Source organism: Mytilus trossulus, chromosome 8 (genome assembly GCF_036588685.1).
Source record: "Mytilus trossulus isolate FHL-02 chromosome 8, PNRI_Mtr1.1.1.hap1, whole genome shotgun sequence".
NCBI classification, from domain to species: domain Eukaryota; kingdom Metazoa; phylum Mollusca; class Bivalvia; order Mytilida; family Mytilidae; genus Mytilus; species Mytilus trossulus.
The window spans coordinates 35499197-35571285 of record NC_086380.1 but is presented as its reverse complement, the minus strand read 5'-3'; the positions used below and the strand labels follow the sequence as shown (position 1 = coordinate 35571285).

Sequence of the window (72089 nt, the reverse complement as noted above, 5' to 3'; positions counted from 1 at the left end):
TAGCATATGTATAAATATTTTTGAATGATAATATTTTTTTTATTGTCGTCAATGAAATATGCATATGCAAACGATTTGGATACCAACATTTATCATTTAAATCGTCTGATTATATGGACAATTAATCTAATCTCAGTACGCTTGTCAATAAAAGTGTAACGAATTTGCATGATATAAAAAAATTGAAACATGTGTATATATAAGTATATGACTTGTGAATATCAAAACATGGTGGACACTGTTGATAGTGCTGTATTATCTTTTTTTGTCAAAATGAGGGGGAATCAAATTGATATTGTTTTCAGTCAAATAAGATTGCAACATTGAGAAAATCTATGTTTCTAATTTATAAGGGATATGACCATTAAAAAGATTATGACTAAATGGTGTAATTTATAAAGTTTTGCTAGTTTAATTTTTAGATGATATATTTTGAATTCAAGTTATGATTTCAAATGTTTTATGTCTGATGATTTCCAGACAAACGCAACAGACAGACACACATTTATATAATGATTTGGGAGATCTTAACACGAGTAAGTATCAAACTGTTCTACATGAAGTAATTAATTGATCAAGCTTGTTGAAACTTTTTTATTCTCTCGTCCAGATGGTGATTAATAACATTACATACTCTGTTCTATAAAAGAATATGGCATGATTGTACTATATTTGATTAAAATTTACATATAGCTAAACTGTCATGATGATATCACCAGGACATTTGAAGATGGCGTCTTTCATATTGAGAATTGATCTAAAAAAATATAAATAATCCTACTTAAATAGTTAATAAAAAATACATGAAGGTGCAATCCATTTACTTATTAATACAGGTGATCATAGTTGAAGGAAACAAACTTGTATTCATTACCCATCAATTAAGAAAAAAATAAAATGATTAAATCGTATTAAAGAAAAAAAAAGGTGGTTCTTAGTTGGATAAAATAGAGAACCGGTTTACATCCACGAATTTAAATAGGTAGATCGGGACAATAACTAAAATGACAAAAAAATATTTTATTAAATCCTGATAAACTTTGAAATATTATTGTTACAAACTGGCATGATGTATTATTTTTCAGATGCTATACAACAACAAAAGAGCCCAGACAGAAGGTATTTAGTCAATCAAGTTTTCTCTGAACTGTTATGGATATTTTTTTTATTTGTTTCTCAAAATGAAGTCTTTGCTTTTCATTAACATAATCACTTGAAAACATAACATTATCTCCTTAAACAAATTATGCATCATGTACAGTTTTCCTTATATATACTGTTTGTCGACATTTTCTTTATACAGCTCGAACTGTTATGAAGATGTTGGTGAAGGAAACAGCAATACAGCTGGTTATGTTTACGAAAATTTGAACATATCAGACAATGGTACGTAGGAGGTTCGACATTAAAAGTTACAAGTTTGAATTTTTAAATCTTCTAAGTTTTCTGTTGTGTTGTCCCAGAAAGTCTCCAAATATATTGAACATAAATTCTTGTTTTGCGATTGCATATATGTAATTGGTATGTATATTATCAATTGGTTTTATTTCTTGAATATATATTTCTGTATGTAAACTATCGTTTAATTGGGTCTTGTTGATGTATACTCGATGTCTGCTTTTGTTCGTATCAATTTTAAAATAATTCAATATCCCTTTACGTTTATTTCAGAAAAACAAATACACCACAGGGACCCATCATTATATGTGAACATGGACCTATAGCCTTCGACAATATACTTATTGTACAGATGTGTCTTAGTACTTATATTGATGTATTCTTCAACTTTAATATACAGTCCGTTATTGAGAAAACACAATACAGCTATGGACAATGTTCTGAATAAATAAATAGTAGAATATAAAGACCATTGAGGACGACAGAACCCAAATGTGATATTTTATATTTTTAATGAAGTATGGAGTTCGCTGTTTGGTGCTCTAGCAAATTAGACAGATTCTCTTCACCATAATTGAATTTTTTGGGAGTTCTATGTAAAAACAATTCCATGATCTGATTGATATTTTTTTTTTACCAAAACACATTATATAACGAACGTTTTGTGTATGAATATTCTAAAACGGAATAATCGATGATATGCAAGGAACATTTTTGTTTTAATTTTTTTTATTTTACACATTCATACATCAATGCTCGGAATCGTACGAATATATGAGTTGTGTGGGAGAATGAGTGCAGTAAAGGCTGTACAACTTACCCTGAACGTTAGTTAATTCTTCACAAATATATGTTTTGTAATGTCTTAGTTATTGGTTTCTTATTGTTAAAGTAAGCTTATTCGATAAAATAACGGCAACAGTAGTTTACCTTAGCCGCATTTGGCATAACTTTTTGGAATTTTGGATCCTCAATGCTCTTCCACTTTGATATCACAAGCCACCTTTCTGCACTAACATGTTCACATTATATTCCGTTTTGGACTTTTAAGTGACATTTAATAGCTTGAACCACACCCCACATATGTTCTGTTATTTACAGAATGTTAAATGATATTGTTGTCTTTGAAATACCTGACAGGAACTTCGAGTATTCTCAGATCTGTATAGTCTTATTTTGTCGTGGGGTGTACATGTACACTTCCTCGTCCATTCTGTGATTTTGTTAGATGTATTTCTATTTGTTTCCATAAAATGAGGTTCTCCTTTTTCAGCTGATTTGTATAGTTGTTCTCGTGTTGTACTGATGCAAGGAACACTGGAGATTTGTTTAACTGGCAGTCATACCGCATCTTTTTCATACGAAGTTGAAGAGCATTTCAGAGAGGTTTTTCTAAATAATTTCGAAGCTTTTGATATCAATTGTTTGTCAACATGTTGATTTATATGTATTTTGAACAAAATTTTCTTGTTTCATCCAAGGAAATGTACACAAGATAAGGGTGTACTGTAATTTTGGTTGTCATAATAATGAATAAGGAAAGTATGTTAGTGCTGTACAAACTCGTATTACGTTGAATAAATTCTTTGGCGGATATTATAAAAATTCAATACATTGTATATTTACAAAAAAAGGAACGTGGTTCGATTTTCATTATTTTCGAGACTGTGCGTGCATGTAATACGTCAAATCTTATACCTTAAAAATGAACTACTCTAATGAACAACCCAATTTTCATAAAGTGTATCGCATGCGATCTAATTAACATTATTGGTCAATTAGAATATGGACATGTTGATTATATAATTCATTACATAAAAGTACATTTCAATAATGGTGATGACAAACAGGTTAACAGTTAGTTTCTATAGTGACTTCAATTCCATAATGATCTGAAAAAGGATATGATTTTCCATGTATGAAGGGAAAAGATTAGAAATAAATTATGAGGAGAAAAAAACAGTTAAACATGTATCTTTGCATTGCACAAATTCATGTTTTTTCTATGACTGGTTATGACATCACTGCTTATACCCCTTATCGCTAATCCCGGCTGACCCGGCCGCTTGAACTTTTGACGTCAACAACAATCACTTTTCAATTGTGGCGTCAGATATTTTGTTTTATGACCTCAACATTTTACGGGAGCCTGTGTGATATCCAGCAATGGCGGAAAAATAGCGATAAGGTGTATTGCTCATATAGCCATATAAACTTTAATTTGACGTATGGAGAATTAAGATTTTGTTACTACTCATTTATCAAAATAAGGTTAACAGTTCAGAGATTGTAGATTGAGAGAAAGATTTTGTTTAATAATTTTAAGAGTCGATGATGATCATTTTTTAATAATAAATGGAATGATGACCCACTGACCTGAAACATTTTAATAGTATAAAACATTTCACTTGTTCTGCCCTTAACATAATCGTTTGCTATCCCTTTCTGTCCTTTTTTAATAAAAAAAGAAGGGCAATTAAGCGATATTGTGTAATACAGGGACAATCGTACAAAAATTTTCAGAAACTGACATTGTCAAGATGCATCAATTATTGATTGACAATACAATAAATATGTTAAGAGGATGTGTTTTTAACAAAAAAATCATCATATCGATGGGAACCACTTGTACTTTTCTATTTTTACTGACTTGTACCTTTCTGCATGCCAGACTTTCTTCCAGGAATAATGATGAAAATCTAAAATAAATTTTCTCGTTAACTTCACGTTCAGCTATGCAGATGATGTCTTTCCGTTAAAAAAATTATTGTTGGTGACAATTTTATACTTATCTATACCATCGAGCTTGAAACAAAGGATACTTTATTTACAGTACAGTTTGCTCAAACATCTTGAAATACATCTAGTAATTGACAAAAAGGGTATGCCGAGTACAAATCTTTCCGACAATAAAAGATAATTTCAGCATTCCATTTGTGCACTTTTCATTCGTATGCAGCAACATTCTTGTAGATCATGTGAAGAGTGTGAAAAAGTATATTTAAAAGTGTATACGATAATCGAGAACTTCGAATGTCTGATGTCCCGAAAGACAGTTACTGAGAAGTTATTAACACAAAAATTCCAAGTGATGCAAATGAACTGAATTAAGGTAGATACATGGAATACCCGCGTATACCGCCATCTTGGATTGTATAATCACGTAAAAAATCGGTCTAGTTATTTGACTAAATCTGCAAATTTGGAGACAGATTTGCAATTTAAAGGTTCGACTGTTTGATAATATAAAGAAAAGTTGGTAATTTATTTTATAATTCAAAATATTTGAACAAATATATTTGTTTTTGCATTTAGAATCATTTTTTTTCAAATGAGTCATTTAAGGGAAGATAACTCTTTTAGTACAAAATTTACACTAGACTGATAGGGAAATTTTTTCTTTTTACTTGTAACAAGAAAACAAGTTCGGTGACACCATTTTTTCTTTTTATTTTCTTAAACTATAGTACAAAACCTATCTTTTCACAATTTATTTAAAAATTCTATCTCATAGATTTTTTGTATGCACACAAACGTGTTTTTCCATTAACAATCTAACCAAATTTAGGCAATTTTCAATGACACATAGCTTGAAAAATAGCACGGTGACCCATACTTTTTATTACATTTCTGAAAAGAGAATACTAAAATCTTCATTTTGGCTAAGTATAAGAAAATTCTGTCTCAAAAAATATTTACTTATGATCTACCTTAACTGAAATTCATTTATTATATGCAAAAACAATTAAATATAATGATAAGTTTAAATCAGTAGGTAACATACAGGGAAGGAAGACAGGGTTATGGTTACGACGATAGAAACATATTCATGATATTCATAGTCATCAGCTATTTTTATATATTCCATAATGGCGTGAGTGAAGATCGGAGGGTTGATTTACACTTCAACATATAGCGCTCTTTCTTTTATCTCATTCATGTGAACAACTTAAGGGAGGATGATAATCTCTTCTCTCGTAATGTTTAGTTTTTAATTGTCTCGAATTCTCTAGAAATTTCTAGATGATAGCCTAGTTATGAGGCATCCTTAACCGTATTTATTTATCTAAAGTGCAAACAGAAAAGAGTCTACAGCCCAAAAATTTGGAAATACAACAATTGTAAACTTCAAATGTGGATTAAAATCACGACATTTTTTTATTCCATTTTTATATCTTATATTTAAATACCAATAATTGTGCATAGAAAATCAACCTAACAATGCTAGGCTAGATCGGATTCTATATGTAACATGAAAACAAAGACCATACCACAGAACAATTAATTAAACGGTTTTCCTTCACCAATCTGCGCAAACATAAATGCTTCACTAGCTTTGAGAACTTGGCGCAGATTTTTTTTATAAACGATATCATGAAGTTTATTACAATGTTGATAGATTGACCCTACCTAGTCGACCTCGTTCATGCGGCTAGTAAAAACCAAATAAAAAACCCAATATCTTTTTTACCATGAAGAACTCTCACATACATTTTTATGAATCAGTTATAATCGTGAACTGTTCGGCACAAAATGAAGTGTTTTTGTTTGTCGATGCAATCACTTCATAAAATGGCCTTTTATTACACTTTAATATCAAAACAAAATTTAAATGTATTTTTGGTTATAAGAAATTTAAAAAAGAGGGCTAAAAGAGGGACAGTCAACTTAATATCGAAAATAAACTCACAATGCCATTGCTAACAATGGATAAGACAGACAACAGTAGTAAGCACAATACAACATAGAAAATAAGGACTAAGCATCACAAACAAAAAACGGGGAGTGATCTCAGGTGCTTCAGAATGGAAAGAAGATCATGCTACACATGTGGTACCCGTCATGTTGCGCTCATGTTAGTACAAAACAGGTAAAAAGTATAATTCAGTGGATCACATTCGCGAAAAGGGAACGGAAATGTAGTTACGACAAAGGAACATATCAAATACCATATGGGAAACGTATATTCCATAATGGATATTCCGCAAAAGGGTTTAGGCATATTATATTCTGGTTTGTTGAGAGTGATTGATAAATGATATTTTGACTAACAATATTCACATGTTTTCGTAGACCTATTTTTCACGTTGAAAACTCATTTTAGCGAGAAATGTGTTAGACATGTCAGTTTTTAACAAGATAAGTTAATCCCTATGAATCATAAATAGATTTATTTATGTAGTGATGAACAAGGAAGTCAACCTATTGATTCGCTCCCTCGTAATACGTACAAATAGACGCTTTTCTGATATTGATCTACCTATCGTGTTTTAAAAAACAAAATACGTTTAAAAACTTGAATAATAAATGTGTTTATGAGTTCATGCGATGTCGTTGAATTAATCTAGTGTACAACTGTAGTATCTTTTGTTATGCACAGATTAAATATTTACCTAATCAAAAAGGAAGTTAACTTTTTGATCGCTGTACAAAATGGATGTTTATTTATGGAGTTTTGCTTTAAATGTTTTCTCCATCAAAGCATATACATCAGGTAATTATTTTTTGTGTATATTTTTATTATTTCAAACGTTCGATATTTTTTAACAGGAAAAACAAAAATTATGATTCATTAGATATTATGTTATATAAACACACTTTTGAAAAATTAAATTGTGTTTATTTTTTTTATTTTGATTTCCCTAAAGTATTCATTTGAAATAATATGTAATATACAAAAGTCGTCACTTGTAGGACATGTGCTTATTTTTGTGACTGCATTTGAAGATCCTGGTCGATTTGTAATATAGGTAATTAATCGCAATCAATCGCATCTTTATGTCTTGTATATCACTTACTGTGTTACAACTCTAGATTCTACTGACAAGCAAAGTTAACACTATTTCACCAAAAGACGATTCTTTTTAGATCTGTCTAGGGTATATATAATTATGTACATCAGACTAAATTGCAAACAACGTTCAAACTTATGATTGCGTTGGATAAAACCCACAAATTTCATACGTGTGCATGTAAAACAAAGTTCTTAGTAGAGGGTTCGAAATACACCACACAAATATTTTCCAAAAGATCATAAAAGTTAAAAGTATATTTTAACAAAACGCTTTTGACTAACAGTTCAAACAACTGATGTTCTTTAACCCTGCTGACTGCTATTTACGATTGCCAAATAAATTGCTCGCGAGAGGTAATATGAATCTTAAGTATTAATTTAATACTAAACAGTAAACAATAAACTGCAGGAGTAGATGTTGTACCGCAAACACGAGGTGCAAACATTTGTACATTTAATATTTATATATATAAAATATATGAAACATCTAGATATTAGTCAACGATCTTTCTTTCGACTGCTAGCATCAGGTGTATGTACTTTAAACGGAAGCTCAGAGGAGGAAGTTCATATGAAATCCAAAGGTCTAGGGAATTTAAAAAAAAAAGAATTTACCAACTTCCATACAAAAGTTTAATTTTATTTTAATTTCTATTGTAACACATGTGTAATTGAAATTCAATACTTCACAAATTTATCAAGTGTTCAATTTATCATTTGTGATATTTGTACAGATAAAAAAAATATTCTTACACTTGCAGCCTTTTTATTGATTCCATCATCTGATCGAGCTACTACTGGGATTGATTTTAACTTTACCTGCTTTTATACTTTCACGGAATATGTAATTATATACAAAGACAATCAATATGAATTTGCCGTAAGAGGTTTTGGCGATTGCAGTGTGGCTTATGATCGTAATGGCTATTTTAATTACACTTGTAACGAGAATATTCTCGTTTTGGTCATACCTGCCACATTCGATATAGACACGTTACATGGATCTAGCTGGTACTGTCGCGATTTTCATACCAAAATAACAAATACGGTGATGTTATATGTTAATGGTAAGTATAGTAATGATACTGTAAAATTAAAAAAAATGACTGTTCAACGTTTAACTGCTTATATAAATTTATTGGGATATAGGTGGCTACTTTATATGTTGTCAATGATGGTTTATGTACTTACAACGTCATTTTAAAAGTAAACATCGTGTTGATTTATCATTTGCATTTACATCTTTTCTGACATTAACCACTGTCTGCTTTTGTTTCTGGTAATTTCGATCAAAATGGTATTATGTTAAGTAATACCTCTGGATGAATTGATTTTTGGTTTATTGTCACCATAGTTGAGTCATAACATTACATAAACAAAATGTTTCACTTATTGAATTTGAATTGTATTCCCTTAATTAATTGTCATGTTCTAAACTCAACTGACGATACCTTTAACATGTATTGACCTAAACTTTTGACCAGTAACAATTTAAAACTTCAATTGTTCATCGTTTATGAATCTTTCTGAAAAAAAAATAAATCTGTAGCATTTATTTCATGATCGGCTAGCATTTGACGAACAAAACAGATAGTACCGAACACCAAGGAAAATTTAAAACCACTAATTGAAATGCAAAATTTAAAGCTTAAACACACCAAACTAATGTCATGTTGCTGATTTGGTAAATGCATTTCCTTATGTGAAAATAGTTGATTAAACCTTGTTTTTATAGCTAGCTTACCCACACACTTGTTTGACTGTCGAATACAGTTCTATTATATTGCCTTTTTTCATTTTCCACATTATGTAAATCAACATATGACTTCCACATATGTCAATAGCAATATGTCTTGTTTTTTCAGTTCCAATCACATATGTCAATTTAACAGTTATTCCATATGATAAAAACCCGATGGAAATTTTATCCGGTTCGACTCAACAATTTCAATGCACAACTAATGCTGGTCGGCCTTCGTCAAGGATAGAGTGGTATATATCTGGAGCAAACATAACCGAAAACGCTGTTTTTCAGACTGATCAATGTAATCTTGAATGTAATGAAACATTGATATCGTCAAGTGTTCTTAAATATACTGGTAACATCACTGACATTGGGAAAACAATTTATTGCATAGCTGAAAATGTGAAGGAACAGAGTGTCAGATCAATAGACAGAAGAATAGATATTTTATGTATGTAGACATAATTCAAAAGGATACGATACGATACATTTAAAAGATTATTCCTGTTAATAGTGAGGTCCAAATTTCTTGAATTTTTTATTGTTTTGTAAACTAGTTAAAAAAAACTATTTTGTCAACATAACTTAAAAGTAGAGCCAAATCAATCAAAGTGTTGGGTACTCCTACCTATTGTACAGACTCTAATAGAAACCACGTATTAAGAAACTAAAATTCAGCTTAATTTGAGTATGACATTCGGTGTTCCATATGATCAGTTCGTAAGGTTAAAAGCTGGTTATACAATGAAAAGCAGATAAAATTTATAGCTTCTAGTACAAACCGGTGTGTGTTTTTGCTGTAATGATTTCCCTAAAAGTAAGAATTTATGGATCTTCATAATTTTTCTTTTCCGTGAAAGGGTTAGATTTAAATATCCGAAAGCCATTGTACATATGAACTATACTTGAACTATTTAAGTATTACTGAACACGTTTTAAGAATATGACATTAAATTCTATAATTGCCCATAATTATGTTTGTACTTTTTAAGACATTATAACAATGCAACTAAATTTTGTATTCTCAAATATTCAAGTTATCAACTATCAATCGAAGACCAAATACAGAACAATTCAACTATAGGTTAACATGTGGCCTTGAGCATTTGGTTAATCATATAACACATTTAAATAGAAAGGTTCACTTACACTTTATTTTCGTAACCATAATATTGTCAGAAATATAGTAGAACAGTTTCATAAATTATAAAATGTGAAGTAACATTTTTGTAGATCCACCAGTTATTGTCGACATCCCAGATCACAACATCATAGAAGGAAACACTGTGTACATAATCCCTTCAATTGATGCTAATCCTAACGCTATGTCTGTTTGGTGGACTCGTCAAAATGACACCAGTTACATATATAATGGCATGAATCTTACTATCAACAATATACAGAGAAATTTTGGTGATTATTACAAATGTAATGCAATGAACACCATAACCACTTCAAGCCAAACAACCCAGAACAAAACAACAGCAGAATTATTCAAAGTCAATGTACTATGTAAGTAAAAATTTCTGATCAAACATAGGGACATGTATATTGATATTTGGAATATCATTGTATTTATATGCTGTATGAATCATTTCGTTATTGTAATCAAAAATAAATACATAATGCCTATAGGTATGAGAGATGATAAGGGACAACTTATTTGAAAATATTATAAACGACCAGCCATAAAATTAAATATGTATCGGATCGTCATAAAAAGGTGTTACAATACAAACAAGAAGATACCATAAAAGTTTTAATGTGTGCAAATATTCTGAAACTGGTTACTAGTAAAATGATAATAAGATGTCAATCTGAAAAGAAATTAGTTCGACCAATCAAATAACTTGATATATTGAGTAAATTACAAACATAAAATATTTTGTATACAATTTGGTAACGATACTGTAGAAGATGTTACCTATATTTGGTTCAAGCCTGTATGAAGAATTTTACAACCATACAATGTCCTGTCAACTTGAATTGATATCATATTTTATATAGGCAAGTCAACATATGGTTGTAAAATTTAACCTACACTACACACGAAATCTCCAATCTTTTAAAATAGTGTTAAAGCTGAATAACAGCATATTTTTCTTTCAAGGGCTATTAATCTAATATGATAGCAATATAGATGACGGTGTGCCTAATTAAATAGAATAAGCACTGTATATAAATTAAAGCATCATAATATAGCAATATTTTTCATTTTATGAATCGTTTAATTACAAAATAACTCAAGGTTGAAAAACAAATACAACCCGAATAAGAATTGGATTGAATTCTAAAATTTGCGGGAATAAATGTGTCGTCTGTTAAAGCGTCTCTGTGTTCTTTTTTTACAAGAAAGATGTCTCTTGACAACAAGGTATTGTTTGTAAACAATTTATATTAAAATTTTGACAACCCTGTTATACTCATACTTCAAAGTACTTTTGCAAAGTTAAGATGTCCAGTACTTATACGAAACTTTTCATTGTTCTTTTTTGTTAATATGACCGATGAGAAGGACGGATTTTGGAGTTGAGAAAAACGGTTCTTTTGTGTATGATGTGGTAGAAACATTTATGGTTTTATTGCGCCAGAAGCGCAATTTGACAATAAAAACCTCTTCCATGATTCAAGAAGCTAAATTATTCGAAAATACAACAATGATTGAGCTAATAAAAACCACCCGGATAAGTTTTACTCAAAGTCAGATAAGCAATAAGAGCTTTGCATGCGGGAAATATATTCTTTGTTCACAATTATTTAGAAAATTTTAATCATACGCTTAATCTCATAATATCCCGAATGTCATGACAGTTACAAAGTATTGGCTTCTGTGCAAGCGATACATCCGTGAACTAAATGATTTCCAGTGAGAGTATCAACCCAGCGATAGTATTACCTTTTGTAACATTAACCTACCAATATTTTTACACTTAGTTTAAACATATTTATTTATAGTGGATTGGGAAACAAGTTTTTGCAACTTATATTAATCCCTTTCCACTTTGCGGGTGCGAGTACTGCCTTGTAGCGGCATTAGCCTACTCTTTTTCGAAATCTACAAGGGTGTCTTTAACGTGCAAGAGATGTGGCTCTCTCTTAACACGGGTCAGCCATTTATCGTCCCTTTCCGACGGACTATCATCGTTTCCTCAAGACCATACTCGCAGATGGTGTCAAGGGAGAGCCGAAAATTGAGTTCCTGAAATTTCCATCCCAAACGAGAATCGAACCAGGAACCTTTGTGTTAGTAGTCCGATGCACTAACCACTACACCACGGCTCTCTACACTTGATGTGCATTTTGAAAATGAGTGCCTGTTACCAAAACGTATTTGGAAATATAAATCTAAATCTAATAAAAACATACAAGACAAAAGTAAAGCCATACCGGGCACAAAATGAAAGATTTGCATGATAAATTCATATTCCTTTAATAAAAATAATTTGAAAAAGGGTATGTAGGGATATATAAGGAGTTCCTAGTTTAGTTGTGAATCTTATTTGTCTATAACACATAAAATTTCTATGTTTTTCACCATCAAACTTTTCTTTTATTTGATAAATTTTAGACCAACCTTCAGTTTATATGGAACCTTTGTATAATCCATTAATTGTGCAAGAATATCAACAGAACATCAGATTATCATGCATGATAGTTGAAGCTAATCCTGTAGATGATTTAACGTACCAATGGAATTATCCTGCTGGAACTATAAAGAATGGAGTTCTCACTATACCAACTGTCTCAAAAATGCATTACGGTCTGTATTCATGTTCCGCTACAAATTCGGTTGGTTCATCAGCAATTATGAGGAAACAAATAGATGTACATTGTAAGTTTATTAATGCATACCAACTGTAATAATAATTCCAACTCCAAAATGTTTCGTGTATCATATTGTATTGTAATGTGCCTGTAGCCTCCATTTTTAATAGGTATCTCTAAAGTGTGTTATATTTGTTATTCTAATAGGATTTTGTCTGATGCTTAGTCCGTTTCTGTGTGTGTTACATTTTAATGTTGTGTCGTTGTTCTACTCTTATACTTAATGCGTTTCTTTCAGTTTTAGTTTGTTACCCCGATTTAGTTTTTTGTCCATGGAATTATGAGTTTTGAACAGTGGTTTACTACTGATGCCTTTATTTTTGTATATTTTCCTGAGCTAATGACTATTATAACCAGAACGATGATAGATTTTAATGAGCCATCCAATTTATTAGACAGGGCTTTTAGTCTTTGTCTATGTTTGTTAGTGAATTTATTTTTTATGTTGTTAGGTTGTTTTCCTCTGATAATCTAAGTGTTCCTTTGGTTTAAGTTTGTTACCCGGATTTGTTTTACCTAAATCTTTTGGTGATTATTAAACAGAAGTATACGACTGTTTCTTATTCATTTTTATTTTTTTAATAGAAAAAACAAGTCTACTTGTATCTACATGCATATTAGAAAAAGAAAAAAAAAAGATTTTGTAGAAATGTAATAAATATTAAATATCCAGGTATATCATTTAGATGAACCTGTAATTTCTGGCATTCAAGATTATAATATTAAAGCAGGCAGAACACTAAATGTTACTCCCACAGTAGATGCTTATCCTCCCCCTACATCTATATGGTGGACTCGTCAAAATGATATCAAATTCGTTCACTTTGGATGGAATCTTACAATCATTAACATTCAAGAAAAGGACAGTGATAACTATACATGTCATGTGATGAACACTCTAACACCATCTGGGTTGTCTGCGCAGAACAGAACTTCAATAACATTTTTTAACATTAATGTTCAGAGTAAGTAAACAGTTATGGTGGACAGGGTAAACGTTTACCTTGTCTGTCCTTTAAACTTTACTCAATACTGGTCTCGTCTGCAATCCATTTTATATTATCATTATGTAAACAATAACATTAAATTGTTGATTTTCTTAATTTGAAAAAAAAACGTTGTGAAGGATTCATATAAACATAAGATGTATAATGATTCCTCTAAAGAATTAAGAGAAAGAGATCACCGTTCAAAAATAAGCAAAACCATACCGCATAATCTGTCAGAAAACAGACCTAAGCGGTTAATTAAAATCAATTCAAATGAAGACTAATGGCATAATTTATGTATGAAATGAAAAAAACAACAACCAATAAATCTGTTACACAGCAACAAACGATAACCACTAAATTACAGGCATTTGACTGGGAGCATGCACGTACACTTTTCTCCGATAAAATTACTATCTTATTTTGAGTTTAATTTAAAAGTCTAGAAAAGATTTAGTTATGGTCTTAGTATCTTTGATAAAGTTTCATTTCCAAAGTGTTTTTGGTATCATGCAGATTAATGTTTTAATTTGTAATTTAAGTCCCCAAAAATTATTTCAGAATGTAAGCTTCATATACATGATATATGGTAAGATACAATATCATTGTGCTTGCAACATATTTCATTATATTTGTATCTTAAAATCAAGTTAAATTATTTTAGAGATACATAATGAAGATTCAATAAACAGTGCTGCGTTCGGGGTAGGAATGGGAATCGCTGTTATCCTATTGATTTTAGGAGCTACTAGTGTATTCATTTTTCTGTACAGGAAACGTCGAATGACAAAAAGAAGAGGTAAACACAATTGCACTTTATCAATTTAAAGTTATGAAGTTGTTTATTTTTTTAGGGGGGGGGGGGAATTATAATCATAAAATAGCTTATACATCTGATGAATCTCTAGATAAGAAAATGCAAGTTGGTAAGACAAGAGTATAGACTACACTAATACTAATTGCAGACTTGTTTTTTGTACTTTTAAGAATCACAGTTTATGACTAAACTCAGTAAAGTCCGTCGAAATTGCATTTAATTGATAATTTGAACAACACTTACCATTCTATTGATGATATATGTTCGTAAAATAATCAAGAATTTTCACAATTTCTTGCTGAAATATACCCCCAAAAAACTTACTTTAAATAATTCAAATAAATTATCTAAACAGTAATAACTGTCCTTTCCTAGATTTATATATTTAGGTTTTAAACGGGAAACGCAACACTAACATTACGACAAAAGGGACGATTTTTCATTTTAAGATAGTGATGTTCCTTTGGCACCATCTTACGGTGTTTATAAAACCTTTACTTTATTTTTCTATAGATATAAAGATTTGGTTTGAAGTTTGATTGTACCCGTAGAAAACTTACTTCAAACCTCATTTTTACAGAAATGTTGTTAACCGTGCCCGGAAATTTTGAAATGATCCTGGTAAACTTACCGCTCCTTAAAATGAAATTATTCTTAAAGGTTACCAATTCAACACTGTAATAAGAACATTGAATATTATTTTTATTGGTATAAATATTGATTTTGATATCAGTAATATTACTAGTATGTTATATACATATGCATATTCATGGATCTACAATCTGTTGATACCTGTATCTTGGCATTGCACAAGTTCATGTTTTTCTCTGACTGTTTATAACGTCTTTACACTAAATCCATTGGATGTTGGATGTGGTCGGATTGTTAATTTAGTTTTAGATGCCTCATTTCTTGATTAGTTGTCATTGGCCTTGGACTAACTGTCAGTTAACTGCAAGTACTCTCAGATCTGTTCCAAGTGTCTCTTTGTTGTTGGGATGTACAAGTACCCGGCAACGTCCATTTGTATTCTTATCCATCTGATAAGTTAAGCCTTTTTTACCAGATGTTTATAGGTTGTTCTTATGTTGTACTGTTATACCACTGTCCCAGGTTAGTGGAGGGTTGGGATCCGGCTAACATGTTTCACCCCGCCATATTTTATATATGTATGTACTTGTCTCAAGTCAAGAAACTATAATTCCGTGGTTGTGGTTTGTTTATGTGTTACATATTTGTTTTTCGTTCATTTTTTTTTATATATAAATGAGGTCGTTAGTTTTCTCGTTTGAATTGTTTTACATTGTCATTTCGGAGCCTTTTATAGCTGACTATACGTAATGGGCTTTGCTCATGTTGAAGGTCGTACGATGACCTATAGTTGTTAATTTCTATGTCATTTTGGTCTTTCTGCGAGTTGTCTCATTGGCAAATCTAAGTTATCCCAAAATAGCTGTTTAAGGATTGCAATATGTATAGTCCTAGTCAAACATCACTAGATAGCTCGAACGGACTCCAAACAGATATCTTTTTTTAATTGATTGTTCGTTTGAAGTCTGCCAATATCTTTTTATGTCCGTTCAGCTCCCGTTTTATCCTCGACATCCATTCTGTCAGGTGAATTTATTTAGCATATTATTAACTTTGAACGGACGTCCAACGGATGAAGTGTCAATTCAATGTCCGGTAGTCGTCCGTTGTTTTACAGATACCCCGTTCTGTTTCCGTTTGTATCCGTTACTTTTCCGTATTACACCTGTTGGAGTTCCGGTAGACGATTTCACCAACGGACGTATGTCGAATGAAGAACGGATGTTAAACTTACACGAACGGAGGAATAACGGTAAAAACGGATACGAACCGAATGCTAAACGGATTATTGCCAACTTAAAATTTATTTACAGAAATTCCAAATATTTGTATATCAGATTTCTTGAATGTCATGAATGTTTATTATTTGTAATGGATCAGATGTTTTCTCCTCTACCCTTTCTTTCCCTACCCTTTAGCGGCAATTTGATCAATAAACTAAAACCAGTAACACCGAAACTTTGAAAACTATTTTAAAGTCACTTGTATATAATAAACAGGTATTAGTATTATTGCCTCCTTTAATTGTCGGCTTATCTTGTTCATCCGCATTTGGTACGCTTCTTCATGTGTCCTGTTTATAGGTATTTGTCTGCTGAATGTACGGTCGACACCCGTTCTGTCCGGTATGATTTCTGTTTCCGTACGATGCATATCATATGCGTGTCCGTTAGCAAATCGTCATACCTCCGTTTTTATATGATCAGTACACCAGCGGAATCAGAACGGATAACAATTTGGTCAACGGAAATTGTTTTTTTTAATACGTTAGGCGTCCGTTCGAAAGATCCAGTAAGATGTATGTAGCTTATGCAATTCATTCAGGATTGGAATTGATAATACACTAAAAATATACATTAACACGAAAACAAAGTAAATATCTACATTGCGACATCCACATACCGCGTCACGAAAACTGATATATAACCGGACGATATTATTGATATCACTAAATGGCCATATGAATTTTTCTTTCTTTCAGAAAACAGCAACAGCAAAGTATATGAATCAGAATTAGACAAACCGAGGTAAATAAACATTTTAATCCCCAAATCGACGAAATCATTAGCAATATTATGCTATATGAAGCAAAGAACATGAACAATGCATAACAGGAATGATTTTTGTATAAAAATGAATGAAAGACAAATGGTGTCTGAATGTCATAAATTTTGTCTGCACACTAATATGTAAAATATTACCTTTCTGCAAAGGTCTAAATCATCTAGAATATCTTTCATTATTCACAGTGTCTTGACTTTTATGGTTTCACAAGCATTGAGGTAACAATAGTAGCTACTAACGTTCAGATTTTAAAGAATATCATGACTTAAGGATCTACTTACCTCTTTTAAGCACATTTGAACAACCCAATGTTTCTCTAGAGCTTGATTTTTTTTTGTGTTTTGTATACTGTTGTTTATATTTTCATTGCGCTGTTTCCTTTTTTTTCAATGGCATTGTCAATTTGTTTTTGACTCATCTTACTCATTACATAGTTGATATGAGACAATTCACATTTATTTGACATTATGGAATAACTAAGATGTAGACTTGTGTTTATTATATATGTTGCATTTACTATTCAAGTTATTTAAGCCATAGAAAAAAAAAACTCGTTAATAAATATTTTTGGGTTTTTGGTTTCGATTTTAGTTGTTTATAGTTTTATTTGTTGGTTCTGTTGTACGTTTGTATTCTTACATCAAATAGTCATATGAAACGAGTGAGAGGTGAAAAATTATGTTTGTCCAATTCTTGAACCAATGCATGTATACATTATAAACTTAGTCCTCTGTGCAAGATTGTATCATTATTTTCGCAAATCTATCATATAATCGTCATTTTTTTCCCTCTCTGTTTGTTTTGATTTAACATACATTATGGCTGCTCATTAAATGCCGTGTTTTGAAGCCGAGTTTTACCGATTGTCGCCTTATAGTAAAGAAATCACAAAAAGCATTGGTATTGAGCATGTATAATCAGATATTTGTTTATTTCAATGACAGATCCATGCGTATTGTGGTCACCGGATTTTTACGAGGAGGGTTACGCTCGGGTCACTATGCATACGGAAAATATGTTGGCGAATTGCTTCCTGGAAGCAAGCAATTAAAAATAAGTAAACTTCTTCTAAATGTGGACAAATTGAAGAATTTTCCTCAAAAAAAGTATATGTATATAAGTTGTATAATGAAAACTATCCATTTAGTTATATGCATTTTTTTTTTAATTTGAGGTTTCTTATGACTTTAAGATACACGAGAGAAGCCGTGTTGTTTTTAAAGATAACATATATTTTTCTAAATAAAATGCATTTTCTCATTTGCATCTGATATAAAAACGGCGATAGCCCTGAGATTAGATGAAAATTAGAAAATGCATCGAATTTAGAAAAAAACCCATAAAAGTTCAATTCATCGCAACTATGTGTATTTTCGAATAACATTCAGTACAAATTTTTGCAAACACATATATGTATAGTACGATGAGAATGCATCTTATTTTCATGCAGGCTTATTTGATCAATGGTATGTAACACAACGACATGATTTGAATACTTTAAAATTACTAAATTTATCAGTGAAATGCAAGGTAAAATTAAAACAAGAAAAGTTCTTGTTTGTTGACATTTCAGCGCTTTCATTCTATTCGTGTTTTTTTATAGTTTCGACTTAACGTTTCTGATTGATCAACACTCTAGTGCCTGGATATTGATTAATAGGCTGTTGCGAAGGACAATAGAAAATAGCAATGATTTACAATTTAAAGCGAGTCGAGAGAGAACGAAAATAACACCTAAAAAAATCAAAGAAAATATAAAAAAAAGCGATATTAAAGTAAAACGGATTAAAATGACAAATGATTTTATACTCTATGGTTTACAGGCAAACGTCTGGAGTAGACAATCATTTGTATAATGAATTGCAAGATCTTAAATCAGGTTAGTACAAACATTATCTAATATTCAAATTAATTGTAGCTAAAATAACGTTTTCGTGAATAAAACCTTCAGGTATTCATAAGAATATTCAAATTGATGTACATTTAGTTTTTTTTTTAAACCATTTCACAGTGATCTGGAACTTTGTACTGTATTCGGTCATTTATATTTTTCTTTAAACGTACCTAAGAGTGTTTCGTAGACAAAATACTTGTTTAAGTCATCTGGTTGCTTTGAATCTTCTTTTTGAATGACATAGAAAAAACGTGATAAGGTAAAACAATGTTATCATAAACGATAAATCTGAGAACTTCGATATCGACCACTGAACAGTCACTTTGAAGACAGAAACGTCATACTCTTAAGACAGGAGTACTTTTTCTTTCACTGGTGTCAAAATACGGTAAAAAGAAAAAAAACGGAATTAGATATACATTTTTTTTCTTAAAAACGATACACATAGAAAATGTTCATATTTCATGATTTGATTCATTGTTTTACAGATGGTAAACAGCAGCACAGAAGCTCAGAAAGATGGTAAGTAATGTTCCTATCTTTTCTCATACAAATATATTATGTTGACAGTTAACGATCATGTCATGGGAGACGTTTTGTTAGCTAAGCTATATTTGTTTAGAATTGTTTTCACATATGATTTTATTGGGAAATGCTTAAGATAAAAATTGAAAATCTTGTAAATTTGAATCTATGTTCATACTATTCGTGGTGTAATCATATTGTATTCATTACTGGTAACAACCTTTGGATTAAGATATTAAACTTTATGACTAAAAACTTTAATATACAATAATACAATTAATTTCCAAATGATTAAATTTAATGAATTAAAATCACTTGATAAAGTTCCTCCTCGCTTTTGATGAATACCAAGTCCAGCAAGAACGCAAACAACCCATTTTGAAAGCCAGTGACGAACCAAAACACACTAGGATTTACAACAGTAATATAACACAATTATCCATATATGTCTAAGATTTACTATTCTTTAGTGTTTCACAATTCATTTAAAAAAAAAACTGTCAACGAACGACTCCTAAAAAGTATGTTATGAATCATACCAGTATCAAAGCAATGACATCATTTGAACACCGGTATACTACTGTTGCCTTTATTCATGATACCAGTGTGAACTTGCAGTCGAGCAGGAGCAATATTGTATTCATTCCTGGTAACAACCTTTGGATTAAGATATTAAACTTTATGACTAAAAACTTTAATATACAATAATACAATTAATTTCCAAATGATTAAATTTAATGAATTAAAATCACTTGATAAAGTTCCTCCTCGCTTTTGATGAATACCAAGTCCAGCAAGAACGCAAAAAACCCATTTTGAAAGCCAGTGACGAACCAAAACACACTAGGATTTACAACAGTAATATAACACAATTATCCATATATGTCTAAGATTTACTATTCTTTAGTGTTTCACAATTCAATTTAAAAAAAAACTGTCAACGAACAACTCCTAAAAAGTATGTTATGAATCATACCAGTATCAAAGCTATGACATCATTTGAACACCGGTATACTACTGTTGCCTTTATTCATGATTCCAATGTGAACTTGCAGTCGAACAGGAGCAATATCGACCTAGTGCTCATAATTGTTAATATCACAAAAGAAACTCCCTGGTCAAAAGCTATATTTTGGACTAATGTTCAGTGTTTGATTATTATGAAATTCATTCCGTAAGTTCTGTTCTCAATATTATAGTTTTTTGCAATAAAGACTTTAATCTTTTTGTATAAAAATAATTTATTACATTATGTTCTATGTTGTAATTTAAATTTCAGTTGTTGACCGTTGATATATATAGATTCTTACATTGATACCAGTGGATTATCGGATTTATCCAATCGAGATAGTTAAATTATCAATTTTAAAGTCCGAGCCGCCTCGGCGAGGACTTTAAAATTTATAATTTAACTATCGAGATTGGATAAATCCGATAATTCACGAGTAACTATGTAAGAATCTGTTTCTCTAATGATTAAAAAGACATTTTCTTTTTTGTTAACCGAAAATCCCCTTCGAGTGCCTTTCACATTGCACGAAGTTGTCAATTTCATTAACACCTGTTATCATATTTTGATTCATTCAGTTAGCTAAAAAGGTCATGACCCTTAAAATCATCCAATGATCTTTTGAGATCACCAGCAACCACACGTTGATTAAATTTATTTATACAATGGGTTCAGAAAGGGATAAATTTCCAAAGAATTAGAGAAAATAAATTACAAAATCAGGACATATTATGTATATTCTGTCTGGCAATGGCCTTAAGTTGATGAAATTTTAAAACTGCTCTCTAAGATGTGAATTCAGGAAAGCATTCGTTACATAATAACATATACTAGAGCTAACCCGTGATATCGCGGGTCCGTGACTGAATTAAAGTATATAACTATGCGTATGCCTTATTTTAGTATTGATATTATCATCTGATAAAGTCATGCCGATTATAAGATGCACAGTTTTCTCTGCTTTCTAAATCTTTCTGTATGAACCTGTCGACCTGTAACCTATCAATTATTGGTAATATTAATAATTTGAAAAACAAAAGGGCCCAGAATGGAGTATTTTTTACTCAACAGTATACAGCCAAATTTTAAATACACCGTTTGGTGGTGCGCCTGTCAGATGCAGAACGTACAGATAAGGTAATAGGTGACAGGTGACATGATATACTATTGATATGGGTGTCGGATTCGATCCGGAACTTCTTAATTATTGGCAATATTAATTACGTGGAAAACAAAGGAGCCTGGAGTGGTGTAATTTTTAATCAACACCATTGTACTATATTAGTTATATATTAAGTTGAATTCTTTGATTCATCGTTTTTACGTCATGACGGCTGACAAATTGGACCTCGTTATTTTAGTATTATAGATGTTAGTAAACATTTTGTTTCTTTTCTTTAAAAAAAAGTTCATTACATAAGTCTCTAATGGTATATATTGTTAAATGTTGTTTATAATTGATTCATCTAATTTCTATGATGCAAAGGATACATCAATGTCTTCAATATCTATTACCACGAAAATGCCTGCTCATTTACATGTCAATATAACAGCTTTTCATTTCTGTCATTAATGATAATGGTTGTTATTAAACAAGTTGTTTACCAAATATGATGTACAAATAAAATTGAGAATGGAAATGAAGGAATATGTCAAAGAGACAACAACCATACAAAATAACAGACAACGGCCGAATGCCACCAACTGGTCTTCAATGCAGCGAGAAAATTCCGCACCCGGATGCGGGCCTTGTCCCTAAATATAAATATGTACAAGTTCAGTGAAAGAGTTGCAAAATAGCGGCGGGAATGAATATGTTTTGTTAGGTCTCATCGTCCCCCTTAACCTCTAGCTAATTTAGAATAAAGAAACGCACAGTGTACATACAGTTTAAAAGAAGTCCGGGTCAAATGTCCCAATAGGTAATAAGACAAACTAAGCAAATTACAATAATATATAAATCAACAAAGCTCATTGAAAAAATATGTCTTCATCATATGAAAATGAAGCATAATCCCATCCTTAGTGGTTTTGAATGATACTCTCATAAAATATATGAGAGGAACATAACCAGTATCATGCCAACAACTGGTTTGAGAATAAGTGTGTTTATTTCCGAAGCAAAGACCCGATGAGTACTATTTTTAAATTCCTTTAAATTAGTTGGTAGTTAATTTGATAAATATTTGATTAATAATAATATAATAGCAGATTGCAAGATTAAATTAACCTAAATAGCTTAATATTAATTGTTTATTACCTCCAACAAAGTTACACTTACATAGCTGGATGTAAACAAGATTTAACATATCGTGCAGTCCATAGTGTAGACTACCCGCCAGACAAATGAGATCTTATACAAATGTACCAGTGTGTACTGTAAATAAACTCAAATGAAGATTGAAAAATAATTTACTCATCAAACACACCAGAAGTTCATGCAAAACACTGCAAAACGTTTCTAATGCTTGTCATAATTGTTTCTCTACAGCTCGAACACTTACGAAGAATTTGGAGAAGTCAAGAACAATGCGAATGACAATATTTACGAAAATATGAAAATATCAACCAACGGTAGGTAGCATATTTTAATATGTAATTACATAGTATTGTTATCATTTAAAAATATTCTTGTCCATAACCGCTTATAGAAAAATAATTATATAACATTTAGTATACATCTTACTTGAAAGAGGTCCGACAATCTGTCTGTCTTCTGTCCTTTCTTATCTTCTTGTCTGTTCGTCAATTATATTATTTGCTGCATCTGTGTTAGGATCAACCAAGATAAACGTCTGGAAGTTTGTATACATAGTCATCAAAGGTACCAGGATTATAATTTTTACGCCAAACGTGCATTGTGTTTACATAAGAATCACCAGTGACGCTCATATCAAAATATTTATAAATCTAAACAAGTACAAATTTGAAGAGAATCGAGGATCCAAAATTCCGAAAAATTGTGCCATATACGGCTAAGGTAAATAATCTATGCCTGGAATAAGAAAATCCTTAATTTTTCGAAAAGTTCAAAGTTTTGTTAACAGGAAATTTATAAAAATTACAACATTATTGATATTCATGTCAACACCGAAATGTTGTGCAAATAAGTCGTAGGTAAAATATTCCAGGGATAAGAAAATCCTTAGTGAACACACGAAACATATTAAAAAAACAGTTGGCTATTTGTAACTTTGGAGAAGGTAACTAATTCAGATATAAAAAGGAATACTAGCTGTCGAATTCATATTCCCCGATTTGTCTCCAATTTTCATATAAAGTCAAAGTCAAAGATTTTATTAATATAAGATCCAAAATCTGGATTGTCATCAAAACACAAACTAAGAACAATTAGCATTCATTACAAGCAATTACATATCAATGCAGAACCGAAACAAAAGAAATATATAAAGAGATCTATATAAAATATTGTAATTTTTCAATAACCCCCCTCTATCTATTTGACCGAGGAGATACAGATCCAGAGACTAGTAATACAATTTATATAACATATAACATAACATAACCTAAGTATGTGACATCTGAACTTGTACATCTCAGTAATAACCTTTATGCAACATGTAATGACATCATAATCATTTCTTCAATGCCTGAAAGATTATTGAAAGAGTGTAAAAAAAATGATATGTATCATAATAACATATCTATCCAAATTTCAATAAGTCTGACATTAGCAGTAAACAAGGCATGTACTAGATCATATATCAGTTTATATATATATATATATAACTCGTCTAAACATCAACCCAACAATATATATATATATATATATATATAAGATTTTTGTGTCTATTATCATCAACTATCGAGACCTCCGAATACCACCAGCGAGCACATGATCACTTTCAATGTTGACAATCCTTTCGTTTAAATGTCTGAACACGAATTATGCATGCGTAACCAAACTTAAAGTAATGGGTTAAATTGCAAATTTTGCAAACTTGTTTTTTTCAAAATTTTTATGTTAATATTTATTTATTCATTTGTAGTCATTTTGATATATATATATGTCATTTTGTGATTTATTCATTGGTAGTCTCTTTGACATATTTCTCATTTTGTTATTTATTAATATCAGTATCAATTCTCTTTTTATTTTTATTTCAGAGATACAAATACGTCAAAAAGATACGAACTTATATGTAAACCTGGAATTAAAACCTTCAACAAGAACCTAATTATGACTATTTTTGAGGTACCTTAATTACGAAACTTCGCAGTTTTTACATCTTGAATCAATTGAACTATGGACCGTTTTGCTTTGGGGATGAATGTCTACATAGTTGATAACTAAATTCATGTGGTTGAATTTGAACAGTTATTTCACTTATGTATTTATTGTATGTGTATAGTGAGTTTCAAAGGTTATGTGGGCTAATTTACTATAGTTTTGTAAGCAATTTAAACCAATATCACTTTAATATATGATGTTCTTTCAATAAATAATTTGAAATTTGGTGACTATGTTGAATGCATCTATCCCATCGAACTAGAGATCAAGGATACTACAAATACAGTTAAGTCGGCCTCATATCTTGACTTACATCTAGAAATTGACAATGAGGGTCAGTTGAAAACAAGACTTTAAGACAAAAGAGATGATTTCAGCTTTCCAATTGTGAACTTTCCATTTCTAAGTAGCAACATTCCAGCAACACTTGCATACAGAGTATACGATATCCCGTTCTTGCATTTCCTCTCATGATTTTTCTCTATTGTATTAATTGAATCATCGAATTATCAAACGACTTGTCAGGGAATGTTTCATGAAAAAAAATTAGTTTCAAATAGTCAAATTTACAATGAAACCGACAAATTTAAGAAATAGATTTTCCAAATTATGTTTTTTTTCTAATTCCAACATAGTGTCAACATTTTACAACTCAGAATCAAAATACTTACAATTGTTTTCATTCTTATAGGTCCATTTATAAATAGCAGACCTTTAAACACGTTCTTAATAATCTTGGGGGGTTCGTGTTGCTCAGTCTTTAGATATTTGTTTTGTATTTTGTATATTAATTTTTGTCTTATGTTCTATTTCTCTTTTTTGCAACGGCGTTGTTAGGTTATTTACCTTTTGTGATTCAGCTACTATCTGTGATTGTCAACTATTTAATTTGTAGAGAGTTAATGGTTTTATCTTTCATCACTGTTTTGACAATTGAAACAAATTTTGTTGTTTTTTCTATGGTCGGGTTGTTGTCTCTTTGACATATTCCCCATTTCCATTCTCAATTTTATTTTATTGTCTTCGTTAAAAATATTTGTTTTTAAGATATGTTATTTCCAAGGCTTTGCGTGAGTATAAGATATTTGTGAACGGCTTGATATGGACCTCATATGCAGTTGCGGTTAATGTTATCAATGAAAAATACTGCGATCAGAAAAACAAAAAGAAAAATAGGATAGAGCTGAACCTTACCCTACATGTCCTAGTCATTATACGTCGTTGACATGCAGTTTGCATCCGAACTGGATTCAAAAGTTTGCAGTCTGTAAAGGAGAGAACCAACTTCAAAAAGATTCACATCGTTAAGATTCTGATAAACATATCACGGAAGACAAATATCAAACGTAATTACAAACAAATGTTTCAATATGCCTACAATATGGAATTATATACAGCTACAATAAAAGCCTTACATCATAGTCGGACCTCCCAACTTCAAGACAAATTTGAAAGTAAAAAGCACATATTGGACAAATTATGAAACTGAAAAAAGAAATTATCGACGGAATCCCCTTCACTGAGTTGGCAAATCCAATCTCGAGAGATATTCATAAAGTCCCATCACTGAAAACATAATGTTAATCTCTTTATAGGAAATACTTAAAAAAAAAATTAAATAGTAAATCAGTTTAAGAATGACAATTTCAATCATGCGAGGATTGCAACATGAGAAATCAAGTCCCATCACGGGACAATTAATATCTGATGTTATTCAGTTCCTAAAATCTAACTTTCTAGTTTACAAACTAGAACATTCTACTTCTAGTTAAATGCTGAATCCAAAAAAAAACAAACTGTCGAATGCAATATCTTCTTTTTCAGAATACTTTTAAATACAGAAATAAATCTCCCTCATGCAATATTTTGATTCCTTGTCCGATTTTGGCTTGACTTTTTTTACTTTTTTTTGTTCGTAGCTCTTTATCTTTAATAAGCTTTGGATTTTTATTTTTGTTTTGGTCTCTAGCATCACTGAAGAAACATTGATTGTCGAAATGCTCGTGTGGTGAAAACTATATATTCTAACATGACGACCTTCAAACGCTTTGAGTACACTCCCGTGGTATAATACGAATATATTGCATTGGCTGTTCCGATCGTACTCCCACGTCATAGAATGATGGCGTAATAGTTTAAGCATTTTACGGGAAAATACACGCTTCTGATACCGAAAATGATCACAACAAGCAAACGTAAACAAACGATGCTAAAATGTGGTTTAAGCCCATTGTTTTATACATAGAAGACATGTAGATAAATTATCATTAAAGTTCATCCAAATCTATCTAAATACGTTAGTGTAAATAGTTTGAGCATGTCATTAATTCTGTTCGCTCCGTTCTTTTACGCAAATCTAAAAGTGCGTTAATTTATGGGAACGGAAAATAGTAGATTCTACGTACCTAGAGCGCTTCGATCCAACATAGTTGCCGTAATTGTCCTATTAGAATAAAAATAATTCACGGGAGTTTGAATACATCTAGATTGTACCACGGGTTGTCCCTTTTTGCCGATCTATAACCCTCGCTATCGCTCAGGGTATACGATTTGTCATAAAGGGCCAACCCGAGTGTAAAATCACGATACATTCAAGCCCCCATGAATCTTTTCTTAATTTTATAGATATTATTGCGGTGCTCACAGTTTTTGTTTGTTTTATTGATTTGCGAAATTTGAATATCGATTAATATAATTGCCTTAATTGAATGAGCCATATACATACGGGTAGTGTTATACTAAAATTTTAAAATTTTACACCCTCACCCTTTTAATTTCGATAATTGGACTTAACTCGTTAGAAAGTTAAAAATATTTTAAAAGGTTAAACATTAAATGTACAAGCATCCGTGCACAAGGAAGTTATACATTCCCCCTTTTTCTTACTCATTATTAATATACTAGTACAGGTAAACTTTGTACCTAATGCACTTTTTTTTAAAACAAAAGAAGCATTTAGCGTGTTTGTCTTTGTGAACAAAAACCGTGCATAATTAAAAACATATTTTATAGTTTTGGGTCAAGGAGTTTTAAAATTGAAATAATTAGTGACTAATAAGGAAGTTTAAATAAACAAATATTTGTGCACGATGAATGCCTATAGCTATTTCTGGAGATTTGCTTTATATTTATGTGTGTTTGAAGAATATTCCTCAGGTATTTGATTGCTTATGTTTATTTTTTATTGAACTCTGATAAATTGAAATATTATTTTTACAATGTGCAACCAAACAAATCTATTTCAAACTGATTATTATTTATTGAAATTACATAATATATTTCCACTGTTTGGTAATGGTTTTTATGACAATACCCTTTTCGCTCATGTAGCTAAAAGGGACATAAAATTTAGAATTTCGCATCACTTGACGTCCGTCGTCAATCTTGAAATAAAAGTTGATACATAGATACTTTAAAAAGCAAACATTTTCATTATGTGAAATATACTAAAGTCGAAATTCTCAAATTATCAATAACTCCTTACAGAACTATCTTTGACTAGTTTGAAGATATTGTCTAACTGATAATTTTGATTGTAATTGTTTATTAACTACTTTAATTTTCAAGACATCAAGTGCATTTTTGGGGTCAAATTCGTAATATTAAGCCAAAACCTCTGGCAGTTTTTATGTTATGGACAGAGGGCAGATTTTTGTTTGTTAAATTTTCTCCTTCTATAACAATTTCAATAAAAGACTTTTATGTTTGCCCTATGTCCTATTTTTAGCAATGTCGGCAATGTTGTTTTGCTAGGCGTGCATCGGACACATTTTTAAACCTATTGATGAATTGGCCAAGTTTGGTAATAGTTGGCCTGATATCTTCAGAGAAGGAGCTTCAACAATTAGCATAGTTTATCAGCATAGACAGCAAAATACAGCCCCGGAATGACAAATGTTAAACAACTAACGAACTTATTCATGTATAAAGTAAAGACCGAAAAACAAACAAATAACACACCAATACAATTAATGACGACCTATCAGGGATCTGACATATCTAGCTATATATCAAAGCTAATATCAATTGATAAAATAAAAAAATAATGCATCTAAGACTATATTTGACTGTTTATTGAAAACTATACAAGAAAGATACACACATTAGAAAGCAAAACTTGTTAGCAAGACAAAATCTACAAATAAATTAAAGTTTGCCTAAATCGTAAGAAGTGATATTGTTCTTTAATGACGATTGTTTTTTGGGAAAAACTAAAGAAGAAAGAGAGTATTTTTTAACGTAAACATTATCAACAATATAAAATCAACAAAAAAGAGATTATTTGCCATGCATTCTTTTGTGGTCGGAGACTGTCCATTGTTTGAAATGTTCATAGACCTACACGAGTGACACAGCTTCTAGTTTGAAACCAAAAAACGTAATGTTATCCGATAGCCAGGTAATTCTAAGTATGCACTAAAAAGTATGTTCGATAAATGAAAGTACCGAAAGAAAGAAGTAGTAGGAGGTTATGACATATTTGTAGCCGTCATCATCCTCTCATCAGTGTTGGATGAAGATTTAAAAAACACGGCCGAACTCATCAATTGTATTCAAAATTTAGATTCTGATCAACTGCTAGTATAACATAGAATGTTCATTCAAACATTTATAACAGTTTTAGAATTGTTATTTATTGTAGCATATCTATTATTGACAACCTCCTCTGACAAGGCTTCTTCTGGAATCGACTTCAACTTTACGTGTAATTATTATCCATTTGCTGACGATGTGGCTATAGAAAATGATGTCATATATCAATGTCGATTTAGAATGCCTTGCAGATTGTATTATCATAATATAAACTATACATGTATTTGTAACAATACTGCCATCGTTTTGACAATACCTGACACATTTGATATAGACACCTTACATGGATCTCAATGGAGATGTATCGAAAGGTTTCGTTGGAGAATCTCAAATACATTGCAGTTAAATGTCAATGGTAGGTAAAGAACGATATAGATATTGTGATGTCAAAGGGATACACCGCAACGTAAAATGTCAGTTTTTCCACGATTGAGAATATTTTAACAGACGCATGGTTTAAAATATAATTTGATTTTTGATTTTTGGAGTTTTAACGCCACTTTTAAGCACCGCTTTTAGGCTATCTCGTGGCGGCCAGTTTTTATTGTTGGAGGAAGCCGGAGTGTCCGGAGAAAACCACCGACCTTCAATAGGAAAACTGACAATCATAGGGATAATAATCTTGTGTCATTTAATGTCAAGTAAAACATAATCTGATTGAAATATCAATACTTTGTCCAAGCTTTGTTTTCAATAAAACAAACATACTCCGTTCAACTTTCTCTTTTGAATAACTTTATAGATTCTCTGTTTTTCGGATAAATACACTCTTTCAAAAATTTGAAGTCTACATTTTTTTCTGCTAATGTAATGATTACTCAAATAAAAAGTTAAACGGAGTATGTTCAGATCATGGTATGCAAAACTTACAAATAGGATATGTATTTTAGTCAGATAAAGGTAAACATATCATATTTTATTTTTTTCTTCCATTACTTAATTACGCCAAAAAAGTACCTTTATCCCTATGTGCTTTAGCATTCGTTTTGAAGGTCGTACATCATAGTTTACCCAAACACATGTTATTGGTCGTTAATTACTTCCGCGGTTTTTGTCTTTTCAGAATATTAGAAAGTTATTTTTGTTTTGTCGTTTCGTTACTTATATTATGATATCTATAACTGTGATGGTTTACTACTATTGTTAACAATACATAAATGTATAAAATGTACAAAACCTAGAGGAATATGTGCTTTACTAATGTTTTCTTCGCTTTTTTCACAATAAATGTGTATCGTCTTTTCTATTGATCTGTTGGTCTCCAAAGCTCATTGACGTGAACTTAGTTAGCGACCTCACAACACAAACCCAGTGGTTTCCGTATTGAACAAGTTGAGAAATTGTCTTATGCCTTTACTTAAATTATATACATTGAATTAATTTATCTAGCAGATGAGACAATATGTCGCATAACATGATCCTATTTCAGATAAATGATCAATTATTATTATCGCTATTTTGTGCATGTTTCCTTTGATCTTTTGTTGTGATAATGTTCATATCATGCTACTTGCTTGAGATGGAAAATTATCGCTAGAAACTAAATAAGCAAGTGGCGTTACTAATGAAATTGGCATGAAATTGAGAACGTCGTCATAGGTAAAATAGCGATAAACAGATCATAAATCAATTTGCTTGCTTTTCTCGCTTTCGTCTTTCCGGCTCAAGCGAGAAAATCAATCTCGTTTAGATGATCAACGATAATCTATAATTATAGTTGTTGTTTTTTTTCAGTGATGCTTATCAAATAATTTTCGACATTCTATTATTCCATATACACAAATAATTAATTAATAAGTTTGTTCCTTTACAAATTTGAAACAAATTCATAAAAACTTTCTCCATCTCTAAACTACAACAGTGTAAGCTTCAAAAGGGTTTAGTTGAGCGCTTACACAAGATTAACTTTTTTATGTCGTCAATTTGGATGTCTACTTGTGACTGAGATTGTATTTAGATTCATATTTGCTTGCTTTCTTCAACTGTATCATAATATTATTTCCATAAACGATGAAAGAAAAGTCGCCGTTTTACTGTTGGTATTTACTCGTATTGTATGTTTTTCTGTGTGAATATTATCTCACTATACTAAAGCTAATATTTGAAGCCTCTGATATGTATCATTTTCCTGTGTTTATAATGATTGTTTATGGGCAATTGCAACAGGTATGTGTGTGTTTGTGAATCCGTACAGGATGTCTTCTATTCAGTGTGGAGAAAAAAATGTGTATACATTTCTTGCATGACATTATAGCTTGGTCACATTAATTTTTAACTCAAAAGTAAGATAAAAAAGTAAAAAATCCAAGGAAAATTCAATACAGAATGTCTACGTACAAATGACAAAATCAAGCGTCCAAACACATGAAACGAATGGAAAACGACTGTCATATTGCTGACTTGGCACAGGCATTTCCTTATGTAAAATGATGGTGGATTAAATCTGTTCTTTGAGCTAGCGTAAACTCTCACTTTAAAGACAGTTGCATAACATTACATTATAAAGACATCATTTTTTCAGTAAATCAAACTAACATTATGTGCAAATGTACAAAATAAGTGTACAGTATTCAACATTGTGTTTATAAATGTTATCAATATAAAACAAACAACTCTGTCACCTAAGAAAAGCAAAATTACAAGTAGACACTCTAAGGACGATTTAACAGGTAAAAAAGAAAGCCAGGTATAAACAATATACAACGTTATGTTCATTGTTCAGCTCTGGCATCAATAAAACGAAATGTGTTCAAAGTTAGCGTGTTATTCTTAAATTATACTATTCATTTCAATGTGTTGAGTCCAAATACACGTTTTTATTAATTATAACAATAGCCAGATAACCATTGAACTAACATGCAAGATACAATGCTATTTAACACAAAACTGCTTTCGTTGTTTCATAATATTATTGTCCGTACACCACAAACTGCTCAGAGAATAAAAAAGAACATATTTTGTGCTCGACCAGAGAAGTCGAGCACCTATTTTACTTAATAAGACTCGACATAATCTCAAAAGTGCTTAACTGTACCTCTTGACACAAATGCTCCACCAGTTCTCGACCAGTTTTGACTAAGACAAAGTTTTACCTTTAAGTTTAGTCTAGACTATTGTGAATTAGCCGATGTAACACAATTATATATTGATTTTGCTAAATTTCAGGTTGTTTGGGAGATTGATTAATTGCTGTCACATTAAAGGATTTAATGATAGATACACAAATCCAGAATTTTTCCGTTTTGAATTAATTCTGACAGTCACTTTTAATGTTCTTTATACTTGTGTTAAAATCAACTTGTTTTTCATTAAACTTTACAGCTATCTTATTTATATACTGATCTTTTATTAAATACTACTAGTGTGTTTGGCAGTTTGGTTTATTTCTTCCAAACTCTATGATTGAAGTTGTAGAGAAAAAAAACCTCTTGAATTTTCAGTATCTGAATTTAGTCTGAACTGAAAATTCGAGCTTTTTTCTACCTAATGATTATACCCTTAAATTTGACAGCAATAACCCAAACAAATTGGAATCGGTTATAATTATAGATCAATATATAATTGAGATAAATGTTTTTGAAAAGTTATAGAAAAATAATGGTGACTACCTGAATTTGATGAAAACTGAAAATTCTTGCTTTTTTATACCTATTGGGAAATCCCTTTAATTTCACATCAATGAATCAAACTACCAAAGAACCTGGAACTTTTTAGGATAAATATGTAAATAAGATAAATGAGCTGATTTTGAATAGTCTAGACTAAATTTATGGGTCGAGACTGGTCAAAACAGTTCAAGTCTGAGTCCAGACTGGTAGAGCAATTGTCGAGACCATTCCAGACCAAACCAAGATTATCAAGTACTGAATCAGACTTATTAAATAAAGTCGAGACCAAAGGTGAATACAGTTATGTACTTTTGAAATAACGTCGAGTATTATTAGGTAAAATATGTGCTTGACTGCGCTGGTCAAACGTAAAATATTTACTTTTCAGACTCTGAGCAGTTTGTTGTGGTTAGGACACACATTTTCCTCTTTGTTTTAATTTTCAATTCCAATTAAACGAGTCAATTTAGAAGCAATTCCGAATGATAAGAATCCAACAGACATTTTGTCTGGTTCAAACCAGACGTGTACTTGTACAACTGATGCAGGTCGACCGTCTCCAAGGATACAGTGGTATATGTCTGGTGTCAACATAACTAACATGACTAATGACGCTACTGTCCAGGCTGATACATGTAATCCTGGATGTAATGACAAAGTGATATCATCAAGTGTCTTGATATACATTGGTAATATCACTGACAATGGAAAGACAATTTACTGCACAGCTCTTAATATAGATGAAACAGGTGTCCGATCACAAGACAAAAACATTAATATCTTATGTATGTTTACATTATTGCATGACATAAAAAATGTGTAAAGACGTTCAAAATAGTTGTTTTTTTTCAAAAACAGTGGCTGAAATTTTCAATCCAAATGATTGTGTTTTGAACAAATATATTTGGTAATTTTATGACTTGGCTATACCTTATATCCGACAAAACTAAACAAGCATATACACTACACACAAGTATTGTGTCATTCAAATTGCACAAGGCAAAAACATTTATAGTAAAGCTATTATAATAACTAATTTACATAGTTATTGTCAAAACGTAGATATTAGTTATTCTTTCTGGGTTGAATATAGATAGACTGTACAAATGCTGCAAACTGTATGTATCATTTTGAAAAGTATTCTAATATTTCAATTATCTTATTTTTTACCGTGATTTCATTTACATTATATTAAAAAAAATATATAATTCTCAAAAGTTCCAAATTTATCATTACAGACAAACCAGTCATCTCAGAAATACCAGATTGCAACATCACAGAGGGGAGAAATCTGAAAATTACCCCTACTATTGATGCTAACCCAGATCCTATATCTGTTTGGTGGACACGTCAAAATCAACCAGAGTTCATATTTTATGGTGAAATCCTTACAATACGAAGCATTCAAAGAGTGTATAGTGATAACTACACATGTCACGCTATGAACCCCATAACAGCACAAGGACATCCCACAAAGAACAGATCATCAGACGAAATGTTTAATGTCAATGTACAATGTAAGAAAGCAATTGTAATAAACGTTCAAAAAAACCTAATGGATACTTTGACATTTGTTTATAATGGAAGTCATAAGCTTTCCAATAAAAGAAAAGTTTGTGCATTTTTAGCGATCTCCTTAATTATAACAACCTGCATGACAATTCTCGTATTCTTGTCTTTAATGGTTTGCTAATGTGCTTTGTTAATATGCCTTTTGGTGTTTCGTTGATACAATTGATGTTTTTCGGAATTTTTACATCCCGTCATAGTGTTATTGTTGGATGATAGTTCTCGTATTCTTGTTTTAAATTTTTGTTATGTGCTTTGTCTATATGACTTTTGGTGTTTTTGTGTTACATGTGACGAGGCTCTGTACTTATACATCCCGTTATTGTGCTATTGTAAAAAAAAAACGGTGTGGGCTTGTCGCAAATTTTCGCTCATGTACTTTGTCTATATGCCTTTTTATGTTTTTTCTGTTCTTTCATATTTGCTCATGATTTGCCCATATGCCCGATTGTATTTCTTTAATACATAATGACGTGGCGCTTTCTTAGAAGAAATACACAATAAACGTACAGACAAGTGGCAATGCACGAAGGAAATTTAAACATCTATTACATTCTGTAGAAGTTAAGCCTAAAGATCTATGGACTTTTATTATTTTCATACTTTGAACGACATTATCTTATATCTCTACCTGTGTGATGTGTACATTTTGATGTCATACGCGCGATTCAACGTTAGAGTCATGCCGATCTGACTCGTTCCCAGTATTTAAAATCTTTCAATCTTTTTATGGGTGGATATAAACTACATGAAAAAAATCAAAAATAAGAAAGCAATGAATTAGGATGTTATATTTGATATATGCCATTTTGTGCTTCTTTGTTTAATATTTGTTTGTTTTTATATGTATTGAAAAGGGGGACGAAAGGTACCAGAGGGACAGTCAAACTCATAAATAAAAAAAAAAATGACAACGCCATGGCTAAAAATAAAAAGGACAAACAGACAAACAGTACACATAACACAACATTGAAAACCAAAGAATTAACAACACGAACCCCATTAAAAACTATGGGTGATCTCAGGTGCTCCGGAAGGGTAACCAGATCATGCTCCAAAGGTGTCACCCGTCGTGTTGCTTATGATATAACAAATCCGGTAAACAGTCTAATTCGGTTGGTCACATTCATTAAAGATACTTGTGATTATTGTTAGTATTGTTATGGAATGCGCGTCCTTCTTTTGACTGATGTGTCTTGTCTATATGCCGTTTAGTGTTACTTCGAATGTTTGTTTGTTGCTCGTCTTTTATTTTTGCTATATTCTTTGTTACATATGTGTTTGTTTTTATAGGGATTAAGACTATAACACAATGTTCACTTCTACTGTGACGTTTTTACCTTTTATATCTGTTTGATTTGTTCACACGTCGTTGTCAATGTAATGAAACTTGATGCGAGTGTAATATAAGTTAGAGGTTTAGCTAGCTTTAAAACCAGGTTTAATCAATCATTTTCTACAGAGGAAAATGCCTGTACCAAGTAAAGACCATAACATTTGTTATCCATTCGTTTGATATGTTTTGGTTTTTGATTTTGTCAATTGATAATTACCATATATGATTTCTGCAGTACAAAGTATTTTTCACCGTTTGTTCTCTTCAACCAACCTTATGTTTTCTTATTGTAGTTTTACAACAGCGTAAAGATTCAATTAATAATCCTGCTGTTGGTGTAGGAACAGGGATTGCTGTTACCATCTTTATAGTTGGAGTAACCCTTTTAAATCTTTTTTTGTACAGAAAACGTCGATTGTCCAAGTCAAAAGGTACACTCAGTTTGCAGAGTACATTGATAAAGGATCTGTATAATTACTAATTGTTAATTTTAGCATATTTTCTAAATGTATAATGAGTGCAATATTTTTGAAAAAGGCCGTATAAGTAATGGATTAGAAAACGTGATTTTATAAACAGTTACCAAAGCTCATACTTTAAACTTTCTTATTTATTCAATATTTTTACAAACGACTCAGTTTGAATGCAATTCAACACTTATTCTTGATTATGCTAAAGATATATCGAAGAATACATAAGATAAAATAACTGACTGTTCAAAGATATCAACCATATTTGTCAAAATATGTTCAAAACCTCACCGAAGGTAACACTTTAACACTTAAACAGAAACATAAGAAACACTTATAAAGTTCAAAACAAATCTATGAATAAGTTTACCTTCTTTATTGTCAGATGGCAGACTTTTCGGTGTATAAAAATTGAGGATGCAAACTGGGAATGTGTAAAAGAGACAATCATCCGATATAAGAGCAGAACATAGACCATCCCCCAATCAGTTTTCAACACAGCAAGACAATCTCGCACCAAATTTTTTTTGCGAGATCTCAACCCTCACGGTAAACACACACCACAACACACAGTAACACTCAATTAAGAAGTAGTCGGATGTCAGAATAGGTAAAACAAGAAATTAAGCACAATGACAATGATACGGATATTAACAATGTACAACTAGCATTTACAGACATGCCAGCGCCATACCTCAATTAAACTGATTGATCGATTAATTTTATATTCCTCATTTAAAAAATTTAGCACAATTCCTCCAGGTAGAGGTTAATTGTACCATATTAAATATTTCCGAACGATCTCCTTTTATAAGTAATATTTCTTTTGTTAAAATCGAATATGTTATTTCATTCTCGACCAAATTAAACACCACAAGACGATGGAAAGGGAACGCACTGCATCTTTTCTTTTTTGTTCGCCGTCTAAAATTTGATAATGAATAATGGGAAATGGACAATCATTGCTTTTATCGTAAATTTTGGTACTACTAGAGCACACCCGTAATATCGCGGGTCCGTGACTGAATTAAAGCATATAACTATGCGCAAGCCTTATTTTAGTATAAGTATTGTCATCTGATAAAGTCATGCCGATTATAAGATACACAGTTTTCTCTGCTTTCAAATCTTTGTTTGAACCCGTCGAACTGGAACCTATCAATTATTGGTAATATTAATTATTTGGAAAACAAAAGGTCCTGGGATGGAGTATTTTTTTTTATCAAGAGCACTGTCCCATATTAGTTATAGATAAAGTTGAATTCTTTGATTAGCTGTTTTACGTCATGTCCGCTAACAAACTGAAAACTGTACCTACACGCCTTATTTTAGTCCAGATTTTTAGTATTCGTATTGTTATCTTAGAAAGTCTTACTGATTTAAATACTACAATAGGTAACAATTTGACAATTTAGTAGTGTCAACCCTGTGAATATGACCCGTGTATATAGCATATTTATCCTGAATACACCGTTTAGTGGTGCGTCAGTCAGATGCGGAACGTACAAATAAGATAATAGGTAACTATAACAGGTGAATATACTATTGCTATCGGTCTCGTACTCGACCCGGAACTTCTTAATTATTGGCAATATTAATTACGTGGAAAACAAAAGGGCCTGGAGGGGAGTAATTTTTAATATACACCTTTGTAATATATTAGTTATATAGAAAGTTGAATTCTTTGATTCGTCGTTTTTACTTGATGACGGCTGACAAATTGGACCTCGTAATTTTAGTATTATAGAAGCTTCCCGTCACAGATATTGATATCAAGATCAAGTAGACGACATTGTTAGTATAACATGTATAAGCTATTTTTAAAGTCCTCATTATTGATAGCTAATTTATCATTCCAATATGTTTCGATAGTCAATGCCATCCTCAAGTACTGCGTTGCCTAACACTGAACAGAAAGTTATATAAAATTCTAACATGACGTCCTTCAAACGCTTTGAGTACACACCCGTGGAAAAATACGAATATATTGCATTGACTGTTCCAATCGTACTCCCACGTCATATGTTTTTTTTATGAATGAAGTACCCGACGTCATAGAATGATGACGTTACAATTTAAGCATTGTACGGGAAAATACACGCTTCTGATACCGAAAATCATCACAACAAGGAAACGTAAACAAACGATGCTAAAATATGGTATATAAGCCCATTTTTTTATACATAGAATACATATAAGTAAATTATCATTAATATTCATCCAAATCTATCTAAATAAGTTTTGTGAATGGTTTGAGCATGTCACTTATTCTGTTTGTTCCGTTCTTGTAGGCCAATCTAAAAGTGCGTTAATTTATGGGAACGGCAAAATAATGGTCTCCACCTGGAGCGCTTCGATCCAAAAAAAAATTGCCGTATTTGTCCTATTAGACGAAATAATTCATGGGGGCTTCAATATATCTAGATTTTACCACGGGTTGTCCCTTTATGCCGATATTTTACCCCTCGCTATCGCTTAGGGTAAAATATTTGTCATAAAGGGCCAACCCGTGGTAAAATAACGATATACATGTAGTCAAGCCCCCATGACTTATTTCTTAAATATTCTGTTTAGCGGGTTATTTTCGAGGGTGTAAAATTTCCCGATTTAGAGGCAACAATGTATAGAGAAAAAAAAATGCTGGTTTTATTTTAGTTGATTCTTAAATCCTAGTTAAATATTTAGGCGGGTATAAAAAAAAATGTATAAAATATTGAAAAATTGCGAAGCAAGTTAATTGATTTGTTTACCTAAATGACATCTCTAAATTTAGATGTTCTTACTAATTGTAAGTTTTGTAATTTGTAATTATCAAGACTGATATACTATTCATATGTAATTTGACACTTAATAACGGTAATTATATGAGAGTGCCCTACTCTCCTGATCTATTTGACACTAACGTGACTGTCATTTTATAAAACACATGTATGTGCCATGCCTTTTTTTTTATGTTGTTACAACTATCTTAAACCGTTATTGACATACTGACCTACGTTTTAGCTACTAGAAGGTAACGAAAGTATGTATTTATTTTCTTTACTATATATATTATGTTGCTCTTGTTGCATACATAGTGTGCCTGAGTGTTTTTAATGAACTTGTCTTATCTGGACAGCATCCGCATAAATAAGCGAATTAAATACCCTGCGAAAAGAAAACTGCCATACGGTAGTATGTTTCTTTTCTCTCAATATCAATTTTCTTTCTATAGAGCAGCGTAACAGCGAAGTTTATGAAACAGAAATACATGAACCAAGGTAACATCTTATTTTATCTACAAAATTTATTAAAGATTTATATCTTTACTAGACTATTTACAATAAATAAATTAAGGCAACAGTGTTTTTATTGGTGGTCAAATCTTGTACATTATCTGACAAGAGATAAATCAAGGTTACCGACATAAATCGAGGAAATTACATCAAATATGAAAGGAGAGAGAACGGGTGTGTCGACAGAAAAAAACGTCACCTGCTATGCATGCATCACTCGTCATCCGAATGAAGACTTTGTAGATATGTAACAATTGAATTATAATACAATTGGTAATATTGACACGAAGACTAGACGATATCTTTAGATCACACCCCGCTAATACATGTCACAGGTGAATCGAAACACAACCAATTGGTGATAGTGACTGCAAAACTAATAAGGTTGAAGTGTAAAGATCATATTCCTGTTAATGCTATCCTTATCGTATGAACTGCATACATAACATACAGGTCATGGTACACATTGTCTGATTATTTGAAATAAATCAGACATTCTATTGTGTATCAACTCTTGTTAGATTAATTATAGTATCGTCTATTAAGCTCGGCAGTCAGGGCTTCGTTAATCATTTGAAAAACACTCATAGAAATAAGAAGATAAGGTATGTGTTCCAATTAGACAACTCTAAATGATTACATCAAAGTCACAATATGTAAAAACTCAGTCAAAGTAAGCACTCTATACGAAGTGATGGCTCACATCGAACAAGATAAAGAGTGTCATAACATGATTATTGTAAAATCAATTCAAACAGGAAACCAACAGTCTAATCAATATAAAACAAGAGAAACGAGAAACACTTATGAACCACTACAACGACCAACAACCACTGAACAAAAGGTTCATTATATAGGACAGCTGCAGGTTAATATAGTAGGTTTTAATAGTTTAACAGCCGTGAACCTCTATTCTAATCTGAAATAGCAATTGAAATGGCGCAAAAGATGGACGAAAGATACCAAATGAACAGCCAAAATCATAGATTGAAAATATACTGACAAAGCCATGTGTTCAAACCAAGGAAACCCAAGTTAGTAGTAATATGGGATAACACCATTGCAAACAATAAATTTTATAATTTCAATTTTAATGAGGGATGCATGTCAAAACGTTCACGAATAAATCGAGCATAAAAAATAGCTTATTAATATTATTATTATCAATTGACAATCAAGCTATAATTTCCATTTCTAATTTAGTTTTGCCTTTTTATTCATAGAGAAACGCAACAGACGGATAAACATTTATATAATGAATTAGGAGGTCTTAAAACGGGCAAGTAGTAAACTTGAGAGTAGAAATTAAGTAATATCATTACAATATAATATACAGAATGACAAGATGGTACAATATCCGATTGGGCTTTGAATACTAATGTATTTATCATAACGCATTTTAATATCAACCTAAACATAATGATATCATTAACTTGATTTTGTTGGTTAAAAGTGAATCGAAATTGTTCCTTCAAGAATTGTAAGATTTTACCGTCTAAGTTAAAATCAATATTGAGAAGAGAAAAAAAAAACACTATTATTATGATGATTTTTTAATTTTGAAGATATACTTAGAAAGCAATATAAACCGTGAGTTACCAAACAAAATAAGACAACGCTATGGCCAAATATAACAACGTTTCGTAGACAAAACAAAACTTACAAAAATAAAATACAACATAAAGTGAGCGACTTCATAGATTCTTAATTGTTTAAATTATGAACTGATTTCAGTACTTCTTCAGTAGTTACTTAAGAATTTAGTTTATGAAAAGTCCTATCGCTTTTTTGATTATAAAATGAATCTTATGTCCATTTATAATCTTAGTTTAAAATTTGGAGATACTTTTTTTAAATGTGAAACCAATTAACTTATTAGCAGAAATCTTTTATAATTTCGAGATTCTACTATTTGTATTTTTTTTTAAACTTCTTTACAGCATCCTAGATTAAATATGAATCGTTTTCAGGTTTTAAAAAACAGTTTTGAAATAATTAAGGTCTCAACATTTCTATAATTTAATTGACAGATTTTACTCTAAATTTCTCTTTGTTTGAAGAAACTACCACTTATAACAGGGTCATTTGGAAATTAAGACAAAGACATATTCTCCCTTTCAGGTGCCTTCTATTTGAATGATCTATTTGCTCCTTAATATAAAATATCTTGCAAAATACTTGCTGCCTGTTTTTCGTTATTCTCGCTATCTAATTTTTGATTTAACAGACCACCGATTTTTCACTAAATTTCCACAAACCAAAAAGAGGCCAACATTCATTTGGAAAAATGCTACGAAATAGAACATTATTAGTAATCATTAACACTTTTACCACTCTACTGTAGATATGTAAGCTTTCCAATGAATCAATAATGACTAGAACACACCCGTGATTGGGTCCATGACTGAATACAAGTATATAACTATGCCTAAGCCTTATCTTAGTATTGGTATTGGTCATCTGATAAAGCCACGCCGATTATAAGACACACAGTTTTATCTGATTTCAAATCTTTCTGTTTGAACCCGTCGACCTGGAACTAATAAATTATTGGTAATATTAATTATTTGGAAAATAAACGGTCCTGGAATTGAGTATTTTTTATCAACAGCATTGTCCTATATTAGTTATTAATAAAGTTGAATTCTTTGATTCGCTGTTTTACATCATGCCCGCTAACAAATTGAAAACTATACCTATACTATATGCATATGTATACATACGTCTTATTGCAAGCCCGATTTTTAATATTCGTATTGTTATCTTAGAAAGTCTGACTGATTAAAATACTACAATAGGGAACAATTTTACAATGCTTGAATTTGGTAGTGTAAACCCTGTGATTATGACCCTTGTTTATATCAAATTCCGATATACACCGTTTGATGGTGCACCTGTCAGATGCGGAACGTACATAAAAGGTAGTAGGTAACAGGTGAATACACTATTGGTATCGCTATCGGATTCGACCCGGAACTTGTTAATTATTGGCAATATTAATTATGTGGAAAACCAAAGGGTCTGGAATGGTGTAATTTTTAATCTACAACATTGTCATTTTTACCCCATGACGGCTGACAAATTGGACCTCGTTATTTTAGTATAAGATATTAGCAGGACAAGTTAAGATAGAGGCTTCTGTATTATCTACTGGCAAAAAAGTATAGATAAAAAGACAAAAATACCGAACTTCCAGAAAATTCAATCGTTTAAACACATTACACGAATGAAGATGTAAAAATGAAGTTTTCACCTATTTAAATTTGTGTGCAAGTGAGAACAGTAAGAGGAAATACAATGAAGTCGGTGAAAACTTCCTTTAAAAAGATTGCCAATAAGACCGCTCTCACACACGAGACAAAATGACTAAGAAATTAACGACTATATGTCACCATATGGCCTTCAACAATAAGACAATCCCATACCACATACTTATGTACCCACATTTTATGTAACCATATTTTGACTATTTCATTTATTGTGTCTATTTATTTAATGTAAATATAACGGAATTTGATGAGACTGTCATTAAGGTGAGAGGGTTAGTGCTATAGAACCAGGTTTAATCCACCATTTTGTACATTTGAAAAATGCTTGTACCAAGTCAGGAAAATTACAGTTCTTGTCCATTCGTTTTTTTTATACGTTTTGTTATTTGATTTTGCCATGTGATTATGGACTTTCCGAATTGATTTTCCTCTAAGTAGGGTATTTTTGTGATTTTACTTTTAAGTCAAATATGAAGGTGCCCCGTAAATCGTAACAATTCAAACATGAAAACTAACGGTCTTATTAATGTAAAAAAATGAACGAAAAATAAATGTGAAAAAGCAGAAAACCACAACCACTGCTTAACAGGATTTTATTCAAAACAAAATAAAACTGAAATGCTTCTTTTTTGCGATCAAGGAGATTGGCCGTTTTATATCTGTTCCGGACCATATGAGTATTTGGACCATACGCGTATGGTCATGACCATATGAGTATGGTCCGACCGTACGCGTATGGTCGGGGTAATTAACAGGTTTACTTCTAGTTGTCGCGTCATTAAAAAGACACTACCAAAGGTAATTTTGTTATAGATCTATAAAAAAAACAAGATATAACAAGATTAACAAAATGAAATAAGCAGTTTCACACAGTAAATTTCATCAATAGTCAAAACTATAGTAAAAACTTTTTTTTTCATTTTTCGATATGTTATTACGAGTGAATGGCAAAACGTCAACCTGGGAAGATGACTTCCACAAATATCTTAATGAACTCTGATACACAAGAAATTGTTTTACTATAAACTGACAAAAAAGTCGACAGGATAAAGAGTCTAATAATTTGCTTACTTTTGAAACTTTATATAATTAGCATGTATTTAGCAGTGCAATATTCCGAAATTTTATACCAATACGTGTTTGGTTGTAATAAATGAATGATGTAACCGGCAAGGACCCGAGTTTAATTTTCTAAGTTGTCTGGTGATATGATGCACTTCAGCCTTGTTACGATATTGGAGATCTAGAGCTCTTTAAAAAACGTCGCAGACAAATTGGAATGACCAAGGACCCAAGAAAAGCTATGGTACCGTATGGAAGTAAATGTCACCCTACGCATACAAGCAAGAATACCATTAGCGATGAAAAAATACTCGTATGGTCCGGCCCGTTAATAACCAAACGAGTATCATACTCATATGGTCCGACCATACTCGTACGGTCGGACCATACGCGTATGGTCGGACCATATGAGTATACGCATATGGACATGACCATACGCGTATGGTCCAAATACTCATATGGTCCGGAACATACCCATTGTTGTTAAAAGATAGTTCGGAAACAGAACGTAAATGAGAGACAAATATTTTATCAAATTATTATATATATTGAAACAAACTGGTTCGATTTATTATTTTCTAGATGCTGATCAACTACAAAACAGCCAAGAAACAAGGTATTTAGTCATTTAAACTTGTTCAATTCTATTATGATTCCTTTTTTTTTGTTTATTTTTTTTTTTTTTAATCTCCAACTCAAAATGAAGTTACTGTCATTAAACTATTTATAGATATAAGCTAACCTTCATAAACAAATGTGCGAAGCGTTATATACTGTAAGCTTTATTAATATATAATGTTTGATAAACAAATGTGCGAAGCGTTATGTTCATTGGGCATTGAAAATCGCTCATATTTCAGAAACACTTACATCTAACATTTTACATTTTATGGTTAATTTATGGTCATAAAGAATACATTTGCTTGGCCAATATGTTGCCTTATTTTAACTTAGCTACAAATTGGTATGTAGTTAGTACATATATAAGCATTATTAATCATTATAAATAATTGAAGATGTTTTAATATATGTAGTACTATAAAACAGCTTGACCTTCGCCATATTGAATCTATAATCCATGTTTTGATATAAACTGCCCCCCCCCAGAAAATCAAATGGTTGGTGCCTAAATACATTCAAACAAAATTTCTGCGGTGTAAGAAATAACTAAGTTTTGGTTCTCTCGAGAAAGTTTATGACAGAAATTTGAAAGCTATAATTTTTTTACTATTCTTATATTTCGATCGTATGCTGTACTGATACATCGTACAATTCAGAGTTGTCTAAATGGCAATTATAACCACACCTTCCTACGTTTGTACGGAATGGAAGAGCACTGCGAGGATTTGGTAATTAATTGTCATCATGTTGATTAATATCATGTGTGTATACAAAACAAAACTTTCTTGTTCATACAAGGAGAGGTACAGCTGCAATAGAGAACAGTGTTCTATACTTTCGGCTGTCATTAGAAATGTATGTCCATGTATGTCAGTGCTGTAAAACATTCCGTATTGCCGTTAAATCAATTATTAAGCAGATTTTACATATATGTATACGGAAATGCTTACTCTTACGGAGCACCTGATTTCACTCCCAGTTTTTAGTTGAGTTCGTGTTGTTTCTTATAATTATTATTTATAACTGTTGATGCAAATGTGTTTTGGTTTTATGAGTCTTTTTTTACTCCTTGGTTTTGATTGTTATTATCTTTTTATACAAAATACAATAGTAACACAAAAGAGGATGAAGTTCAGTTACATTATTTTTGAGACTATGCATCCGTGTAATATTTCAAATATTATACCATAAAAATGAAATCCTCTCATGAATAACTACAATTTAGATTAAAATGTATCTCATGCGATTTATTTAATATTATTGGTCAATAAGTATAAACATTCTATCAGTAATTACATAATTCAATACATCAAAGTATATACATTTCAATAATGGTGATGACAAGCAGGTTTACAGTTAGTTTCTACAGTGACTTCAATTCCATAATGATCTGATAAAGGATATGATTTTCCATGTAGGGCTTGATCCATTACTCTCTGTGGTAGAAATTAAAAAAAGAAAGATTTCAAATCACCAAGTTTATTAACAATTTAATCACCGGAATTATAATAACACACATGTTGAAAATAGCGGAATCTATATCTCTGAGTCATGTATGTTATATTTTGTGATATGTTGTTCGTGATGTTTGATAAAAATATTTGTGTAAAACTACTATCAACGGTAAAGTTAAAATCTACTTTAATTTTTAATACATTTTCTGATTGTAAAAAATCGGTCATGACTTGATATGAAAGACTTTGAAAATAATAATAGTTTGTACAACAAATAACTTATCCACACATTGTGGGGTAGGTGTTTCCCAAAAAGTGAGTCATTTAAAACGTATTTGTATTTACATTTGAATATAGTCAAATGAAATCGTGAGGTCGTTCTAAAACATATGTAAAACAGTATATATGACAAGAGTGTGTTAAAAATCATATCATATATTCTTCTTTAGTCATAATAACCTTCTATCATTACCGGACTGAACAAAGAAATAACACGACGGGTGCCGTATACGCTGCATGAAAATATGCTTACCCTTCCGGAGCACCTGATTTCACTCCCGGTTTTTAGTGGAGTTTGTGTTGTTTCTAATTTATTATTTATAACTGTTGATGTAAATAAACTCATCATAGATACCGGGACTAAATAGAGTATATAAACGTCTTTTGGTTTAACGAGTCTTTGTTTACTCCTTGGATTTGATTGTTAATGTCTTATATACATTTCCTGTAGTAAGATTAACTAATATATACAAAATACTACTTCAAGCAAAATGCGCCAAAACAGTTTTATGCTACATTCTTTCAGTTTTTCCTATAGTCAGACACAAAATGTAAAACTAAACGCAGCTTATGCTCAGTCATCACGTATTTATTTTCTTGAGAAAGTCAAGGGAAGACAGAAAATGCAGAAATACACTTAACTATGTATTCAGGTGAAATTTAAAAAGAAACCATGATTTAAAATTCATACCTTTAATCAGAAAGGCGTCTGTTAAGGAGCAAAATAAGCTCAAGACATGAATAGGTTATGGAACACCTTTTCGAGATAATTTTTTTTAAATAGCGAGAAAAGGCTGACTAGGACTTTTACCTTATATATAGCATTGACATTAATTAGTTCTCAAATAATAAGAAAAGAAATCTTCTTTTCGCTTATATTTTGATAATGCCATATTAATGGCCTTTTTTATGAGCTATTGAAAGGTAAAACAGGTGATATGAGAAAAAAAAGGTTTATCCTGTATCGTATGAAGAAAAACAAAGTAGTCCAAATATCCAACAAAAAACCTAAACCTGAAATGACTACATCCTTAAAGAATGGGTAAAGTACATGTATATACACGAAATGTATGTAGCTATTATCAATATATATAAATAAAATTAAATGTAATCGCTGCAAAGAACATAAATAGACCTAAAATATTAGATCGCTTAGCCAAATATAATGCGCCTGCTTTAATCAATCAAATGTTCCGAGTCTTTCAAATCGCTGCGACAGTTAGTGCGCACAGATATTTCTGCTCCGTAGTGGTCAGACAATGGGAACTCCTTTTCAGGCGAAAGTTGGTCAAGTACTCTCTGTAATAGTAAGAAAATGTGTGCTCTTTCTTTTGACATTGAAATTATGATAAAAGATTGTATATGTCAACTTATCAATTTATATTGTAGAACATAAAGTATAGTAATTTTTCGAAAAATATTTACCAAAATCAAGGAAATACATTTTACATAAAATAGAAATTATGAAAGTGTGCTTTATAAAAATGAAAAGAGTAAACTATATAGCAGTAGATATATTTGACATATTTTTTCAAGTTTTTTTTCAATTATAGTTTTGTGAAAGAGCGACATCAACAGATATGAAAGCAACACACTAATCACAAAGCAACGCACAGCACCTGCCTTTTTTTAGATACTAGCTAGTTTATTACTCAAACATCCAAAACCAAATACTATTTTATAAAATTTGATTCCATAACCAATGGGGTTTTTTTAGTGTTTTTTGCCTCGTGTTATAATTTATAATACATGTACCTTAGCTCCTAAAATTTTATATCCACGGGTGAGAATATGATCTATAATGCTGGTATCATCGTGTCCAGATGTCAATGTGTTTTCGTGTGGTGAATACGTAGGTTTTCCTACCAGCTCTGCGTAGGGAGAACGCAGATTACCTTTCATAAACTGTTCAAAAGACGCTGAAATTATAATAAGGTTTTATTGAAAATTGTGCTGAAGTACAAGTGAATGTTGTTTTTTTTTGCCTATTTTACAAACTACTTCAATAATGACATGGAGTGGAATCTCAATTAAATGTGTGTTTATTCAGTTTCTATGTAAAATGAGAAAAAAATCCCTATTCAACATCACAAATAATGATGAGATGCTGAAAGTTTGTTTCTGGATATCAGGATAAGGCCTGATTTGCGGGAATTCGGGTAGAGCCTTACCTTTATACATGTATGTAGTACGTGTCCCTCTCACATATTGTAAGGGAGCTACCATTTGATTTTTATGGGGGCTAGGATGAAATTTGAAAAAAATAGGCAGGACAGGAGTTTTGATTAAAAAAAAAGGCAGGATGAGACACTTTCAAAAAAAAAAAGTCAGGATGACAATTTATGTAAGAAAAATCAGGATAAACTTTAAAAAAAAAAAAAGCAGGACAGGATAGAGTAAAAAATAAAAATGCAGGACAGAGATTACAACTAAAAAAAATACAGGACAAAATTTTTCATTCTAGCCCCCCCCCCCCCCCCCCCCCCCCCCATAAAAATCAAATGGTAGCTCCCTAAAATAAAGCAATCTCGTGTTATTCTTTATTTCAAAATGAATTGCATGAATATTTCCACAATAAAGTCATAGTGTACAAGTAAATAAAAAAAAAAATTGTAACTTATCGTGTTTTCGTGATTATAGTGAAAACATGTATTATAAATATTGAATGCTTCTTTTAGTAATTTCATAGGGTTGTAAAACATGTACTTCGGTCAACGCTTTTACACTCCAATGAGTTTACAAATAGAAGCTTTCAATTCTTCATTAAATCAGATGTTGTGTGTTTAGTCCTGTGAACCTCATTGTTACCAACGTGTTTAGACTTGTATAAACTAGTTTGATGACGTCAGGAACAAGAGCTCCTTGCTGGAATTGATAGAATATATGATCCTGATATAATCCTTAACCTTTGTATAGGAATTATTTGTATTAAAAATCACTTATACAGTTGATAAATAGAAATAAGAAGATGTGGTAAACTGTATGGGTGACAATGAGACAACTTTCAATCCGAGTCACAAAATGTTAAAAGTAAACAATTAAAGGTCAATGTACGACCTTCCGTACAGAACTATGGCTCACACCGAACAGCAAGCTATATTAAAAGGCACCAGAACGAGACAAGGACTTTATTCTGATTACAGTTTCTGGGTTAAGTTTAGGTTCATGTGGACCCTATGGATAAAATGACCGTATGTTCACCTCAAAATTTACTCTGAGTACAGACAAACCTGCGCATCTGTAAACAAAATTCAAGCATAGCATGCCTTAGACACTGTGTATCATCGCCACCGGAAATTGGGTACTAACGAAGCGGAGAGAAATAGAAAAAAAAGTAAACAAGTTAAGAATTCGTTCAATTTAAAGCATTTCCACTCATTTGATGAGGGTGCCGCTGAAGAAATGATTTTCTGATATATAATTCTTTTAATTATTAGTCCGATAAGTACAAAATTAATACAAGATTTTGTGTAATACTCCAAAACTTGCCCCTTAGTACCGGAAAATTTCGAGGTCGATCGTCCTCTGTAGCCCCATTCTCAAGATATTGAACTGTTTTTCAATATTTTTCCAAACACGTTTTTAGATTATTATAGTGTGGCATCATATTTACTGAAATTTGTTGTCAAAAAGATGTATTTTAAAGAATATAGACCATAAAAAATAAAGTCTAGGGTACGGCAACTTGCTCGTGTTGACAAATTTACTGTATGGCAACTTGTTTTCAACTGTATGGCAACTTGCTAATTTTAGAATAGTTATTTACCGTCTTTTCAAAGAAAATAAAGTTTTAAGTTAAAATATCTAAGGTGGGGGAGGGGGTACCCTTTTATGTTAAACTGTTTTTGTCCTTTTCAAGGTTTTAATTTGTTTAAAACTTTTATTTGACTGATAAATTTTAAAAACTGTTAACTGTTTTCGACCACTGTCTGTAATCTGTTTTGTTAAAATTTGCAATGTTGTTAACTGTTTATTTGAAATTGAGATTCCTGTTATCCGTTACTTAATACTTAAAGTGTTCACTGTTTTTGACATTATTTTCTCTGTTAACTGATATTAACTGTTATTTACAAGAATCACATCAAAATCTCTTTCTTTACGTTGCTTCCGCAAAGGAGTGACATATTCAGCATATATGTAACTGTACATGTCTTTAAAAAATCTTTGAGTATAGCAAGCCCTTAATTAAATTGAGAATGGAAATGAGGAAAATGTCAAAGAAACAGAAGCCCGACCAAATAGAAGAAACAACCCAACGCAACGATAAAATTATGCACTATGGTGGGTGTCAATTCACAGATAGGAAAAAAAAAATTAAACACCCTCTTTCCCTTCCTTCCAAATAGATAATGCTTACTATTTGAGTTATGCATGTGTATATTTATGGAAAAGAGAATCGTCCATAGATTTGATTTCCAATAGTAATAATGGTGAAATATAATCTTTTTTTGTGTGTAACAATGGCAACAATCAGCATTTTATTTTATACCAAATATTGCAAAATAGGGGGTTGAACACGTCACAAAGATCTAATAAAATTGGTCCAAAGGGAAATTTCAATTTTCAATCAATAAGAGTGATACCTTTCCTGAAACCATAGACATATATCTATCAAGAGGTGAAACAAATCAAATGCATTTCTGTTGTTTCTCCATAAAATTGAATTGAAAAGATCGAGCGTCAAATCTTTGTTGAAAAACAATACAAAATTTCTAAATCTATGGCGGTACGGATAGGAACGTATGGACGTTCAAACTGAAAAGTGGCTTATAAAACATGCTAAAAACAATCTAAATAGATATAGGAAGATGTGGTGTGAGTGCCAATGAGACAACTCTCCATCCAAATAACAATTTAAAAAGTAAACCATTATAGGTTAAAGTACGGCCTTCAACACGGAGCCTTGGCTCACACCGAACAACAAGCTATAAAGGTCCCCAAAATTACTAGTGTAAACCCATTCAAACGGGAAAACCAACGGTCTAATCTATATAAAAAAAAAGAGAAACGAGAAACACGTATATATTACATAAACAAACGACAACTACTGTACATCAGATTCCTGACTTAGGACAGGTGCAAACATTTGCAGCGGGATTAAACGTTTTAATGGATCCAAACCTTCTCCCTTTTTCTGAAACAATAGCATAACATCACAACATAGAAAAACATAAGATAAAATATCAATTGGCAGACTTAACTCAATCAAAAAACGTATGATTATGTTCATATAAACCCACTAGGAAGGCTTTATTATTATTCAACTATCTAAAAATCAATTCAATTGTAGAAAAAAATTCATATTTAGAAAATTCACCATGGCTATAATGCAAAACTAAACTTGTAACTGTGTATTGATATACATGAAGCTGTCTCCTAAGTGAGCAATCATTTAACTACAAAAAAAGGGGGTAAAACTTCGGTTTAATGTTTGTTTCTTGAAACATATAAATGAACCAAAATTTAAAAGATGAAATAAATACAAGACTATATACAAATGTAGCAAAGGTTACGGACTCAAGTTGGGTCATGCAGGTGCAACAAATGATGCAGTGTTAAACATGTTAAGGGATATCTCATGCCCCTCTTTATGCGTCTAACCAATGTAGTTGTATATGCCTTTTATTTGTAATGTATCAAAAACGTTAAAAGGAAAGGCCACTTCTTATCCAGCTAAAACCCTGGTCAGTCCTATGATGAAAATAATTCAGATGTATATGGAATGTTTGATAAGTTATATTGACCCAGAGTACCTGGACGGAATTGTGAAAAAAGTACCATTTCAATTTGCAATTCGTAAAATAACTGAACAGTGTGGCCTTGTAGAAGAGGCCGAACATGAGGACTTGGTTCTCAAATTGATGTCAAATTTTCTAGTCTAAGACTTCAGAAATGTAAAGATGGACCAAGGCTTTTTTTTTATCTGCTCAGAGTTCTTAATTGGGACTTGGAGATGAAAGAGCGCTTCAATTTGTGACACCTTACATGTTACTTTCTGATTTATACACCGGTTTTGATGATTTAAAAATAAATATCAGTAAACCTTCGTAATTCCTTTTAATAAAATCATGTAAGCAATGAGTCGTATGAATACCCTGACTGAGATGTATCCATAATTTATAAGAGCCTTCGCCATAAAAAAAAATGTTCGCGCCCTACAGTATTCACTCATTCTATCTGTTTGTTACACTTTCCTACGTCATGACGATAACACAAGTTTGCTACAACTGATTGACATACAACATTTACTCAACAATATACATAACCAGAAGAAGCCTCCCTTTTGCTGTTTGAAGCATTTTCGATATTCATGACATAGTCCTTTTTCTTTGAGTCAATCACTCCGTCTGCTTTTCCATCCGTTCAATTGTCTGTCCATGTGTCAAAAAAAAAATATGGTACTTGCTTGTGTCTTCTGAAAATTAGTCAGCTTTATAAATGACTCCTTATGGAGCTTGGCATTTCTGCGACTTTGTACAGTGGTTTTCAAACTTTTGAATACATCAGTGTAAATATGCACTTCCCCTTTTTGTTGCTTTTTGGTTTGTTTGGGAAAAAAGGGTAAATTAAAGTTGCTGTTAACTCTTATCAGCATTTAAATTTGTTGTTAACTGTCAAGTTTTGCCCAAATCGAGGTGTTGTTAACATGTTAACGGACTCCCTCCCCCATCTAATTATGCATTGGATAAAATGCTTTAGATAGAAATACCATTTGCTTGACAATATTTAGGATGTATGCAAATTATATATTTTCAAAAAGAAACTGGCGAGAAAATTAATTCGAAATGCAATTCACGATTTGTTTCTCCTTACATTCGATAAAAACAAAGTATTTTCTTAATTTTGTCTGTCCGAATTCTCGATCCTGTGATTCGGTGGTTGTTTAGTTTAAACAATATTTTTTTTCAAATAAATTGAATTGGATTGGGAAACAGGCATAGCCTATGTAAGCCCATGTCGTTTCTTCATCTCTATCTTATTTGTTGTTTTCATAAATTGTTTTATTACACTGTATATGAGTTAAGCCGTTAGTTTTCTTGTTGAGTCCTTCCACATTTTTCTGTCGGTGCTTTTTATAGCCGACTATAACATGTATAAGGTACGAGTTTTCGTTGTTGAAGGCCGTACGATAGCATATAATTGCTTGCATACACTTTATTTTATCTGATGGATAGTTATCTTATTTGCTATCATACCACATCTCCACTGTTTTTATCTAAAAAAAAAAGCTAGCACCAAAAACAGATGAATGGACGGTTTATTTTATTGAATTTACACAATTTCAACCTAACAACAAATAAGACAACAGTCGTTAGTAGTATAACGATATATAAATGTATACAGGATAATATCGTTGAAAAAAAACTTTTTGTACAAAATCGAAAAGCGGTACGCAAAGATGCCTTCTGAACTGAATTAACGGCATATATTTAATAATATTTGATAAGTACGACATTTTGTATATTTGTAAGCCTGTAAAGCTTTGATATCAACAAGATATCGTCACTTGATATTATCTAAGCAGTGATTAATTTCCTCTTAAAATTATAATAAATTGCAAGACGCCGTACAGGCAAAAGTTGTTATTTTGCGATTCGCCGTACAACGTCCTGCAATTCGCCGTACAATAAACAAACAATGTTTTTGTCCATATTCTTTAAAATACATCTTTTTGACAACAAATTTCAGAAAATATGAAGCAACACTATAATTATCGAAAAACTTGTCTGGAAAAATAATGAAAAACAGTTCAATATCTTGAGAATGGGGCGACAGAGGACGATCGACCTCGAAATTTTTCGGTACTAAGTGGAAAGTTTTGGAGTATTACACAAAATCTTGTATTAATTTTGTACTTATCGGCCTAATAATTTAAAGAACAATATATCAGAAAATCATTTCTTCAGCGGCACCCTCATCAAATGAGTGGAAATGCTTTAAATTGAATGAATTCTTAACTTGTTTACTTTTTTTTCTATTTCTCTCCGCTTCGTTAGTACCCAATTTCCGGTGGCGATGATACACAGTGTTAGATAAATGTATTTTTAGTATGTTTTATGTTTTAGAAAAATAAAAACTTATCAGGATTTTGCCGTGCACTTTTTTTCATTCCTCCAGAAGGTGCCAAAATAAACTAAGTTGGGAAACAGGTTTGAGAACTTCCCCACAGGTAAAAATGAAAGTGAACATTTTTAATTGACATGGACATTAGGTGGACAATAGATACCTGACAATAATTGGTTATTTAACTGTGTACCTGAGTGGACGATATCAAGGTAAACTTAACTGTTTGTTAGTTTTATCATCTTCTGCAAAGACGAAAAAAAGTGTACGGCAAAATCCAGTTAAGTTATGAAATTTCTAAATCATACAATGCATTTGAATTCTATTTATCTAGGGCATGCTATGCCTTAAAACTTTTCCAGATGCACAGGTTTGCCTGTACTCAGAGAAAATTTTGAGGTGAAAATACGTCCATTTTAGCCATAGGTTCCACATGAACCTTAACATATCAATGAAAAAAACTTAAGACATAATTTAGATACGAAGGATGGGAAACCTATGGAGATTGAAAAAACACACACAAGCAAGCACTATTTTCTTCTTGAATTTACTTAAGAATTGAATGCTTCTTTTTGTAAATTTATTGGGGTGTAAAAGCGTTGACCGAAGTACATTTTGTATGAAGCGCGGAAGCGCTTCATACTAAAAATGTGCGCACGGTCAACGCTTTTACAACCCTATAAAGTTACAAAAAGAAGCATTCAATACTTATAATTACATTTTTTAGCTATGATCATGAAAACACGAATTTTATAAATTTTGTATATTATTCACCTGTGAACTTTATTGTGGGACCACGTGCTATCATGAATGAAAAGTTTTATTGAGTGACGCAATTGCTTACGGAATAACAAGTGATGTGCCGTTAGCCAATCAAAATAAAGTATTATAATGAAACATACATCTAATGTAATTATTTATAAATACGATTGATATATCCACATACCTGATGTCACATAATGTATATGCCTAGATGATATAGATGGTCCAGAATTCATGTCACCCATCAATAAGATGTCTTTTTCATGTCGGATGTGACGTAATAATGATATCGTTTCAAACAGGTTTTCTGTCTCTCCGTCAGCAAAGAAGGAAGATTGGAACACTGTAAAATAGTCGCAAAATGAAAGTGGTCATGCGTAAGAATGTTAAGTGTAGAGTGAAAAGTTGCAGTAGTATTTTAGTTCTCTAGTTGTTAAAATCTATGAAATACGAAACACTCAAGAGCGCATAAAACAATTAGATAGTATTATGCATTATCAAAGTCCACAATACGATATTAGGCAGATTTTATAGTAGAGTTTAATACATGTACTCTAACGGTACCAACACAGAATCTGCTCACCCTTCCGGCGCACCTGAGACTCCTTCCCAGTATTTGGTTAGGTTCGTGTTGCTTAGTCTTTAGTTTTCTATGTTTTATATTTTTGTTTGTCTTTTTCTTTTTTAGCCATGTCGTTGTCATTTTATTTTCGATCTATGAGTGTGAATGTCCCTCTGGTATATTTTGTCTCCCTGTGGTGTTCGGGTACATGAACCTGCTTAAGGATTTAAGAAATATAAACCAACATAGAAATTCTATGTCCATGTATAAGCTCTAATATATAGATGTCTGTCAGTGCAGTACTGGGCCGTACTAAATGAACACGGTTATTTCCATGTATGAGAAAACTACCCTTGTTGCAAATATAACAATGCTCTGGAGTCGATTTCACAACAAAAAAAAACTTACGACTAAGTTTTATCTTTTATTAGTATACTGAATTTTCATGACTTACGATCAATACTAGTCGTAAGCTTTTTTTGTGAAATCGTCTCTTGATCTCCAACAGGTAAGAGGGATTATCGCTATTTTGTGTCTTTTTCCTTTGATCTTGTTTTGTGATAATTTTCATATCATGCTTCTCGCTTGAGATGGAAAAATTATTGCTAAAAACTAAGGAGACTACGTGGCGTTGCTAACGAAATTGACATTGAAATTGACATCGTCGTCATAGGTAAAATAGCGATAAACAGATTATCATTGGTCATCTCAACTCGATTGCTATTCTCACTTTCGCTGTTCCAGCTCAAGCGAGAAAATCAATCTCGTTGAGATAATCAACGATAATCTATAATTATTATACATGTATATAAAAATTAAAAAGATTTAAATTATATATAATTGCCAATGAGACAGTTCTCTATCAGGTACCGGATGACATGTAAGTTTACAACTATAGGTCACCAAAAAACCGAGCAAACCCCAAACCGCGTAGCACGCCTATCAAAAGGCCACGCACTGATAAATGTAAAATAATAAAGGCCTGATTTATGTAGAAAACAAAGAATTAAAACCAAATATGATATACAGCAAAAAACGACATCTTCTGAATGACAGGCTCCTGACTATGGACAGGCACATTATGTAGCTATGTTAAACTAGTTTTTTTGGCGTCAAACCGGAGGCAGTGGTGTATCAGACATAAGAACAAACTATAACAGTAAGTTCAAAAGAGCTTAACTCATCGGATCGATGATTCAAAAAGACTTTTTTTGCTTATAGATACAAATAGGATTGGATACACAGTTAACCAACTTATAAAGTGTAATCCTTTACTTAACATTACATTTAGAATTATAATGAGCATGCACTGTTCAGTAGGTCTAACTTGAAATTAATATTAAAATTAGGCATTTGCATAGGACATTACAATTTAAAAAAAAAAATTAGAGAATTGAGAAATATCAGATCGGTACATAGCAGGAAAAAAACACAGGACGTGGCAGGGTATTTATACATCTCACAACAAAAAAGTCACTAGAATAGGTACATAGATACTTAAAAGATCGATATGTTTACCTGGATTTGTAAACAACATCTCCGTACAAATAAAGGATGTCCTATCCCGTTTGAAATAGCGCAGCCAAACATCCATTGTCGTAATGTTTTGTGTTAAGTACTAAATCATATAATCCAATTTATATTAATATAGCCCTACAGGTGTCTGTTTCTTTGTTCGACTTATACTATAGGTTTCCTGAATATAAATTGAATGACATTTTACCTTGTGCAATTGTATCATTTGCAGGTGTCAGATGAGTACACATTATTTCTCCTAACTCTTGTACCTACAAAATATACGGAGTTTTGAATTTATTGTTATTTGTGTAACGTCACTCAAGTACATGTAGCAGATATTTCAAATTAATTTATACGAAAACATATTATAAAATTAAAATTTTTTTTTCAATATTGATGCAACTTAATCAATAAGGATCGATCGACATGACCTAGCTTCAAAGACTTGTACCATTGAATTGACGTACATCTAACGCAACAAGCGCGAGGTAGTCCTCGTTTTGACGAGGGGTATTTTACCAGCTGTGTGATAAACCACTACTATTATTTGATATATCAACAAAGGAAGATACTTATTTAAAAGAGAAAAAAAAAGAACATTAACAAATACAGAAGACTTGAGGACGAAACACTTTTTTTTATCTGCATACAGAACGACTAGCTTGAAGTTAGAATATTTATAAACTAACAACATGTACTCTTTTCAATGTTTGATTGAACTATTAAATATTATCTGGAATAACCGAAATTTTTTATAAAACACATACCCTCGCCGTTATAAATTCCCTTCTGAAGAATGGCCTAACTCCATGAATGAATGGTGTACGTTTAGGAGTCCATAACTTCCGTTTACTTAACACTAACAATCCTGGAATGTTCATCTGGAGTGCTTGTGGTCCTAAGCAATGTTTAGAAATGTGCTCTGGACCACTAACTAAGATACAAGTTATACAAAAATCAGACAACTCAAGCATTTTGCATTGTTTGAGAGCACAATCTAGAAGTCCAAGCAAGGTTTGACCAGTTGGGTGGCATTTTTGACTGAAACATGTTAAAAACTGCATGCTCTTAGTTCCTTGGCAAGGAGCTTTCTGCATCATACTATAGCTAAGCCTACCATGACTATCGTGGAGAGAACTGTACGAGTACGGATAAGTAAACATTAATCTATGTACTGTTTCTTTAACATCCCTCCCATAAAAAACCTACAATCATAAAAATTATATATTATGAAACTAAAAGAAATGTTTAAGTCAATAATTTTTACAATCCTCCCATACACAACTACATTACTAAATCTAAGAATTAATATATGAATTGAAGATTTTTAATAAAAAAGGGGGTAAATAAAATTTTATATGTGTAATGTAAAAATCAATATGGATTTGTCATTTTAGACTTAAATGCGATTTGAATTTTTACGATTTTGAGAAAAATCCTGATAAATTCATATAAAATATTTCCAAATGCGAGTTTAAATTATTGCGTTTTCAACTCATTAATTTCTGAATTTACAGTAGTCAGATCTGGAGCATTCCTGTTGGATGAAAGTATTACGGAAATTTCTATTTTTAATTCATACATGTACCTTCATCACTGGTATTTGGTTGGGTTCCTGCTGCTGGATTTTTTATTTTCCTGTTTGATGTTTTTTGTACTTGTTTATCTTTTCTTTATCTTTTTTTTTAATCAAGGCGTTGTCATTTTCGCTTTGAATTTTGAATCTTCTGCCTTTTTAACAAACTGTAAATTGATGAATGATAAAAGAGGTACGAAAGATACCAAAGGGACAGTGAAACTAATAAATCTAAAACAAACTGACAACGCCATTGCTAAAAATGAAAAAGACAAACAGACAAACAATAGTACACATGACACAACATAGAAAACTAAAGAATAAACAACACGAACCCCACCAAAAACTATGGGATATCTCAGGTGCTCCGGAAGGGTAAGCAGACCCTGCTCCACATGTGGTACCCGTCGTCTTGCTTATGTGATAACAAATCCGGTAAATAGTCTAATTCAGTAGGTCACGTAGATAATGCACATGCTTTATATTAAGTCGTGATACTAAATATTTTAATAATTTGTTTTACTGCAATGATCTCTTACATGTATTGCTACTTATTATAACCTAACATTACGATTTATCTTACCTCTTGTAAGCAAATGACATCACTACGTAAGTCTTTTAGGGCGGGAACCAATAGTTCTCTTCTCTCATCGTAATACTTAACAGTACTCGGTTGTAGTCCGGTGTTAAAGGTCACAAGTTTCTTTGTAAGACACTTTTCGTCCGAGCCGTACACAAGTGAGAGTATACAGCCAAACACCAGATAATAATGATGAACAAACATGGTCTGAGCTAATAATAACAAATAGTAATTATAGATTAATAAAGAAATAGTAATTTTCCTCTAAAAAGTATAAAGATTTACATGGCAATGACAAATAAATAAAAAGTTTCAAATTTAACTACATACAATGTATGTACATGTAACTATCATTTATTTGATCATACATTACTATGTTTAGAAAGAGATTTTTTTTATAGCGGAAGAGAGAATTTAAAAAAAAATTAATCTAAATATACACTCATCATTATTTCAACTCTACGTACATTTTAAAAATATTTTTTTCGCTCAAGATTAGATAAGATAGTCCCAGGGTCGGATCCAGCAATTTTAAAAAGGGGGGTTCCCTACCCAGGACAAAAAGAGGAGGGGGTTACAACTATATGTCCCCATTCAAATATTCAAATGCATTGATCGGCCAAAAAAAGGGGGGTTCTGACCCCCCCCCCCACACACACACACACTCCGGATCCGCCAATGAGTTCATTACTGTTAAATACAAACAGTCAATATAATTTTTAACATTGACTCAAATTAACATAGGAGCAACAACAGTCGTGTGTAAATGACAAAATAAATCTAACTTTGCTTCTTTTCCATGTATCCCCTTTTTTGTAAAATCGGGTATGTAAATTATAATCCATTATTAAATTTACCCGCCAAAATAATACTTCGACTTTCTCTAACGCCTCATTTCCCCCAGGGTCGGATTCAGTAATTTAAAAAAGGTGGGTCTCCCAACCCAGGATAAAAAGGAGGGGTTCCAGCTACAAAAAATGTATATGTCCCAATTCAAATGCATTGATCGGACAAAAAGAGGGGTTTTAACCCCCGGATCCGCCAATGTCCCCTCTCTGAAACCTTGAAATTAAACATGAAAAATCTGATATAATAGTAACAAAAAATAACTTACGAGATTTATTATATGACGATGACTTATCCCTACAATAACAAGTGTACTACTGTAGAAGTCGGCTTTGCAGATGTTATTTACATAAAACGTATGTTTCATTTACTTTGATTCGTCGAATCCTATAGATTTTATAATAACACTATTAAATACATTAAGGAACGTACAACCTCATGAAACGAACTTAATATCCTGCTTAATGAATAAAAGAGTTCACGACCACAGATGGCGTTATACACCGTAGTTAAGATACAAAAATTTAATAATGTTGTTCTTTACTTGTATAAACCACATTATTAACTGACTTCATGTAAAACAGGTTTTAAAAATAAAAACCACTGTATAAATTATACTGCTTACGAACCTATGAAATGTTCGTCTAGTTCATCTTGTTAATCTGGTTAATCTTGATATAATATGTTTTCCTTTTTTTCAATCTCTTCAGCAAGAACCTTAAGAATTTAATTTAATTTTATTGAGATTAATCCAGGGGGTTTCCAGGGGTCGGAACTCCCCTTTTTTGGGCCGCTCAAGTTTTTGAATGGGGACATATAGTTGGACCAACTTTGTGTTGGGTTGAAAACCCCCCTTTTTTAAATGGCTGGATCCGCCCCCGACCAAAAAGTAGAACACATACAAAGGCCGTCAAAGGATATCCACGCAGTAAGAAAATCCCGCATCACACATTCGGAGACAGCTCAATTGGTTTCTTGTTTATTTCTTGTATTTGTAATTGGTAACTGTTGCATCTACATTTGTACTCTGTATATGGTTAGGTTTGATATATGATACCGACAGAACAGAAGACACGTACCTTGTCTATGCACCCAGTTTGGCTCCTTACGTTTTTTGTTTATACTTTGTTTCTCTTCTAAATGGATTTATGAGATTTTGATTTAATGTATTTATATAATACTGAATTGGTAGGACATAATCCCCATCGAATGGCTTTGCTACGGTATAAAGAGAACAATGTATTTGTGAAGATTCCAAAACAAACAAACCTGGCGGAAAATCACCCTTGTTGGTTGATTGGCAAACTTGTTGTTGCGATGGAATATAAAGAATGTCCTGTACCATAAATTATTGTGAAGAGTTTTGTTCGAAGTCTTCTACTACACATGTATAAAGCTGTTGTTTTCCTTAATAATAGTTGCGTTTAAAAGCTCACATTCCTGGTAGCACTAACGCATGGGTTTGTTTAAAATATTGAACACAAACAAAACATGCAAAACAACCCTGTGTAGTTTAGACAGATGTCTATTCCATTAGTTCAGCGTTTCATTAATTATTGTTTGTTTAATGTCTAGTGGCAAATATTTCGTGCATATTTAAAAGGATCACAAACTAGGAATATTTACTAATCAAACTCTACACAGTAAGTCCACCGGTATAAGTACAGGAAATCTTGATTGTCTCTCCCTAATGAAGTTATAACATTTGTCCTTGATATAAGCCACATATTACCCCATGAAAGAGTTGCTGGAAGGGTTGTATGAAGTTAGAGAATGTTACTCATAGAAGTGAGAGTTTAGCTAGCTTAAAACAAGGTTCAATCCACCATTTTCTACATCAGAAAATGCCTGTACCACGTCAGGAATATAACAGTTGTTATCCATTTGTTTGATGTGTTTTGACTTTTGATTTTGGACTTTCTTTTTTGAATCTTCATCGGAGTTCAGTATTTTTGTGTTTTTACTTTTTACTCTTATAATGTAATCGATGCATAAGATAAAACAATAATATAGGGTTATTGCATGAATATTGGGGAATATTGTCCCGAGTAGAATTTTATATTGCACGAGCTTGCGAGGGACAATATTCATGCAATAACCCTTTTTATTGTATAGCAATATAATATTTGAAAGTAAAACTAAGATTTTGTCGGTGATGACGTCATGAATTTTGAAGTTTTATTGCACTAGTGCAATATTAGAATTTATTGCACGCTAACCTTTGGTTACTTTCTGTTGGAAATATTATATTGCTTTACAATAATAATTAATCCATTTTTTACAGTGGTCGAGGTTTAACACTTAGTTTAGGTAAACCTTCTCTGCTTGGTCCTTGCAGATCGTGTGTACCAACGCTTCAGCTTATCAATATAAACATTTGTGATTCTCATAGGAAAAAAAGTAAGAAACGACACAAATAATGCCCCTGTTTCTAATTCAATGAATCATAGTTAAAAAGTAATAATTTGATAGGAAGTCTACTTATTATGTTCAAAATTTACATATTAAAAGATGGGCAAAAGATACCAATGAAAAATGCATACTCATAAGTAAACTGTCAAACGCCATATCTTAAAGGGAAAACGACGAACAAACAAACAACAGTACAATTAAAGCATGATACGCCTTTCGCTTTTTCAAAGAACATGTTCCATTATTACTAAAAGTCCTATCAAACAATTTATGGAAAAAGTAAGAGACAGGGGCGGATCCAGCCATTTTAAAAAGGGGGGTTCCAACCTAGGACAAAAGGGGGGGTTCCAACAAAATGTCCCCATTCAGATGCATTGATCGGCCAAAAAAGGGGGGTTCCGGGCCCCCCTCCTAAATCTGCCAGTGAAGGAGGTTATTTTGATAGAGACCGGTATAAATCAAACAGTCACAAAAGTTTCATGATAACTGCTTGAAGCACTTAACTGAAAATGGAAAAATTCCCCTTTTGAATGATAGAACCTTATAAAAATCCTTCTTAGAATAGGCTTGTAACATTATATGTGATATACCAAATGTTATTTATAAAAATAATTCGATTAAAACAGCCCTAATACGGATAAATCGGCATGTGCAATACTGATAACGTTCCACTGTCGATATAAATCAAGAGCTCATATTGCTTTTCGAACAGGGTCAATACAGATAAAAGCTGTATTGGCCCATGGGCTAATACAGGACGTTTACTTCCGGTTTCAATTTCCAACGCCATTACTTAACTTTGGGGGTACATTTGTGTAATCATAAAATAAAAAGGTTAAATGATGTGCAATGTTAACTTTTTTAACGTTTTGCAGTCTTGAAACGGAAATGGTCACAGCCTTTTCGAGTACGACATTCTATAATATTATTGACACTGTTGCATTTCCGTTCAGGTAACAATCATCACATCAAAACGCAGACTTCTACTTCTACTTCTATGTGGTTAATCTGCAGTCGGAAAATCCATAACGCAAATATACTGTGCGCGTGTGTCAACCAGTACACGCCAAGTTAAAAATAACAAACTTTGTGTATTTACAGGAACAAAAACAAATAAAATTATGTGATGTTTGCAACAACTGTACTGGGTTAAAATCAGGCATCAATAGTTACGCCAGGAACTGCCACACCCAGACCCGGAAGGCGACTGTTGTGGGAGCTTGGATGGCACATTCAGGTAGTTGGTTCCAGTCAACAATTGTTCTTGGGATGAAACTGTATTTATAGGCATCCGTTGAAGTGCTGACTCTGGAAAACATGTCTCTGTGGTATTGTCGGGTTGTTACAGTTGGTCTTCTGATGTAATCTGGAATAATGACTGATGCTTCTCCATGTAGGATCTTATAAAGGAGTATGAGCCTGGCTCCTTGTCTGCGTGTTGCTAGTGTTGGCCAGCCAAGTGTCTGTAGGATGTTGGTTACAGTTCCTGGTTCCCGAGAATAGGTTGAAGTTACAAATCGGACAGCTCTTCGTTGTACCATCTCGATTTGGTTAATATGGCACTTTTTATATGGGTCCCACACTGCAGATGCATACTCAAGGTGTGGTCGGACTAATGTTTTGTATGCACTCTCTTTTATGTCTTGTGGGCACTTATTTGAGTTTCTTCTTAAAAATCCAAGTGTTCTGTTGGCTTTTGATGTTGCTTTTGTTATATGGTGGTCCCAATTCATGTCCTCGGATAGTTCTAAGCCGAGGTATGGGTAGTGCTGAACAGTTTCCAGGTAATGTCCCATCATATGGTAGTTGTGAACGACCGGATTGCGTTTTCTGGTTACCCTAAGGATGAAACATTTGCTGGATGGAATGTCATCTGCCAGCGTCTTGCCCATTCTACCAGTTGCGTAAGGTCTTGTTGTAGTTGCTGGCATGTATCTGAGTTGTGGACGCTTCTGTACAAAAGGGAGTCATCAGCAAAACAGTCGATATAGAATCGCCTATGTCGTTGATGTACAGCAGGAAACATAAGGGTCCAAGGACCGTCCCCTGGGGTACACCGGAACGTACTGCTTTCATATCACTCATTTCACCATCTACACAAACTCGTTGGTTTCGTTTGGTAAGCCATGCGCTTATCCAACCAAGAACATCTCCACGGATACCGTAATAGCTCATTTTCTGCAGTAGCCGCTGATGTGGGACTGTGTCAAATGCCTTGGAAAAATCTAAGACAAGCATATCTATCTGTTCTTTCATGTCCAGAGATCTTGCCACTGATTCTATGGTGTTCACCAGTTGAGTTTCACAGGAGCGATGTTGTCTGAAACCGTGTTGGTAGTCCACTAAGATGTTGTGTTTTTCCAAGTGGTTCATTACATGGCGATAGATAATATGTTCCATTGTTTTACAGCATATAGAGGTCAGAGAGACGGGCCTGTAGTTGACTGCTTGTGTGCGATCACCTTTCTTGTAGATAGCTGTGATGTTAGCTAGCTTCCAGTCTGATGGTACTGTCCCAGTTGTCAAAGTCTGGTTAAATATGTATGTTAAAAATGGTGATATTTGGTCAGCTGCCTCTTTTAAAATTCTAGTTGGTATCATGTCTGGTCCTATGGCTTTTGATGTGTCCAGCTTTTTGAGAAGTTTGGTTACTCCATTTTCTGTAACTCTTAGTATTTCTATGTCGTCGATCTTGCTGTTCCCAAGAGATGGCATTGTATTCATATCTTCGTCTGTAAATACACTATCATACTGTTTATTAATTATAGCAGCTTTCCCCTTACTGTCTGTTACTTCGGTTCCTGAGCTGTTCTTCAAGGTTGATATGTTGACAGTGTCTTTTTTCCTGGATTTGATATATTGCCAGAATTTCTTTCCCATGGTAGTTTTTTTCTGTTCTTCATTAGCACCGTCATCGTTCAATATACCCCTGATGTATTTATCGTGTGCTTCTGTCATGGTCTGCTTGACAATGTCTCTAGCTTTTCTGTATTTTTTCCAGTTTTCTGGTGTATTATAGTTTTTAGCTGTGTTGTATCTGCGTTGACGTTTTCTAATTAGTCGCTTAATGGTGTGGTTCATCCAGGGCACATCTTGTTTCCCATTGATGGTTTTTGGGGGACATGCTTGTTTACACTGTTGATAATTGTGTCTTTGAAAAAATTCCAGTTATCTTCGACGGAGTTCGTGAGCTTGTCTTTGTTCTTTAAATGATCTGTAAAGGCTTGGTCAATATCATTTTGTAGACTATTCATGTCGGCTTTTTTATAAATATAGACATTTCTTGGTTTTTTTCTGTATGTTTTTGCTTTGATGTTGATATCTGTAATCACGATTTCATGGTCACTCATTCCAGGCTGTGTTTGTGTTCTTTCTATAATTCCTGGGTTATTGGGAAGTATCAGGTCAAGTATGTTTTTACCTCTGGTGGGTTCTTTTACCATCTGAATGAAGTCATGTTCTGTTACTATCTCAACAAGTTTGGAGTTGATATCCTGTCCATACTGTGGGTTGATGTTCACCGTGGTATTGTCCCAGTTGATATCTGGCAGGTTAAAGTCACCTCCTAGTATAATATGTGGCATGTTGTTTTTTACCTCTGATGTTATTTGTTCGAGTGACTTCTCCAGTTCCTCTATCATATCGGTTTTAGGTCTTCTGTAGTAGGAACCTATGTAAATTGGGTAGCTGCCTTGAACAGTTAGTGTTGCCCAGACTATCTCACAATCAGTTTTTATATTAATCTCTGTTGTTATGAGGTCACTTTTAGCGGCTATGAAAACTCCACCTTCGCCTAGCTTCCGATTTTTCCTGTATGGGTTACTGTAGTTTATAGGGAACACCTCACTACTAGCAATTTGTGGATCAAGGTGTGATTCGCATCCCAGGATAATATCTGGACTATGTGTTTCTATGAGGTTTTGAAGATCTATATGTTTGCTGTTGCTTATTAAGCTTCTGCAATTAACGCTCATAATTCGTATGCCTCGTTTGTGTTGACTCTGGTTTGTTGTCGCACTATCGGTTGTAGAATCCAGGGAATTATTCGGTTTATCAGAGAAATCTGATAATGCCTGAAAGGAGTTGCTTAGGTCTATGCTTTCTCCACTTGCGTTAAAGAACGAGTCCGTAAATGTAAAAAGATTACATTTTGGACACTCAAATATTAGGTGTCCAAGACAGAGTAAGAATAGTTAAACTGTCCGATTTATTCTTCCCAGTTACTTTATATTTGCTACATAAAATGAATTGTTATAGCATTTTATTAAGTACTTGGACGAGGAATCAGAAATTTCATCTGACAATGTTGACAAGAAATTCATGCATGATGATGGACGTAAAAGCGAAAAGCAGTGACGAGTTCAGATATGAAATGATTTCTGTATCCTCTTTACGGTAGGTCCTATATTTATTCTTATTGAAAAAATATGAATCTTACAAATTTGACAGTTCATACAAATTTGTCTTTTGAAATATTGACCGCTGATCACATTATGACACATATCAATTGCATATCGATACATGTAACTCTGTAAGCTGGATTCAAAGCAAGTCAGTATTTAAAAAATCACTGGCCCTGTAAACGTACATTGTGAACAGATCATAAATCATGTTATGGAGTGGTATTTGCTAAAAATACCAGTCAAGGGGCTGTGAAATTTCCCAAGCCAACAAGGCGATGGAAATCGGTCCCAAGACTCGTATTTTTCGCAAATACCACTCCACAACATGATATATCTGTTTAATTACACCGAATAGTTAAGGACTAAAATTCTCTGTACAGGTGAAGTTGATTTTTTTCTTTTACTTGTAAGGTGTAATTCATAAACAAACATGTTTATGCATAATTTTGAGGATAAATAAGTGGATATTATCATAGAACAGTAGGAATTATGCATGTACTAATACGTGTTAGCTCTCTTTTTTATGTAACGTCATATCCGAAACAAATTGGCGGAAATATGCCCAGGAGGGTAAAAAAGGAATATCCAAAATGGCAAATACCATGGTACATGTATTTGAGGCATATTCACCGGCAGTGGTGAAAAACAGGCAATTTGGTTTGAAATGAGGAAAAAATGTTAGAATATGCGAAAAAAACACTGGCTACCAACGGTTGAACCAATCAAATTCTGGCATTCTTATATTATGTGTAATTATGCATGTAATTCAGGATTCATTGCCAGTCCGTATTGGAAATATTGGCCCTATATTCACATCATTGCCAGTCCGTATTGGAAATATTGGCCCTATATTCACATTTGATGTATGTAATACAGCATTCAGAACAAGTCTGTATTGAAAACGTTGGATTATTTAATAAAAGTGTTATGAACTGGCTGTTTCTGTATTGGCACTGGTATAGATTCTCGGTCATCTGTATTGGCCCTCGACCCTACGGGTCTCGAGGCCAATACAGCAAACCTTGAATCTATACCAGTGCCAATACAGAAACAGCCAGTTAATAACACTATAAGATATATTATTCGATTGCTTTGTGTGTTCTATTTTTCTTTGGGCTGAATTTTATTGAAAATTGGAGAAATGCAAATGGAAGATGTTTAATATAACTTTTAATTAGATTATTTTTGAATTCCTGATTCATTACTTACTGTGAAAGTTCTCATATTGGTGGTGTACAAGTGCAATTACCACATATATATAGTCATGTAGTTAAAACTCTCATATTAGATTTAAATGACTGAAATTAAAAGAACAAAGTGAGAAAATGTTAGAATGGGTAATTACACGAAATAAATGAATAAAATGTTACTCTAATTTAACACCAGAAATAAAAGGCCAATCATCATTGTTTATAATTATAAAAACACATATAATCAAATATGTACGGTATATATAAACTTTGTTCAAAGAGCGTATTTAACATGAAAAACCAACCTTGTCGTGAAAAACATATTACACTTAATCACGTGTATGTGATAACATTAAAAGTCATCGTTCAATATGCGATTTGAATTAAGCTGTCTCTTGCTTGAATGATGTTTCATATGTAAAACAAAATAGATTCTTAAATCTTATTTGTATGTCAACGTTTATTTGTTTCACCAAACAAAAGTTCTCCTGGAAAATTTGCATTGAAATATGTCATATTGTATGTTCCTAACGAAACAAATATTCCATTTAGTTTAATCCGCTACAGTATATACATTTTTGTAGCTATCAACCCAAGTTTAATCCACCATTTTCGACAGAAGAAAATGCCTGTACCAGATCAGGGATGTGATAGTTGTTATACATTCGTTTGATGTGTTTGAGCTTTTGATTTTGCCATTTGATCAGAGATTTTCGGTTTTGAATTTTGCTCGGGGTTCTTTTTTTTTTAATTTGATAACTTTTATCCAGTGTGAATAATATTAAATCATATTTCTTCGTGGAACTTATATTTCTTCGTGGAACTTGTATTTCTTCGTGGAATATCTTTTTCATTATATGCATGTGTCTTTCCTCTGGTTTTTGTAATCTTTTTCTATGTCACCAAACGTTTTTCTATATTATTCAACTGTCAATGTGAACGTTTTAAAGTCATAATTCCTAACAACGTTCAATTTATCTGACTTTATAAAACAGAAAATGTGGTATTATTGCCAATGAGACAACTATCCAGAAAAGACCAAAATGACACAAACATTAACAACTATAGGTAACCGTACGGTCTTCAACAATGAGCAAAGTCGTGTATCAATAAAAGTAATATATATATATATATTACACTGACAGTAAATCTGATTGGCAAGACAGAAATAAGCAGTGCATTAATCAATTGAAGGGGGGAAAATAACGCAATCAAATAAAATCTATACGCACAGTCGCCGATATTACAGAGTAAAAGACTTAACATTATTACCGAATTTTATAGTTTATATAACATACTTTTAGCTTTTTATAGTACATTTCATCGACTGACTTTATATACAAAACATACATGTAAATTTGTAATAATACAGAATCAGGTTACACGATAATATTATTAGCAATCCACTTTTGTATATTCATTTGATGATTTCAAATGTATACCAGAAACCGATTCCGGACATCGGAAATAATTCTAGACTTGCATTTGTACTTGAAACCATTCAAAAGTTGAATCGAACAAAAGAAGAAACAACAACTTGATTTATCAGATTGATTGATTGTTGGTTGCTTAACGTCCAATGGCAAATACTTCGTGCATATTCAGGACGAGAACGTCAAGTTCACAATAAATACAATAGGTACATATAGGTCTTGTCACAATAGAGGCCATCTGGGATGATGGTCGGGTTAAATTTTGACTGCCACTGGAAAATGAGGGTATATAGGATAGGGACAGAAATTTTGCCTTGCAACAGGCAACCTACGGACCCCTCAAAGAGTTGTTGCAAGGGTTCTTAACGTGCAAAGAGCGTGGCACACTCTTTACACGAGACATCGGATTTAACGTCCCCAATCCGACCGGACGTGACTGCGAACTTGATACATCCCGCACAGCCAAACGAACGCCCCACTTCAGCAAGCGTTTTACTGTCCGTCGAGAGAAGACCAAGTGACCATATTTCTATTCCCCAGTCATCTTTGGGGCATTGATTCATTAGAACAAGAAAGTCTATAAAACGTATTCAGCCTCACTCGTCAGCATTTTGTAACTTTAGCGAGGTGCCCTTTGTTACCACAAAAGCTATACGACTTAATAGGATTCCAAATAATGAGGGTATTGAAGGAGTTTGTAGAATAGAGAATAATTGGCAAATGAGGCCGAGTTAAGAAAAAAAGAATATGGATACATAGACCAAAGCAAACAAAAAATTAAAAAGGAAATAGAGATCTATGGTGTTTTTCAAAGAATACAAAAAGGAAATGATGGTCAAAAAAGATAAATAGAGACAAATAGTATACTTATAACAAAATCAAGAAATTTAAGTTCCCTCTTCAAGACTATCATACATTCCATTAGAATACCAAGGTACGGTGACAAACCCGGAACAGATTGTTAGTCCACGTCAAATCTCTTAGGTTATATTATTAGACGTGCTACTATTAAAATTTCGCGATTTCAATATAAGATAAGATATGTCAAAATTTTGTTTAGGACCACCCTTACTGTTGTTACGTTTGAAATAAATTGAAATCTAGATAATATACACTGCCAGATGAGGTTGGTTATACGTGCTTAGATTCATACCGTTTCCTTTAAACTATGCCATGACCTGTAAACAGCATTATGGAGTGCTAAAAAATATAAAAAAAAGATTTTTATTTAATTGAAATACATGTACATGTATGTATGTTTTTTTGTAATTATGCTAATAATTGTTTTTAGAGACTTGTATAATCTGTTAACCATTAAACATAAAGGGGATATACAGTAGGTTTTGACAACTTTAAGATTCTTTTTCCATACGAGTGAAACCAATACACAGAGAGATTCAAGTTAATTACTTCTTTGCACGAATTCCAATACCATTTTTTGTCAATATTGAAACAATATCATATACTACATTTTCTTTTTATCACATAGTAATTTTCATCCGTTTGTGTTGTTCATCATTCACGTTGTATAATACTATTTTTATAATTTGTTCGTTAAATTATTTAAATATTCGCGCCCAAATTGTAAATTATTAATCATTTAATAAGGTTAGGTTATCGTTCCTGATGAACATGATGAACTTAAGTTATTTTATTTTTATAACAGATTGTCTTTAAATATTAATTTATGTTTCAGATCAATCATTTAAAATAAATATTTATACATAACATTTGATATTATAGGTTAAATCACCAATTGCTTTTATTCTAGGTACAATATATTTCATTTTTCATGTGCACCCCCCTTTTTGATAATTCAACAAGGAAGTTGCTATTTATAACTTATCTAAATTCCGCGAAAACGAAACAAGTTCACACGGAAATAGTATGACCTGAGACGCCTCTTGTAAGTAGACAATTAATTCACTATTTCCGAAATAATTAATGATGTTTTGCCTGATATGACAATTGTTTCCATATTTTAGAAAAACAAAACGCAAGTTTTTTTTCTGATTTCGTGGTAATTTCACAGCTTGTCTGTTTATCACTGTGCTTTAAAAGATGTAGTTTAGTTTCGCTTTGTTGATTAAACGTGTTGAAATTCTTTCGTTTATAAATGTTGAACAAGAGGGCATATACGAAACAATTATCAATTATGAAAGTAATTTTACTGAGAAAGGTTAAAAATATTAGGTATTTCGTTTAATGAAAACTAGGTTAAATGTATAATGGAAAACGAAAGTTGATACATATAAAAAGTCATATTTAAGTTTAATTAGTCAGTCAAGTACATTCTATCTTGTTT

General features: G+C 32.1%; 3 protein-coding genes across 4 annotated transcripts in view; 2 read left to right on the top strand and 1 right to left on the bottom strand.

The window, feature by feature from the left end:
• Positions 1–2266, top strand: part of LOC134681869 (uncharacterized) — a 9196-nt gene extending 6930 nt beyond the window's left edge. The window contains exons 5-8 of the mRNA XM_063541513.1: positions 481–536; positions 1086–1119; positions 1304–1386; positions 1672–2266. Coding sequence (XP_063397583.1) covers positions 481–536; positions 1086–1119; positions 1304–1386; positions 1672–1724 — 226 coding nt within the window. The 3' untranslated portion in view covers positions 1725–2266. The remainder of the gene's footprint in view (positions 1–480; positions 537–1085; positions 1120–1303; positions 1387–1671) is intronic.
• Positions 2267–13122: 10856 nt separating this feature from the next.
• Positions 13123–24849, top strand: LOC134727607 (uncharacterized). The gene is made up of 8 exons (XM_063591988.1): positions 13123–13180; positions 13448–13726; positions 14415–14549; positions 17140–17185; positions 19046–19101; positions 19605–19638; positions 23142–23224; positions 24779–24849. Exons 1-8 carry the CDS (start codon positions 13123–13125, stop codon positions 24847–24849), a joined length of 762 nt encoding a protein of 253 aa, XP_063448058.1.
• Positions 24850–45953: 21104 nt separating this feature from the next.
• Positions 45954–59706, bottom strand: LOC134681868 (uncharacterized). Of its 2 annotated transcripts, none has more exons than XM_063541512.1 (6): positions 59504–59706; positions 58112–58549; positions 57550–57613; positions 55449–55607; positions 48194–48357; positions 45954–46141 (listed from the first exon to the last, which is right to left on the bottom strand). In XM_063541512.1, the coding sequence occupies exons 1-6, from the start codon at positions 59702–59704 to the stop codon at positions 46031–46033; spliced, it is 1137 nt and encodes a 378-aa protein (XP_063397582.1). In that variant the 5' UTR covers positions 59705–59706; the 3' UTR covers positions 45954–46030. The 2 variants fall into 2 exon arrangements, with proteins under 2 accessions (XP_063397582.1, XP_063397581.1); XM_063541511.1 differs by lacking the exon at positions 45954–46141 and adding an exon at positions 47536–47737.
• Between the last annotated feature and the right edge of the window lie 12383 nt (positions 59707–72089).

Excerpts from the sequence above, each read along its gene's own strand:
- LOC134681868 (XM_063541511.1), bottom strand. The coding sequence starts at position 59,704 with ATGTTTGTTCATCATTATTATCTGGTGTTTGGCTGTATACTCTCACTT. Across the intron at positions 57,614-58,111 it reads GGGAATTTATAACGGCGAGG|GTACAAGAGTTAGGAGAAAT; the intron begins GTATGTGTTTTA and ends TATATTTTGTAG. Across the intron at positions 47,738-48,193 it reads ATAAAATTTTAGGAGCTAAG|AGAGTACTTGACCAACTTTC; the intron begins GTACATGTATTA and ends TTACTATTACAG.
- LOC134727607 (XM_063591988.1), top strand. The coding sequence starts at position 13,123 with ATGATAGATTTTAATGAGCCATCCAATTTATTAGACAGGGCTTTTAGT. Across the intron at positions 13,727-14,414 it reads TTTTAACATTAATGTTCAGA|AGATACATAATGAAGATTCA; the intron begins GTAAGTAAACAG and ends AAATTATTTTAG. Across the intron at positions 17,186-19,045 it reads TCAGAATTAGACAAACCGAG|GCAAACGTCTGGAGTAGACA; the intron begins GTAAATAAACAT and ends TATGGTTTACAG.